Raw genomic sequence first — 70,475 nt, 5'->3', positions numbered from 1 at the left:
GTAAAAAATCTGCACCTCAGCACACAAACAGGTGAAAACACCAGGTGCAGAAAGGAAAGCCAGTTCAGTGCCTTCAATCCCAGTCTTTTTGCACCCAATGAAGGATGCAGAGACTGCCTAGAGAAGGGCAGGCATTGCTGTACCCACACAGTCTGCCTCTCATCCCCTATGCACTGGGTTGCTGTCTGCTTGTCTCTAGGGCTCTAGACTTTCAAAACCTCCTGGAAAGGCAGGATGAGATTAATTTCTTGCTATATAGTTTACCAGCTCATCTGTTGGTGATGTTTCCTATAAGGAACTCGGTGCTCTAGGGACTAGGAAATATATGGCATCAATCTAGGATTTCAGCGTAGCATATAAAGTGTCTTTAGTGTCTTATAAGGTTACATGTGTAGGACTAAGACCTTCCCTGTTCTAGTAGCCACATTTGCCTGGGTTGGCAATGCTGCTCTTGGCTTGCTATGGCCAGTGTGATGACATTCAGTGCAGGCTGGAAATGTTTCCTGTGCTCCTATAGCTTGTCCTCCAAGGGAGGAGCTGAGAGATGCCTCAGCTTTGAAGCTGATGATTTCTCTATTGGCTCTGTTCATTTCTTGTGTATTTTAGGCTAGAGCTTGTGGACTGCTGTATGAAAATAAATCCACCTGCAAGGAGATACCATGAAAAGTCCCAGTGTCTGATCAGAGGTTTTACCAGTAAGGATGGGATGGGTTGGAGCTCTGTGAATGGCTTATTCCTTACACTCCTCCTGTGCTGAGATGGGTCACACTGTGCTTTGAGCAGTGTCTGAGCCTTGGACTGAGGTTTCCACTTGGCATGTCCAAGTCTCTGACACCAAAAGCTTTGGGTGGAAACTTACTTATGTCTGGATAGTTTGCAGCAGGCAAAACTCTTAAAAGAACAGCTAACTGCATATTCATAATGGCACATACAGGAGTTGAGAGAAGCCCTTAATTTCTGCTCTGGTGGATCTGGAAATTCACCTTCAGCCATGCTCAGCAACATCTATTCCCAATCTCTGAAGAGCATGGCTCAAGAGGAGCTTTTTGGTCCTTTTCCTCTGAGAACAAACCACTCATTTCTTCAGATGGAGCATATTACTATTTTTTTTTAACAAAAGAGTGTGGTACAGCTCAATACACCACTTGGAAGCAACATGATTTGTGTCGTGAATACTAATATGCATTTGACAGTATCCTATAAATTCAACGTGTTTTGAAGGGCATTAACAAGAGTTCTAGGAGTCATACTGAATTTTTTTCCCTTCCTTTTTTTTTTTTTTTTTTTTTTTCAATTAGAAGAAAGGGAAGCTAGCAAGAGTCTGTATTTGTATCCAAAACAAACATAGCTTGGGTCACGGCAAGACTTCTGCACGCCGTGCTGGACCTGGGTCTACAGCATATTCATTGATTTTTGTCTCCATGAATCACCCTAAAGCTATAGGCAACAAAAGCTGAAGCTATGTAGATGTGATTTCTAGTTCATTTGTTGTTCATTAGAAAGATTTTCTCTCTCTTATTTGCAGCACCCCTGCTGCTGCGTGTTCATTAGGAGAATGGAATGTATTCCAAATATTTCCTAGCTCTGGCAGGGCAGATGGTGGAAAGTAATTTTCCAAATTCTTCTGGAAAAGGGGGGATAAAAACACACCCAAATAACCCCAAGTCCACCCCCTGCACACCAGAAGAATTTGGTATTTCTGAGTGCAGACGTGCCGTACACTTTCTGTCTCTCTGGTTGTACAGTGCTGTGTTGGAGTGGTGGGAAGTGTGTATGAATGGGAATGTATCACATTACATGTGGGATGTTAGCAAGGCTGGGATTTTTTTTTTTTTTTTTTTCACAGGAAACTGCGTTTGCAAAGAGCACACAGCAACATGCAGTACCCTAAAAGATGTGTGTAAAGGAGTGAGCAAGATTCATTTCCTTAAATCTTCTGGGCAACCCAATGCCTGAGGGAATCCCAGGGAGGGAGGACAGAGTCTGGGCCGTGCTCTGGTTTCTCCATCCAGCCCTGTGCAGAGGGATGAAGCACACTGGAAGCTCCTCAGACACCCCTTCCCCTGCCCTTCACCAGTGTGGGCAGAAGGATGTCCAAGTCCAAGTCTCAGGAACGTGGGAGGAAGCGGCTCAGGCTGCGTTTCCTTTCTGCTCCCTGGGGAGTCGGGGGAGCACACAAGCCAGGGCCAGATTTAGTTCTTGGATCCACATGAAACATCTCTGTGCCGACTGCTCCCTTCCTTCGTGCTCAGCCTCTTGTCACGGGAGTGGAAGTCTCACACCCAGGGAACAGGGAAGCTGAATCCATGTGCAGCAGACAGAGCCGGGAACACAATGCAAGGGAAACAAAGAGTGGGGCTGTGTTTGCTGCCTTCCTGGTGGCATTCACCCTCGTGCTTGGAGCTGGCTTCCTCTTTTCATCAGCCTCTTGACCTGCAGATCCCTCTCCTCGGCAGACAGACCCCAAAGCCCGGCGGCTGGATCCTTTATGCCTCTTCAGATCAAACCAGCGAAACACTTTGAACACAGAGCCTGAATTGTGTGTTTGCATCGAGGCTTTAAGCTCCTTGGCGCTGGCACCCAGGGTTCCTGTTTGTTTTCCAACTCTTGAGGACAGCAATGGTGCTCTCGGAGTCAACACAAACAAACCCAGAGAGGCTTGAGGCAGCATGGCAGAGCTCACTGAGCCCCACCAGCCCCGGGCTGTGCAGTGCTCTGGGCTGCAGAAGGTGCCTCTGGCACTGATTTGGGCTGTGAGGTCAGGCCAGCAGCCCCACAATCTCACACACAGAGACCTGGCAGAACAAGGAAGGGCATCAACAGTGCTGTCTGTGCCACTGAGACACCCAGTTTCAGAGGGAAGAGCTTTGACAGCTGCTGTGAAACCCCATCAGATTTTCAAAGCCTGTTACTAGGGATGGGGTTTGAAGCCCCCTCTTTCCCCAGGCACGCTGGCATTGCAGATGTGGGTGCAGGTGGGGCTACTCAGACCTCTCATTTGGTTCATTTCCACAGCTGGGCTTTTAGGTGCAAGCAGTTCAACAGCAGACACAAAAAAAGGCACCAAGAAAGGGTGCACCCAACCAGCACCAGGCAGGAGCCCCTCTGAGCCTGGCTTCAACTTTCAGGCAACTGTCCCCTGGCATCCAGGCTTTCTGTAGGCTCTGTTAAGAGATAGAACAGTAGTGCCATGCACACTGTGTGACAGCCTCATGGAAGTGGGGCTGTGAAACAGATGCCTTCTATAGTTGCTGTGACCCTAAAACCCATTGCTTGGTCAGTCTGCAGAAAAAAATCAGGAGAATTCCTTCCAAACAGCTGAGTGCTGGTGCCTTTTGTGAGCTGGCTTTTCCTCTTTAGCTTGCCAGAGCTTCCAGCAGCCAGGACTGTCTCACTGCATTGTGTCAGCTGAGATTTAGGAATTTCTCTAAGCTACTTCTAATACCTAAACCTGTAATTGTCACAATTTGACAAGAGTTGTTAAACTCTACATCACCTGTGGCCAGCAGCTTTCAGAGATGAGTAGTGGCTTCTGGTAATTTGCCTTTGCTCAATTATTGCAATATATTTGATTCCCAATTATTATGCTCTGGAGTCAAGCTTCTTTCAGGTAATTTAGAGTGTAGCCTATGTATGAGTAAAGAATTTATCACAATCATGTTTTTAATTAAAATGCATACAATAATATCAAAAGGAGAGGGGGAGGAAGAGAGGGAACCCAGATTAAGTTTTTAATTGTTTTAATAGTGAGATTTGGTTCAGTGAGAACAGGGCATATTGGTTTCCTTGGAAACATTGGCGATATATTAGCTGTATAAAATCTAGCATAAAAGATTTGTGAAAGTGAAGCCTTTAGGTTTTAACTGATATTGTAATTCTCTTCATTTGGAAAATCAGCTCCACATGTGGCTCCTAGAGTCCCAAAAAGGTGGGGTTTTTGTGTTTTCTCTTAAGCCTTAGAATGAATGATTTCATAGACTATCAGAATCATAGAAATCTACAACTGCAATAATAGCAACAACAAAAAAAAACTCTTCAGCAATTCAGTATCTCTGATTCACACGATTTAATTAGATATGCCTGTAAATTCTGTGCCAAGGAGTACCAGGCTCAGGCAAGACCCCACGTAATTGGAGAAAGAAGTACCAAAATTTGGCTTTTTAAATGTTCCAATAAAATGAGATTATTGGTAATGGAGCAGTAGGTGAAGTTTTCTATACATCCTATGTTCTCTTACTTTACAATACACAATACTGGTACCTGGATATATAATATACAATGCACTCCAGCCAGCTTCAAGTTCAGAGAATGGCTGTAGCTGCTGCTAATAATTTGGCCTCACACTAAGTCTTTGATTTCTCTTTCTTGGTGTATATTTCCTAACAGAAACACCCTGGAGAGCTTCATCCCCAGAGGCAGGATATTGGGTTTGGGGCTACAACACAAGACAGCACAGGAGGTCAAATATACATGATAAGGTTGTTCTTATCTGAAGTTAAACCGCCTTCTTTTAATTGCCTTTGAAAATCAGGCTCTCAAAATTACTAATTTTGCCTTTTTTGTGCTAGAAAATAAAGCCTTGTGAGGGAGGATTCAGCTCTCTGCAGTCAAGCGGGATTGAAACAACCAATTTTAATATCTGTGATTCACCTCTGAGCTCAAACTGTGATGATATAGTGTGTCTGGGGATCAAATACTGCAGAAACTCTCTTTTAGACAAAAGGGGGGGGAAAAAAAGACTGCAGATAAAGTTCCAGATGTAGGACTTCGGACTGTCAGAGAAGGGATGCTTGGTTTTAGCATGTCAGACTAATCACTCAGTTGAAACCATGTCAGCAGCTGAGTAAATAGACTTACGGAAAAGGCATTTATGGGACCATTTGTGTTCCAGGATCCTCCCTCTTTCCTGGTCCTCCTGTTTGTTTTTCTGTCTCTTTGGTGTCGAAGCTTCTCAGTTAACAGGTTTATTAGGTAGTGATGACGATGTCAAATGTGCAGCTAAGCGAGCCACACGGCAGCCGGACGGAGGGGCTGAGCAAAGGGAGTGCAAGTTCAGCACTCAGCCTGGACGGGAACAATTGGGCCCCTCTGCGGGGCCCTTCAGCTGCGCTTGGCTGCCTGCCACCCAAAGCCATGACCACTGCAGCACCAGCCCAGCCTGTCCTCCCTCCCCAACACACAAGACACGCACACACACACGCAACACACGCATCTCGTCGACTTTTCTCGGGTGTCATTCCCACCAGCAGCATCCAGCTCGCTCCCCTCTCCCAGCGAGCGGCTCGGGCGGGCCCGTCCCAGGTGCCGTTGCCAATCGGTGTTTGTCACAAGGGGTCACGGAAGGGGAATTTAAGGGTGTAAAATAACGAAAGCCTCAAGGAAAACCGTTCAAGGGCATGGGCCTGGCAGAGCAGCAGCCTCTGCAGTCTCCGCCAGCAGACTGCTGCCGGGGGGAAGGTGCCAGCTCACGGCTGAGGCAGGCAGAGCCCCGGCCGGGCCTCCCGTACCGGGGCACGGCGGCTCTGCCCCGCTCACGGCACATGGCTCCGGGCAGCCCGAGAGAAGCTGCCGTGTTCTGCGTGGTGCGGCCGTGCAAAACCGGCCTAGGGAGCCTGCGGAGGCTGGAAGCACCGCCGGGACAGTGACCGTCACCCCCCTGCCCCGTTCCGCCGCTCCACGGGGCGGTGACAGCTCCGCACCCGCCCGGGCCCCTTTAAGGCGGCGGCGCGGGAAGGCGCGAGCTGCGCCTTTGTCACGACCCCCGGGTCAGCGCGCGGTCACGGCCCCGCCCCACGTGGAGAGAGGGAGAGAGACACCGCATGGCCGCGCGCCCCGCCTCCCTCCTGCGATTGGCTGGCTGGAGACCGGTGGGCGGGACGCGCGATTCCGATTGGCTGAGACAATGCCTGATTTGCATGCGAGGCGCCCCCGCCTTCGCCGCGTCCCCGGGATTTAAAGAGACAGAGCCGAGACAGGGTGGGGGGTGCGTGATGGGTGGGGTGGCCTCGGGTTGTGAGGTTTGCGGTGCGAGTGTAGAGGGGGCATTGCAGGGAAGAGCCGGAGCGGGCTGGGAGGGAGCCTTGGGTTGCCCTGTGGAGACCCTGGCAGCAGCCGTGGACTCCGTGCGGCACCGCCGGTCCCAAGGGCTCGGCCTGTGCTGGGCTCTGCGTGGAGGTTGGAGGCAGGGGGTCCGCAGAGCATCCGTGTCGTTCTTCTCATGGCCCATCCCTGGCAATTGGAGCCCGTGGGGCCATCCCGGGGCGGTGCTGGAGCAGTTGTGTCTGTTGGGAGGTGAGGGACAGGGGTGTCCGGGGGTGCCTGTGATTTGCCTGGGAGGAGCTCCAACCTATCCAGAAAAATGGGAGAAAGAGCCCGGGATCCTTTGATCCTACCCTTCATGCTAGAACCAAGAGCTACTAAACACAGTTTTTTGGCAAATACGAGTATGTTCGTGTGTATCTCTCCACGTGTGGGTGTACGTGGGCATCATATAAGGACAAATCAATCCATGAACTGTTGGCAGCTGCTCCACTTCTAAACAGCTCGACAGAAAGAGCCCAGCAGCAAAACTGCTGCGAATGGCTCGGAGCTGGCATTCAGAATTACTCAAGTGCTTTCTTGGATGAGCTTGAAGTCTTCAGGATGTCAGCTCTCAACTGGGGAGTTCAGGGTCACCTTCCTTAGCACTCCAAAGCACCATTCCTCTCTCCCAAATGCCTGTTGTTCCATCAAGAAAAGTCAGGCCTTCTAGGTTTATGCATTTAAACTCCTTCCTTAGCACTGATTTATTTATATGGATGGCATCCTGGTTTTTCTAGCATGAGAAAATGAAATGTTTTCATCTGAGGAGCCGTGTATTCAGAAGGGGATTAATTTTTGTTAGTGAAGTGATAGATTTCTTCCCAGTGCCTCTAATAAAGTGTAAAGGTAGGGTGGAGTCTTTCCAGTGACGTCAGCTAGGCTTGTATTGGGTCCCAAATGAGAAAAAAATGGGTTGAAATAACATTCTGGTGGCTTCAGTAAAAAATTTCATTACAAAAAAATACTCAGTGACATTTTAGCCTTCCTGGTCGGCAGCAAAACCTCTTAAATGGGACCCAACCCAGTGGTGTGCAGAGATGGAAAAAAAGGACTTGGGAGGCAGCTGTGAACTGGCTGGGCTGGTGACAGCAGCTTCTGCTTCATGGTCCTCATCCTCTGTCAGCCTGGTGCCACAGCAAGAAGAAAGGGGGGTTTTGGGCTACCTGGGGGAGAAGGACATGAGTGGGTGGGCTGAGGAGCCTTTTAAGTAGATATTAAGGATTAGCAAATGGGACAAAGTCTCAGAAAAAAAACACTTTAGTTGTTCCAAACAAGGATGAGGGCTTGTCTACCAAAGATTTAACTGACAGTATCTCATAGACTTTAAATCATACCTGAGACGTGGTTGTAATGGCTTTCAAAGGCAAAGAATCACTTAGCTAAAACTGGCAAGCATCCGTGTCCCTGCCCAGCATTGTTCTCCTCTGTTGAGGCAGAGATCTTGTTCTAATTGCTGGGGAGAAAACTGAAGTTTCTACTATCAAACAGTTAAAAAGAAAAATAAACTTAAATTGAGAGGTTAGTCACCAGAAAGTGGAAACCATGTCTGGAATTGTTAGAAATAAGGCTGGCTTGAAAATAAATATAGAATTATTCACCATGGTAACTATTGCCCTATTGCGTTAGTGCATATTGATTTAACATTAATCCAAAGACTAATGCTGTGAAATATTTGGTCTCTTTAATGGACAACTGTTTCGTTAACAAAGCTTTGGGGAGTAGCAGATTTTTTTGTATTGTTTTTTTCTTAGGTTGCCTCAACCACTTTTGGAAGAAAAGTATTTTACTCTTAAGGTTCCTTATTTCTCCCGTGGATCTCGCTTTTCAATTACAAGTTATGAACTTACCCTTAGTGCTGCACTATAATGATTATGCAGGGTGGCTCAGACCTTTTACTAATGCTGAAGTGTTGTAGTGAGGAATAAAAGGAAAGATTTATACATGATTGCAAATGCCTAACTTATGGCCTGGCAATGAGTGAAATCATATTACAGTTCCAAACTAGCCAGAGCAGGCTGATGTGTTCATGTCAGTCAGTTTGTGCAAGGGCCTTGGATATTATTGTAGCTCCTGTGTGTCTCTTTCCATCACTGAAGAGCCTGGGGCCCAGCCAGACGCCCAGGCTCACCCTCAAATTTTGTGGCAAAACCAGGAAGCAAAGGGAGAGCTCCCAGTGCCAGACTCCTGCTGGAGCCATCAGAGGTGTCTCTAGGGAGAACATAAAAAGAAACTGAAAAAAATTTAATGAGTGACAGAATATAGGAGCCAAAATCAACAAGAGTGTGTTCTGGATGTATCCCACCATCCGAGCAGCGCTCACTGCTGGTGCGGAAGTTCTGAGAAAGACCGATGGGCTGGAGGGTGGCTAAGCCTTATTACACAGAACATGGTGAAGCATTTAAGTTAGCTGATGTACTTTTAATTTTTACGAGCCCATCTGGGATGACTTTAATTATTTGTTCTTAAATCATGGTGGAAAAATGCTGATTGTTCTTAAAGCCACGTAAGTCGTTCAGATGAAATCGGGGTGGTGGTAAACAGTGCATTTTTAAACCAGCAGCGACTTGCAAACAGTTATTTTTCTTTTCTTTTTTCATTTTTTTTTTAAAAGGAAGGTTAGGAAGATGTGTGAACTTGCAGCAGCCCGCATCAGAAGCTGGAGCCTTTGTCCACCAAAGCTTTGCAAACTTGTAAAAACTCCCCCTGGAACAAGCAGGCTGATTCACAGGGTGAGTGAGGGCAGACGTGTTCTCCCAGACCCAGCTCTTCCACAGCTCAGCCTGGGCACAGAGAGCATGGAGAAGGATTCTGTGACCTACCTGCTGCAGTGTAATAAATACTGTACTCCTTAAACCTTAAACCATGCTTCAGGATGAACCATGTCTGTGTTGTAAAATACAACAGTTTTGGCTCAAACACAAACTGTGGCCTCATGCATGAAGCCAATGACCTTGGAGGCAGCAGTGGTGGCAGGGCTGGTGCTGGCAGGGCTGGTGTTGCCAGCTGGTATCTCACACAACAGGAGGAAGCGTGTAGTGCTCACCTTATTTATGGTGGTGCTACATATTCTAAGTGTGAAGGACTGTTGGCTGCAAGCTGGTGGGCTCAGCTTGGCTTCCAGGTGCCTTTTCTGGCCAGTCAAGCAAGATCCATTGGAAAAACGTTTCTAATATTTGGCTGTCAAGTGTTTTACTAAGAAAAAAAATGTATTTCCAGACAAATAATAATAGAATTTGATAGATAAAGCTACCTAAAGTGACATTTGTCTTCAGAGTTTTAACCATGCCTGTGCCCTACTTTAACTTTCAAGTTGGCCTTTCTGGGGCTTGCATGCTCCCACCCCCTGAAGGTCCATGTCCCTGTAACTGGAGTAACGCTGCTTCCCATTTCCCCAAAGCATTTCTAGAGATTTTCCTGACATAAAAGAAACTGGAACTCCAGGATCAACCTGAAGGAAATAAGCCAAGAGGCCAGTAAGAATTACCACTTCTGTGTGACCAATGAGGAAACCGAATCTGGGAACAAAATATAAAAACAAGATTGGAAATGCTTTATTTCCTAGCTTAGATTTGTTCAGGTAATTGTCCTTCCTCTCCCAGGCCTGCACACTAACCCCTGCCTCTGGTCCTGCCCCTGATGCTGCTCCCCCCGTGTCTGGGGAGTGACTCTCAGACCATAATTCACGTCTGCTCAGCACTAGGAAGCACAAATGTCTCAAAGCTCATTTTTATCCGAGCCACAAGATCCTCTTCCGTGTTTCCTTTGGATTAGTAATTGTTGGGAGTTACCATCTGTCAAGTGGCAAAGAGTAAAAGATTAAACAACCTGGCAATTCCTTGTTCCTTCTCTGCAGGCATTTTCACACAGGACTGGATGGGGCCATAGGAGTAAAGCACAGGTGTGTATTTAATGTTAGTTTGTAAGCAGTCACGTAGAAATAAATTAATTTCTTTTTTTTTTTTTTTTGGGGGGGGGGTTGGAAATGAAGGCTAAACCTGGTGAGCACCACTGTGCCTGACCTGACTCTCAACACCGTCTGTCTGGTGTAATTTTAGAGTTTTGCACAAGACTTGGGTTGTCATGTGGCATTCATAGCCTGTCCCTTTGTTGGTGTGATCTTCCCAGCAGCATCTCTTGGGACCATGGGCCTGGCCAGGGTCTTTTGAGATACTTCCAAATTGTAGATCAGAGCCAGCAAGAGTGATGGGAAAATATGCTTTCTTGGAAGGTAGCTGTCTTTATCTCCCAGGAACAGGATTCACCAAGTATTATAGCAGCTACTTCACATCACTGTAGTTAACCTTGTTTGAGCAGTTTCATTGTAAACCCCTGCTTTCACAGGTTTTATTTCCCAGAAAGAAAAAAAAAGAAAAATCTGCCTTGACTAAAACTTGGCACACAGAGCACTCAGGAAGGAGGTGACATCTTTTTTCCTTTTCGCTATCTTCAAAGTTTATGGGGTCGCTCCATTTTCCAGCAGGTGGATTGAAACAAAAATGGGAATTTCTCTGTCTAAAATAGTTCCTGAGCTTTGTAGAAGAAAGCAGCATCATTGGAATCGGAGCCAACGGCAGAATTTGCACCTAGTGCAGCCATGGCCAGATTGGTACTTGGGAGTTTCCCCCCCCGCCGCTTCCCAAGTTTCTTATCTAACGTCCCCTTTTTCCCTTTTGTTTTGAAACGGTGCATTTTGGGCAGTATGTGGGGAAGCCGAAAGCTCTTGTGCTGCGGCCGAAGGGGTCTCAGCAGTCGGTGGGCGCCGTGGGGCTGAGCCGGGCTTGATGCGGCGTCCCCGCAGGGTGCCCAAAGCCCGGACGCTTTTAGGGCTGATTTACGAACTCCCCGCGAGATCCCAGCAGGGGCCGGCGGAGGACGGGAGCGGTGGGTGCAGGGAGCCGGGATCGGGGGTGGCGGCGGGGCGGGGGGGAGGGTGCCGGGCCCTTGATAAAACACCAGGTTCAATGGCGGTGGGGGTGGGCGAGACCCCACCCGCCCCCTGCTGCGGGACAGCCGCTCCCTGCCCCGCAGTCAGCGCCAGACCGGCGCTATCCCCAGGGACACCCGGTGCTGTCCCCAGGGACACCCGGGGCTGCGGGGACGGGGCAGCCGCCGGCGCGGGAGAAGGGGGGGGAAGGGGAAGGGGGGGGCAGTCCCCGTCTGGCGCTGACGTCACGGCGCCCGCCCGCGGCTGGCGGCGGCGCGCGGCCGCGTCCCCGTGGCCGTGAATGAGCTCGGGGGGCGGGAGCGGCGGGAGCGGGGAGCGAGGAGCGGGCGGGCCGCGCTCCTCCACCGCGCTCCTCCACCGCGCTCCCACCGCGTCGCGTCCCACAAAAGTGAGGGGCTGCGGACACCGGGCCCAGCCCAGCCGCTTCCCGGGCCGGAGGGGGCGCGGAGCAGCAGCTGAGCCGAGCCGTGCCGTGCCCTGCCGAGCTTAGCCAGAACCGAGCCGAGCCGCTGCGGGGGGCGCTGCGCCGCGCCGGGTTGGGTTTTTTATTTCCAATTTTTGATCGCAGCTGCATTTCCCTCCCCCCTCTCCCCCCCCCGCGCGCCGAGGAGGAGCCCCGGCTTTATGTGGTGCTGCCCGGAGAGCGCTCGGCGGTCGTGAAGTTCTTTGTGTCGCCGTCGCCTTTTTTTTTTTTTTTTCTTCCTTTTTTTTTTTTTTTTAAATGTATAACTTCATGGGTCTGAACAGCACGGCCGTAGCTATTCAGCCCAATGTGTCCTGCACATGCAACTGCAAAAGGTCTTTGTTCCAGAGCATGGAGATCAGTAAGTACTTGTCCTGCTGCTGCCGCGGGGCCGGCCCCGACTTCTCGGGTGCGGGAGGGTGCGGGTGTGTAAGAGGCTCCGGCGGCCGCGCAGTGCCCCCGCCTCGGGCAGGGAAGTTTCCGCGGGGTCTCCCGGCAGCGCCGGGACCCTTCGCTGCGGTGGGCTTTCTCTGAGTGTTTGGGTTTTGTTTTTTTCCCCCTATTTTACGTGCGAGCTCTTATCTCTCATCTGTTGCTCTTGGGGTGTCTGGGCGGGTGTGACACGGCGTGACAGTGAGCGACACCGGGGGCGGGCGGGTGGGTCCCGGCACAGTGGCCCCGGGCACAGCCTTCCCGGGCTGCTTGCGGAGCGTGGCCGCTCCCGGGCTCTCCTTTCCCCGCTCTCCCTCCCAGCATCGGTGTGTGAAATCCCAGCTCTTCCCCATCCCGGCTCCATCACTGCCCGCATCTCGCCCCTTCCCCCGCGGCGCAGCCCCCGCGATGCTCCTGCTGGTGCAGCCTCTCCTGCCCCGAGCGTTTCCCTCCTCCCGGGAGGTGATGCTGGAGGGCCCGACCCTCGAGCCTCCTCCCGGGGGTCTTCCCTAACCCCGGTGTAAATCGCTTTCCTCTCCTTATTGGGGTGGGGGGAGCACTGCGCTTCGGAGACCCGAGTAGGGTTTATATGTGGGAACCTGTTCCCCCCGCCTCCAGCCCCTGGGGGCTTTTTGTTATGTAGGACTATTTGCCTTTTCTTATTAATATTTTTCAGCCCTCGCAGACTAGCAGCAAGTTCAGTGCCTGACCTAAATATCCACTACTTTTCTGTTTGCTCTGCCCCTCTTGGAAATTGAGTGCGTGGAGGTGAGAGAGAAGGAGTGTTGCTGAGGAAAGAGAAATGAGTTGTTTTCTCTGGCAATTTAAGGTGAATCGTATTTTCTGTAAAGGGAAGCTTCAAGGCATCCCAGGCAGGGTGGGTTGTCAGGACTGTGCCCTGCTTAACCCGCTGCTCTGTGCTGTGAAATCTACACCCAACACAGACTAATGCAAAATGGCCCAAAATGAAAACTTGGGAAAGAGTCTTGATTTTGCATATATTCCTGGCATTGCTGTGGGGTAGGCTCGCGCTCGGTGTGTGTAGGGGAAAGTCAGCTGCGCTGTGCCTTTTTCTGCTAGCACAGGATTTGCCCCGTTACCTCCATCAGGGTTGCAGAGCAGTATTTTGGAGCCAGCATCTGTTCCTTGGTATTTTGGATGGCTTTTGTCCAGTGTCATCTGCCTTTGCCTTCTCCAGTTTCATTGTTGTTTAATTCAGGTGTCTGAGTCCTGGAGAAGGTCTGTAGGCATTTGTATACTGGGTACTGAAACGTGTTCATTCTGTATTTTAGCATAAACCATACCCTTTGTACTGTATGCACATTTAATCTTGATTTAATCTCATTCGTGTTCAGACAAAACTAAGCTGGATTTGCCTGATTTTATTAACACTACCGGTACTGAATAGACCATTATTCTTCCCTGACTTTAACAAGCCAGGCTAGATGTGCATACCAATAGCAGTGTATAAATAATGAAGATACAGTTCTTTTTTGTGTCAGCCCCACAGAACTGCAAGGATGAGAGACTTTATTTTGTGTCTGATCAAGGCTCATGGTTATGATAAAAGTTGTGAATTAAAATATCTAATGTCTTTTGAAGAAGAGCTTCTTTTCCAGTCTAACTCTTGGCATGAGGTTTTGTTGGAACAATTCAAGCTTTTAATTTAATTCCTTGACTTTTTTAGAAATAGCGTATTTTATAATTTTCCTATCTTTTTTCAGCGTGTGAAGGCCTGGTAACAGGCAGGTGCCAGTTAGGGATAGGGGTGTGTGGGAGGCTGGGGACAGCGGAGTACACAGGAGGACACGTTGCCTGAATTCAGATGGGTGTTTTGGGAGTCTGTTGCCTGAGGCTTCCGAGGTCTTTCCCTGGCTTGTCCCCTGCCAGCACTGCACCCATCCCCCTGTGTCAGCCACTGGGCTCTATGGTCCTCACGCTCAGGCACTGAGTTCCCATTTGCTCCCTGGAGCCTTGGCTCAAGCTCCCTTAATGCTGCCTTTCCTAATTTTGTTTTCAGATAGGTTTCTCTATCGCCGGTGTTATTTATTTATTTATTCCCTGCCAATGGCGGGCAGCATTAGCTCACCTCAGTGCTACAGGAGGGCTTTGGTTGCACTGCAGGGGCTGTTACCTGATCGCTTCCTCTACCTGGGTTCAGTGGAAAGGACAGAGTTGAGCCTTCCCGAGGTAAATCCATTACACATCTTTCTCCCCTCTCCGACTGCTTGATTTCGTTTATCTTTCTAACACGATTTTGAGGGAACCTCAGAGCAGCAGCCACCGGGTGGTATTTTATTTTCTATCCAAAAGTTACCACACTGGGAACGCTTCGGGAAGGCGGCACGACTGTAAACTCTTTTTAACTGAACCCTCTCATTACGTTAACCGTACAACTGAGCCCCCAAAAATATTTCTTTGCAGGCTTTATTCCGTATGGCAGGCTGCAGCGCTGCGGTGGAGGAAGCAGCTGGTTTCTGTGTGTGGCGCTCCCAGATTAGGATTATAAAAGGGCTTTTTGGGGGCGGGGGCGCACGGAGTCTCGCCCGCCACCACCGAGGCCCGAGTGCCAATATGCCGGGTGGTGTTAAGCAGCCAGACGTCTGCGGCAGTGGTCTCTTAATCGCCTCGGCTGGGTGAAAGAGGTCAGGGGTGATTGTGGTGGCGGAAGAGTCTGTAAATAACTAATTATTTGGCGCAGGGCAGCACGCCTGCCTCCCTGCTCCTTGCCCAGCTCAGCGCCTGCCCGCTGCCATGGGAGGGGGGTGATGCCCGTGCCAGCGCTGCTTCACACCCCTGAGGGTCTTCTCCAGGGGGTTTGGGTGCCAAGGATGAGGATGCTGCCACTGAGGGCACCCGGGAGTCCCTGTGGGAGGATGACTTCAGCCGCGGGGCATGAGAGCAGGGTGGCTTTTGGCAGGGGCTTTGGTCATGCAGGAGTGTTAGCTGGAGCATTTGGGAGTTTCAGAGGTGCTGTTGGGTCTCTCTTGGGAGGTGAGGCTGTTCCCCTCGGCTGGCAGCAGCTCTCTGATGCCGGTGTCTGAGTGGCATGGGGTGAGCAAGCTGTGAGAGAGAGGGTTTCTGTCCAGGCAGGACTTCTAGGTTTTCACATTCTTTGGTTTAATAACAAACCAAACACAGATGGCTCAACCAGGGATCACATCTCCTTTCCACTTCAGACTGCTTTTCTGGCAAATAACTTTTCTTTCCTGACACTGTGTCAATGGCAGTCATGGCGTCTTCCAGGGCAGAGTGGATAATAACCATGTACTTCTTTATTCCTCCATGCAAGTTTTCCACCAGGAGGTAGGGACACAGAAGGAAGCCAGAGCTGCTACCAGCGTTGTAGCAAAGCCAGGGAGTGTTTGCACAGAGTGTGCTTAGTTCGTGGTACCTCTGTTGGACTCCAGCCCAGCCAGGGAGGTCCCCATGTCTGGCTCCGGCCACGTCTCCATGACAAGCATTACTTTTTATTGAGATCAGCATCCCAAGGTACAACTCAGGAGGAGCACAGCATGGATGGCTTTTGCTGACAGTAGCCTTAGGACTGTCTTTGCCCTTGGCCATCATCCCTGGAGACCCTGCCAGACTGCAGTCCCAGCTCTGCAGGTCCCATCTCTCACAGCCAGGACAGCAGGAAAAATCCTAATTCCCTGAGCCCGGAGAGCACAGGGGTCTTAAAATTATAGTTTATTTTGTGCCCTCAGTGATTTTAATCTAATGTTTTATAATTGGTGTGCAGTGGGAGAATGAAAAGACACAGGAGAAAATGGGGGGGAATAGTCAAACTTTTTTTTCTCCTCTGGGTGGACACTTGGATTGTGTTGTGCTGTACAGCAGGGCTGGCACACATAGCACCAAAGGTGATCCTGTATAATTAGCGGTGATTAAACATCATGCAGACTGTAGACATTACATAGGTAATTCTTTCTTTTCAGTCAGTTTGAGGGCATATTCAGAGGATGATGTTTGACACATTAAGGCCTGTTACCCTCTGCCATGAAGGTATCCCTACCCCTTGAATAAGCCTTTGGATGCCTTCATTTTATTTAGTTAGTATGCTTTCAGGTTGTGGTTGTGAGATGACAGGCACTGAAGAGTGTGTGGGAACATGGAACCATATTATTTTCCTTAAAACAGGAATTCCCAAGGTATGGTCTGAGATCACTTCTAAATTTTGAGGATATTGAATTATCCATACTGCTGCTTGCTTTGCAGATGGAGAGAAGAGTAACTTCAGATCCCTGTTCTTACTTATTTTTATTTGCTGTTGCTCACCAAATAACTAACATTTTTAGATTTCCTGGCCTGAGAGCTGGTAGCTGGGTAAACACAGTTTTAGGATGAATTTGTAAAACTAAATTATAAATAGATGGATATGGGAAGGCCTTTCCAAGGGAAGTACCAAAATACATGGTGTCACTAGTAGCCAGTAATTACAATCCAGCTTTTTTCCTGAGTAGCTCATTGTATAGTCAAGTCTGTTGATCTTGTTTCGGGTAATAGCAACCATCAGAATTTGGTAAGCCTGATTTGCTAAAAATGGTCAATTATTTGCAGTGGTGTGTCTTGTAAAAGCTGACTACAGTTTGCTTCCTGGAAGGAGATCCCGTGCGTGGCGTGCAGTTTGTCTTATCAGATCCCTCAAGTTCTCTGGTACGTGGAACATGTTGTTGGCATGTTTCATCAAAGCAAGAAAGCCTGTGAGGAGAGAGGTACTTTGCTGCAAATAAGTGGAAACTTGGTTCACACCATGAGCACACTTCCAGACATTCATAAAGCAAAGGAATTATTAATGTTGAGAGGGATGTTTTATGTGGTATTCTTCCCGTCTCTGTGACTAAATTGCTTGGTGATTATTTTATAATTATTTCGGGTGGCAGAAGGTAGGTCACTTGGGCAGATCCCAGGTGAGGAAACACATCAGAGACCCGCTCCTGCTGCGAGCAGCGCGGCTGAGTCTGGCCCCAGAGAGGAACGGGGAGAATTTCAGGACAAGGCTCCCCAGGGAGAGCAGCATCTGACCACTCATTTCTGTCCTTCAGAGCTGATTATGTGGGCTGCTGCATTGCTGCACTCTTGCTGCACTGAGCATTACAGTGGTCTCGGAGCTCCTTGAGGAGTGATGGGTGAGTGCAGGTGCAGTGGAGCGGTGTATCAGCAATGCTGGCATTTAGCACAGTGCTGCCGTGGCAGGAATAAGCTCCCAGAGCTGTTGGCACTTCAGCACTTGCAGGATGAGGCCACATACAAGCTGACAAGTTCCCAATACTTGGAAAAGTATCAGGGCAGTGTCTGTGTACAGGCATAAATGCATTAGTGGAAGTTAATTGATTTAGTAATACAAGAACGCAGTTCAAAATGAACTGGTTAATGAAATAGTTGGTAACCAGAGAAAGGAGTTGTTGGGTTTGGGTTTTATGTTTGTTTTTTTTTAAAAGCAGATAGATTTCCACAGTAGAAGTTTATCATCCGAATCAGAGGATTTGGGGAGCTATTGAGAGTAAAGAGAGCTTTGATGATTTGGCAAGGAATACAGCTTCTAAGGCAGCACTTTGATCTGCATTTTAAATGCTTCTTTGTAATGACAGTTTCACTATTTCTTTTCTCATATTAAGTCAGTTTTGCAGAGGTATGTTTTGAGAGAAAATAGTAACTGCACACATTATTCTTGTTGGCTTCGGAGCCAGCTAGAACTTGTAGTTCATCCCAGATCTTTTGGCTACTATGGTAAATTTATGATTACACCAAAAAGGAAATCAGTAGAGATGTTACATACTATCAAAGCATTGCAAATCTTTTGAAATATCTCTAGTATGGAACCTAAGCTTGTGTTAGCATTTTTTCTGCAGTACATTCTACAGTATTTACCAAAGCATCCACCTAATATTGCAGGTTTCTGATTTAGCTTTTTTTTTTTTTTTTTTAAAGGACATGTTACTATTCAGCACATGTATCCTTTTAGTCTTCGGTTGTACTTTTATTCTAGAGTCTCAAGCTTTCTAAAGACAGCATGATGCTGCTGTAATGGTGCTACTGGGAACGTTTTTCTTCCCCTTCTATCTACAGCACATCCTCAGATAAACTCTTGTTGGAGGGCGAAGGTTGCCCACATATTCTTGAGCTTGTTGCATTAATTTATGTAGTATGGGTAGAGTAGGAGAGAGGGTAGGAACTGGGAATTTTTATTAAGGTTTTCATTTAAATCTTGCATCTTTCCTTCTTGTAATGGGGTAGGCTTTGTTTCTCTCGGAAGATAGCAGCCTTAAGGGTGAAGACAAATAAGCAGTTTTCCCAAGCTGATTTAGAGCTGTGGTAGCTCTTGTGGTGCTGTTTTTGGCCTCTCCTGAACTGTGACTCTAAACTGGCAGCTCTCTGGTGGACCAAGTTCAGCTGGTAGAAGAGAGTGTAGAAGAGAGCACAAGTTTTGTCTGCAAGCTGAGTTAGCCTGTGGGTCTTGAGTTACATGTAGCGGGTGGCATCACTGGAAGACCTTTGACAGACAGCACTGTGTATACATTAACTTACATCCTTTCCAAACTGTCAGTGACTTTGTTCAGTTGGATGTTATCCTTGTTACTCTGCATATTCTTCTGGTACAGGATGCTGATTTGGAGCATGTGAGGCTGCGTGGCCCTGAGGCTTGTGAATTCAGTGGACATGCTGAGAAGTGCTACAGGCAGTGCACTGGTGTGTATTGCAGGCTCAGGTTGGCACCAACTTCTACCATCACTTTCAGATTTTCCTAACTTCACACTGCCTTTTCACTGCATACAGCAAGGGGTAGCATTGATGAGGTCATAGTTGATACAGTATCCCCTTTTTTTCTCCAAGTACTTCCAGTTTTTCATTGATGCAAAGACTAGGCCTGTGCACCACCTAGAAGAGGGTGTTCTTTTCTCTGTGTGCAGTATGAGAGTGTGTCAGGCTGTGGTGTTACATAAAGGTACCTTGCACATCCTTTGAAACTTGCCTCACAAATTGTCAGTGTTGGTAGATGTCCCTTCCCAGCGCTTTCAAATGGTTCACACATTTGTATTCAGCGGATTCGGTCTCGCACATATCTTTAATAAAATGTCTCAGGCTGGCTCTTTTTTCACTTGCATCTTACATTCAAAAATGTACCTGGAGAAAGGCAAGTGTTGCACATGGCACTTGTGCAACCCTTTCACGAGACCCTGCTCGTGCCCGCAGTGCTGAGGAATTAATTGTGCCTGTGCTGGTTGGCTTGCTGGCGTGAGGTCTGTGCACCTCGGCAGGTGCAACAGGATTTCCCACATTTGCAAACTTGGCCCAAGCAACCCAGCAAAGCAGAATTTAGCCTTGGAGAATGAAAACAGATTAACCCTCAGGCTTGGAGCATACCAAGAATGAAAAGAGGTACTTGCACAAAAATCAATACTACTTTTCAAGAATATATGCAGGACGTGGTCTGGGGATTCTTCGCCATCTCTCCATTCTGTCCAATATGTTAAGTAGCTGGTTTGTTACTCTAACCCCCTACAAATGATTGTCAGTAATAATTCTGTAAAACTATGAATCAACTCTGCATGACTTTGTGCAAATAGACTGAGTAATTTCTTTGTTCTTTTCTTCTTACTTTGTAATTGGAGTCTGTAAAAGCCCAAAGGTTTGGTCTTGTGGAAAGCATGATTCATTTATTGGTGTCTGTGCTGACTGGTTATCTTTCAGTAGTTCCAGAGTGCTGCTACAAGCCAAGAGTGATTCATACATGGCTAAGTGCACAAACAAATGGGGTCATGGCCATCTGCAGAAACTTTTCTAATCTATTTATGGTATCGGGGAAAGAAGTGGGTGTATTAAGGGTGATGGAATAGGTGTCAATTGCATTAGTGAATACAACTGATTAAGTAACACTAACCATTACTCAAAACCACATCTGCTCATTGCTGAAGATCACAACAGTAGGTCTAATTTAAATGCTAACATACGTCTGATACGAGAGATGAATTGGGTGTCTAGCTTGCCTTCTGAGGAGCTCACCATCATGACTACCATCATAGACTCTTCTACCTTCCTAGATATTTAGCCATTGATTTGCACTATGGGTATTTGTAGTCACAAAGTCCTGCTCCTTGCTGTTGCAGACCTCAGTCATTATATGCTTTACATGCAGAATTTGGTCTAGTGCTTAATTAACTTGCTGGTGGTGATCAGTGGTAGGGTTTTGCATTTGCACACCAAGCAGAATGGCTGTGCAACATCTTAGTAGGGACAGTGGTGGTGAGATGTGTTGGTTTCCCTTCCAAATGCATCTTCGGTGCTATAAAATCTGAGGGAAGACAACCTGGATCTTACGATCCCATTTCTGTCCCATTTCACTAATTGTGAAAATTAATTTTCCCCATTGTAGCTCTGCTAACAAAGGGCCCTGGCTGCAGCCCTGTCAGAATTGCTTTTTTCAGATTTTAGTCTTGTGCTTTGGGGAAGGCAGCTTGCTCCTACACTGCTTGTAGTTGGAGGAGCTGGGTCCTGCGGCTGACACTTGAGCTGATTGTGAGAAGGGAGAGTTTGAGACTAGGAATAGAAAATATTAGGGTCAAGAAGCACTGCTGGGGTGTATGGCTGAGGGCAGCTGGTGGGCTCACTGCTGACTGCTTTCTGCCAGTGCCTGCCTGCTCTTCAGTCTCACACACTGCAGCCACAACACACAAGTCACAACCACACAGCTGGTTTTGCATCTGAGATACTTGTACCCATCAACATCTTGTGCTGGCAGAGCACATGGTGATCTCACAGTGCTTTAAAAACATCTCATGTCTGCAGGATGGATGAGTGTTATTCTGGAGGTGAGCTTGGGGCACAGCTGAACCAGCACCAGGAGGTTTGGAAGCAGCTGTGGCCCCATCTACCTGAGAGATTCGTTCAGTTGCTGCTCAGTTGTGTTTGATTTCAAAGGATTTGACTGAAGCACAGAGCTCATGTACTCAAATTTCTGTAAATTGAATTTAAGCATCTGCATTGGCCAAAAATATGGAAGAACTTGGCAACATGTCCTTGTTGTCCTTTTACTGACACTTTGAATACTGTGCCCAGTTCTGCTGCACCCTCGCAGCAGGTGCTCTCATGGAGGGAGACAGGGTCCTGGCTGACACCCCAAGCATGCTGTAGAGGGGGAAGTGACCCAGACTTTCACCCACAGGACTGATGAGCCTTTCCTGATGTCTGAACAGCTTTCTTCTTCTGCCCTTGCTTTATTTAAGTCAACAGATTGTGTAAGCCACATGCTCGATTTACCTGCAGGGCAAGTGGGAAGGAAGCAGTGCCATTTGGATGAATTCCCAAAAGACATCTAACTGCTGAGCGTTAAGACTAACATTTCCAAGCCTGAGTCCCTACAACCATCCTCCTGAATTTGCTTGCTGCCTCTTCCATCTGTGTGCCAGGCACCCATGGCTTCAGCTGCTGAGGACGAGTCCCAGGGAAGCTGCTGCAGCTGCTGACCAGCGGGTCTGCTGCAGGCTGGGCTCTGCAATGAGTGAGCTTGGAACTTCTTCCTCTTAATGGCTTGTGTTTAATGTTATGATTAATATTGTTATTTCTTACTTTAAAAAAGCTGTGCCCCAAGCCCCCCACACCCTGCTGGCTGTGTGTCCCATGCTGCTGGGGGTACCTCTGGCCATTAGAGCTGTGGGATGAAACTCACAGCTCAGCAGCATAAATGACCCAGGGCTGGGCTTGTTCTCGGTTCACACTCTAAGTTTGAAACCAGGCTGGGTTTGCCTGTGCTCTTCATAAGTATTGGTTTAAGGAGAGCGGATACCCTGGGAGTTGGAGAGCATCAGTGTACCCTGTACTGGCCTGGGCTGCAAGGGCTCGGTATCATATCTCAGATACTTTCCTGGAAGAGCAGGCCCTGATCTTTCTGTGGTTTCTGTGATTCTTTCCACCATTATTCCACCTCACCAAAGGTGGTCTCCTGGCTTCAATAACTTAGACCAGCATATACAGATTAGACTCTTTAAGCACTGAGCTCTGAAAGCACTTGGGCCTGTTAGGTGCTACCTTTAGTACGCTTAAGGAACAACATGATTTATGAACACTTGCTTCACACAATTCAGAGTAAAATGGTCTTAAATTGCAATAATTTCCTGTATAATAAACAGGAATTTCACTAGTATTGTTACAGTTATATTACTGTAATGGGAGTTTGCTTGAATTGGAAGATGCATTTTTTCATTCCGTGTCTCCCTTTCCAGCGTGCTCAGGCACACGCAAGGTGTGTAACACTTGATGATACTGATCACTGGTGTGTAATACAATCAATGTTTTATATTTCTCTAGTGTGACTTATTTGTGGTAGTATATACAAATTGCACCTTTTGCAGCTTTTGATGTGAATGGAGGTGCTGGTTGTCCTGTTGATACATCAGGGATGGGCTCTGAATAAGAGGGAGCAGAAGTCTCTGGCTGGGGTCCCACATGCTCTGAGGAAGGTGCAGAACAAACCATGGGGATAGAAAACGTGCTCTGTCTTGCTGATAGCTTTTAATCCTCATCATTCTCCTGGGTTTTCTTGATAAATATTTCTCAGCATCCATTGACGTGCCATCCAGGTCTGAATTGTAAGGAATAATAAGTGTAATGGGACAGCCTGGATTTAATAGCTTCACTACGAGCTGTTCATTAGTGCAGATTTTTAATTTTTTTAAAGATGACTGCGTGTATTTAATTTAGGTTCAGAAAGTAGCTGTTTCAAAGCATGCCTGAGTGGGCTCAGTTCAGCTCATTTGGTTCTGCATGGAGGGAAGGATCCATCCTGCCGTGCAGCCTGCAGAGTGCCAGCTGGGCTCGAGTGGGTTAACAGCCATGTGCAGATGTTCAGGAATTTCTCTTTTGACTTGACCTTGGGGTTTTGCTGCTCTTCAGATCACAAGTGCACTCCAGTCACAGCAGGTTCATGGGTTTGGAGATGCTTTTCATCCTCTCTTATTCTGTTTGCTCTGGAAGGGATCACGCTGTATCTTGCAGCCATGTGTCTTCCTTGGTTACGCTTCTAGAGATTTGCAGACCCACGTTAAGCATCTATTAAATTAAGCAAAATGGCCTTTAGAAAGCTACATTTCAAGTGGAAGAAATGCTTTATGTAACGTGGGGGTATATGAGGGGACCTAAATACAAGCTTAAATTGGCTGTTACGAAAATAGGCATAATTGGTTTTTTTGCACAGCGATTTTAGAGCTTCTGAGTTTAATGTCCTGATGAAATCCTGCATCCAGTCCACATGCAGCCAAGGAGATGGGGGTTGAGGAGCTCTAGTAATGAGACCAGTTCAAGGAACAGCATTGCCCTCATTTGTAAAATCAGACTTACCTGTGGTTTTCAGAGGCTCTGCATGGTTCAAAAGGTGTCTGGAGCAGCCCTTTGCCCTGCACTTGCCCTTCCCTTTCTCTGTGCAGCCCTTGACCAGTGGGTGCTAGGCAGGGGAAGGGGTGATTCTTACTACAGTTGTAACCACTCACAGGTGAAAAATGCAAAACTCATGCAGCTGTATCCCCGTAGCCTTGAACATGCAGCTTTTGCAGTGAACTGCAGCTTTATTTTCCAATGCAGTTAATTTAAATTAACTGGAAGCATTTCTGTGATCTTGGTGTGGGAGTGACTGCTTTGCTTCCCCCCTTGGGGAAGGATGGGGCGTGTTTCCCCCTGAAATTTAAGCTTCCCTGATCATGGCTGAGGCTGGGAGATGCTGTGGGGCTGTGACCCAGCTGTTCTGGGATCGGGAGCCTGAGGAAGTGGAGGATACTGTGTTTTGACCTTGCATCCTCATATGAATCCAGATAGTCTTTCCTGTTTCTATATTTAAAGACTTTCCGTTCTTCTTTCTGGGGAGATGGAGCGTTGGCTCTCTTGAGTAAGGATTGACCTGTCCTCATTTGGAAATCTGGTCCCCAAGTAGCTTTTCTCCAAAGAAAACAAGGCTCCTCTGAATCTTGCTGGCAGGAGTTGGAAGAGTAGTTTTTAAATTTGGTGCATCTTCACCCAGTTAGGACTTAGAGAGGGTTTTCATTCTAGCTTACCAAAGGTCTTGCAAGGATGAAAAATGATGCTTTCCTCAGAGTGTCTTAGCCAACACATGGGAGGAAAGCCTGGCACTGTGAGACAGGGTAGAAGAAGCTGAGATATGATTTGCTGCTTCTTTGAAACTATCAGTTTAATTGTCCAAACAGCATTTCAAAGAAAATCTCTGCTCTTCTCTATCTTCTTCCAGCATTATAATTCTATATAATCACTTTTCTTTCTCAAAAAGAATAGGGCGTGATATTTTTTTGCAGAAGAAGGGATAAATTCCAGATGTTGCTGGGATACACTTTTTGCCTCTATTTAATGTTTTGTGGCTTTCAGTAAATGGGCTGCAAGAGGTGGGGCTGATGTTTTTATTCCAGGACAAATCATGGACAATAAATCCCATCTGCCGATGGGGAAACATCTTTGAGTCTGATATGGTGCAGTTAGGAGCTGATCCTGGCTTTCCTGCAGAAAGGCAGCAAAGGTTGAGGCTGACCCAAGTGCTCCTTTGGGGTGGCTACCTGTGGTCTTTTGGGGTATTTGCCTTCCCTGTCCTGTATGCCATCCTGTGTGGGGTGCCCAGTTCTGCAGGACTGTCCTGGCCCTGCTGTTGGCAAACTGGGATTTTTTGGTGCTGGTTCTGTTGCCCAGCAAAGAGCTCTGCCCCACGGCACGAGGCCAGATCTAGGAGCTGTGTTCCAGAGAAAGGCAATCCTCTTCCTTCTTCCCAGTGCCAAGCCTTGTCTTTTCAGTGCATGCAGTGCTTTCACCTGCTTTTGGAGACTTCTTGCAGAGTAATCCAAATACCATTTCCCAGCATGTGTTGCACATAGGTATTGTGGAACAAACGCAGCAGCTCCATCCCCTGTTTCATGTTTTCACCTGTTTGGACTAAGTACATCTTTGTTTTCTTGGCAGCCTATTTGGTTGCACAAACAGTGTAAGACAAAACCACTAGCAGGTGTTGGTCCAGCCAGTGTAATTACTGGTTCCTTGCTGCTGGTAGGCAGACAGTGTGAGCCACCCTTCACATGGAGTCGTCTGGCAGGACTGTGGCTGCAGAAGGGCTCTGGGCACTGATCCACAGGGAATATGTGCTGACTGCTCAGCCACTCTATCTCTTCCCTGCTGATGATTGCATTAAGAAAAAAAAAGTTATGCATATATGGAAGAAGGGAGTAGAGCTGAGGTGGCTATGGTCAAGTTTAAAGCACTGACTTTAAGGGCAAATTCTCATTTCCATTTCAGAAGTTGGGAAAATGCGAGGCTAAACCAAAGGCCAACGTGAACACGTGAGAGCCAGGCAAGAAGCATCGTCCTAAAATCCCACCTAACTTCAGAGGGTTGAGACTTGCTTCTCTTCTGCATCCCAGGCCATTACCAAAATGTTTTGGATGAGACCACACATGGCAGGGCAGGGTGCTCCTGTGTGCCCAGGGTGTCACAGCTGGGGTGTGCACAGCACCAAGCACCAGCAGGGATATCACCTGTGTGGTGGAGCAGGGTGTGGGGAGAGATGTTGCTTTCCACACTTTCAGAAGTTTAATTAGGGAACAACTGATCTTGATCTAGCTAGCTGCAGACACTGAGGCTCTTTTCCTCAGCCTCCAACTTGCCTTTGAATTCCTCACCTTTTTGGGCCTCGTAAGATTATTTTTTTTTGCCTCCACTTTTTGTCAGCCTCTACTTTTCTCTTGGCCCCCCACCCTTTTCTCAGCCTCCCAGCCCTTTTTGGGCTTTGTGGAGTGAGCTGGCTACGGAGAAGCGAGGACAAGGAACAGGAGGTCACAGCTTGTCACGGCTTGTTGCTACACATTGGTTTTTGGCTCAGCAGAATTCCTCCCCTTCTCATAATGATTGATGTTGGTGCCCTCTCCATCACAGTGCTGTGCAGGAGCAGAGAGGCTCTCGGCTGCCTATGGGAGTGCAGCCAACACTGCACATCTGCATGGTCACCTTTTAATGCCTCCTGCTCACAAAGCATTGATTTGCAATACATCTGAACTTGTTCCTCTAAATCAGCCTGACTTAAAATCAGTGAGCTGCCTCCCAGCCTGCAGGTCTCAAGTTATTTAGCTGCTGCAGTAATTCGCAGTGACTCTCTCACCCTTAATCTTTTCCTGGGGTGAGAAAGTTGCTTATCTCTGTGCTCTCAGGTGCATGGCAAGTTAACTTTTTAAAACTTGATTTGGGAGGAACGATGAGTTAATATAACCCTCTGGAACCTCCCAGCCTACTCTTGGGCACTGGTATCTGCAGCATGGTGATTGGGAGAGGAGGTGGGCGATGTGTGCGCACCCTGAGGTGTCTGGTGCTGGGACCCTCCCTGACTGTCGGGTTAAAGGCCACTTTTATAAGGCAGTAGGCCTCCTTTGGCATCAGAATGTGGCAGGTACTAATTAGTACCAATTAACCATTATCAGTGATAGACAGTTTTTACAGGCCTCATAAAAAAAAAGTCCCCCCTGCAGGGCTTCTCTGGTGAAATCCCCTGCGGTGGCTCTTAGGTCATAAGGGTTGTGCCTGGGGATGCTGAGGGGGAGCCATGTCCCATCAGCTCCTCAGTTGTGCAGATAGCAAAGCATTGCTCACTGACAGGCCAGAGAGATGTCACTAATTTTCATTTGTTCCAAACTGTCTTGCTGCTTTGTTGAAAACACAATTCCTGGGCACTGCATCTGGGATTTTGTGTGAGTCATTGTTGTGATTCTTCCTCTTCAGCACCCCACACCTTCTGCTCCTCCCTGCACTGGGGATGGGGTGTCAGGACACCCTGAGCTTTCACCAGGGCTCAGCAACATGTGGGGCTCAGCTGTGTATGTTTGCAGAGGACATGCACATGACAAATAGCCCACCAGCACCTTGAAGTGCTCAGTGCTGTCCAGGGCCAGGACAGGCTGTCTGACACTGTTGGATGTGGCAAGGAGGTCTCTGGGGTGGGCTGAGTGATTCCAAAAACTTCACAAACCTTTGTAAGGCTTTGGCATCTCATCAGATGGGTTGGGCTGCAAGTGCTGAAGGAGAGTGGTTCTGGGGCATGGCATGGCTGGCATGACTGGCAAGGAACAGGACCTCGTGCTGCAGCTTCTGGTGTGGGCAAAGTATGTGGAGTCCTTACCAGGAGTGGTGAGACCCAGCAAGTGGTGCTTTTGGTACTTCTGGCTGCTGCAGAGGTGGTAGGCATGGGTGGAGATGTCAGCCCTGGTTGGCTACAGGGGAGCTCTTGAGGAATGAGTCCCCAGGAGGGGAGCTGGGGTGTGTGTTGCAGCCAGTTGGAGGTGGCTCCTATCACTGACAGATGCTTTCTGTTTTTCTTTCAAATGTCTCCAGGCACTGAATGTTTAGGTCGCACCTTTCCAGGTAAACTGGGTAAGTGAAGTATTTCAAGAGTTGCCAAATCTAATTATGAAGGCTGATTGCATGATTGTAGCTGCTGTACTATAAACACCCCGGTTACTTGCTTGACGAAATGGGTGGTATGTTGCCTTTCCCTAGGAGCAGCAGGTTCCTGCTTTGGGGGGTACAGGGGGGGGATGCAGCCATGATTGTGCAGACCTGGTAATTTTTGTCTGTCGATAGCTGGCTGCACTTTGGTAATCATGGATGGGATTTTTTTCTTCTGCTGTTCAATGTGGAAAAGTTTTCAAAAGCTGAATGTCTCTTTAAGCACGAGTTCTCTTCCATTTGCTGTTACTCTGGTGAACTAATGAGCAGCTTTACCTTGAGGGAGAAAAAGCTTCCACTGTATCTTGGGAAAGTAGTGTGACAACCTGAATCTCTATAAGTCATGGCATGTCAGACTTCTGTTGAGTGTGGCAGGAGCTGCCCTTGTTTGGGACAGACAAAACCGGGTGCTGGGAGCCCTGTTGAACCAGGCTGCTGGATTTGAGCTGAAATTGTTTGCAAAAGACCCTTTGCTGATTTAAAAAGACATTGTTCTAACATTTATGGGGTATCTCAGTTTAGAACTGAGTTTATGAGGCTGCCATAGAAGTAAGGCATCTTTGCTCAAACATGGTGTCCCAAGCCTGCTTGGGAAGGACTGACTAAATAGTTAGCAGTTGTTGAATAGGTGATTTTAGTAAATGGCTAATCAATTGTTATAGAGCCTGGGGAGTCAATAGTGCTTATGACCTTGGCTTGTAACATGCTCAGGTGTTTAGCATGCTTATAATACCTGCAAATCATTCATTTGGCTTTCATCAAGCATCTGTTAGTAAAAGTCATAACCTAAAATTACACCAAAAAATTATTTCAGTTGTTTTATGTCAAGCCTGATGGCACAATCTAGTTTTACATCAAAACAGTCCTTGCTTATGCAAAAAAAGCTGGAAGACAGCACTGGTCCCACCAGTGGTGTTACCATTATTGTGGTGCAGACATCAGGCAGGGGAGCAGCAGGAGCCTGAGAGCAGCCAGGCAGACACAGTGCTGGGACACTCACCCCACTCCATAGGGAAACTGCCTGCAGCAATCAGTGATTCCCTGATATTTAGATTAATGCTTTAAATGACAGATTTCAGCAGATCCTCCGGGCAGGAACCCCAGTAGCTCTGAATGTCTTCACTCGAGCAAAAGGTGTTGGTTGTTGCTTGACTGTTGTAAAACTTGCACACATTTTCTTGTCCTGTGATTTCAGAATGTGTGTGAGCAGGGATGTGTTCTGGCTGTGCTGCTCTGCCTGCTTTCCCTGGTTGTCCCTGTCCCATTTTGTGTGTGTTTGTGCCTCAGGGAGGGAGGCAAAGATGCAAGTGAAAACATGTGGCTTTCTCAGAATACGGATAACAGAAAATTAAATAATTTTTTTGTTGTTGTTGTAAAGCTGTTCCCTGCAGTCTCCAGTAGCTTGCTGCTTTGCTGCACTCCTGTACTCTTTGGGTTTTTTTAATCTTACTGGATGGATGCTTTCTCAATCCTGCTGCTGGCTTAATTGTGCTCCCAGCAAGGAGCTGTGTTTGCAGACACCGAGGCATGTCCAGAAACTCTCCCTGGGCTTCTGAAAGCTGCTGTCTGCCAGACATGGCTGCCTCTACTGGGTGGCTTTTTTGTGTCGCCTTTGTTGTCTGGGTCCTTGTCTGTAGCTACAGCCTGAGCCACTTTTTCCAGACATGGCCACCTCCAACACCTGCTTCCTCCCATCCTCCCCACAGGGAGCAAACAGGGGTGCTGCAATTCCTGTTGGGTTTTGTGTCAGCTCTTCAGCTTCTCACAGAAGGTGGCTGGGCATGGGTATGGGGGGTGAAGAGGAGATGCCCTCATCAAGGAGCTACTCATCTGATTTAGGGGAAGAGGTAGTCCTTGAGCTCTCCAAAAAAAAAAAAAAAAAGGGGTGGAGGGTTTACACAGAACAAAATTCACGAGGCAAAATACATAATGAGATAAAAAAATGCATGGTCTGCTGATTTCTCAGAGGTTTGTGTGAATTCTAAACCTCCTGTTTCCCAGAAGCAGGGTCACGTTCTGTATTTGCTGCAGTGTTCCCCTGTGAAAATGCCCACATACATTGTTCTTTATTTTATTGTTGTGGGTTTGGGCATTTTGTTATATTAGTCTAAATGGGTTTGTTTCCATAGCTGCATACTGCTGATAAAATCCCAGTGTAGGATCTCTCAGTCTCCTCGTGCATTTGTACCAAAAATAAATCACATGCAGTTGTCAGAAGATGAGCTGCTGCCATGGCAGGTGCTGGGCTGCAAGAAAGTTTGGGCTGGACCTCTCTGAGACTGCAGGTGTGTGACATCTCACCCTGCTGCCAACATGTCAGGTTCTGCTCCAGCTTCTGGCTCTGCAGGCAGCTGGGTGGCCTCAGGACCTGGAGCAGCTGGGGAAGGAGTTGCTGCAGGAGGGATGGTGTTTTGGAGATGGGGTAGGATGTGATGGAGGCAGAGGGAGCAGAAACTCCCTGTCCCTCATCTTTTTTCAGGTAGAGTGTGTTTGTGAAGGATTGGCACCAGGTGGCTATCATGATAATAAAACTCCTCTCTTTCTCTGAATTCAATGTATTCACCATCAGCTGCTATTATTTCACCTCTCATCAGAAGATGATGGGCCTTGAGAGGCTATATAAACTATCTCAGCTGCTGAGGCTGTTTTTGCTTGGCTCCAGGTATAGCTTCAAAGGTCCAATGTAGGGGTGACAGAAGGATAGAGGTTTCCCTGCAGCTGGCTGAGGTAGCTGCTGGTTGTGTCAGGGGTTGCAGGTCCCAAGTGGTGGAGTGCTCCTTGGCTGGTTGAGTCCTGATGATGGTTGGTGCAGTCCCACCACCCCTGTACTTGTGGGTTCCTCTGATTTCACCTGTTGGGTTAGAGCACGTCTTCTGGAAGAAAAACTGGTTTCTGAGAGGTACTTGTTTTTCCTTTGGGAAGAGTGATACTAATAAATTTTGTTTTGCCCAAAGTTCTGATGTGCAGGTTGGCAGGTTTTGGTGTGGGACCAGCCCCACTGTCTGCTGATACACTTGGGGCAGGTGCCACTGCCTGTGGTGGCACAGCTAAGTGCACGTCAAGGGTGTGGGAGCACCCTAAAAAACCCCTTGTCCTAAGGGGTCATGGGGATGGCTGTCCAGGAGCACTTTCCCCTGCTGCTCTGCCAGGGCTGTCCTTAACCCCTGGCTGCTCTCTCTTCTCTAATGCATCTTTTTAAGCACTGGGTAATAGTGTTTCTTCCTGGCAGAGATGAAAGAGGCCTTTTAATAGGTCATTGGTTTTCTCTTCATGCATTTCCCTGGCAGTAACCTGCCATTAGCTCTAGTGTTTATTTAGGGTGTTTGCATTTTTATACATGGGGACCTGCAATGCTGGGAAGCCAAGAGGCTTGTCCAGGGTCCCACGAGCTCTGTGTGGTAGAGCTGGGTCTCCACTTCAGCTTTTCTGAATGCTGATCTCTAGTCTTGGCAGAGAGGGAACATTTTGGTTTGTCCCCTTTTAACTGAGACAGATGGGGAAAGCAGAAAATCAAGGCTCTGTGGAAGGAAGCTTTTTCTTTTTTTTTTTTTTTTTTTCTCTTTCCTGTAGGTGATCTGCATGGAGCAGTTGCAGGATGGTTGTGTTTTGCAGTGTGAGGATGGTGCGAGGGAAGCACAGGGAAACCATGGGCTGGTCAGGCTGGAGATCCAATGAACCCCTTCATCTCCACTAGAATCCAGCTGTGCTGGGGACTGAGAGCTGCTCTGAAAGCTGCACCAGCAAGAAAGGGTGGGCTGTGCATGGCCTCTCTCCCTCCCTCCATCACCTGGTGTGTTTTGGGGGTGATGCCTGCTGCTGGCCACAGCTGGGGGCTGCCTGGCTGCTGGGGTCCTGCAGTGCCTCTGTGCCTGCCTTGTCTGAGGCAGCCCTTGTGCCAGCAGCACAATGCTCCCCTTCACTCCCCGTCAGACTGGAGGTCTAGACGCTCTCCCTGCCTTTTGTTACCAGGGTCACAGGTTAAGGAGCGTTCCCAGATCCTTTTCCCATCCGCTGGGCAGGAATCCTTCGCAGAATCACACTCGTTCCGCTCAGGATGGCAGCGGGGTCCCCTCCGGAGGGACTCACCCCGCTACCCAAACACACTTAGATTTTAAATTATTTGTGGCAGCTCCCAAAAAGAAATGTGCTTTTGAAATGCAGCCGGGATCACCCCCACTCCAGTTCTCCCAGGCACAGATGCTCAGCTGACACCAGCTAAATAGAAACCTTTTAGCCCTTGCCAGTAAGTCTGGAGCAAACTGCCAAAAAGCATCGAGGACCAAGATACAAAACGAAGTCAGGCCTGAGCAAAGTACTTACAAATGAGGGATGGAACTGATGAACTCTGTCTCTTGATTTTTAGCATGAGATGCTTCTGTCTCGGGGTTTTGTTAAAATACAATGGTGGAATTTTGAAGGTTTTCAGCAGATACAAAGCAAGTAAGTCCCCTAGCAACAAAGGAAGGGTTGTTGTTTTCTTTTCCCTTTAATGCAGAATTTTTTGCCATGAAGCATTTGTGAAATTCTTTCATCCTTTAACTCAAAGATCAAGTTTGTCAAAGGAGATATTTTTAATGGCATTTTTTACATATTCACGGATGGGACTTGAACCCTTGATGTGCATCTGCTTGTTCCCCCTGCCCCAGCCCACCCTGGCTGACTGAGTGGTCTGGTAGCTTCAGCCTTTCCCTGGCCTGGAGGGTGGAAGGTAAGGGGGAGGGAATGGTTTGATAAATAAATTGATAGCAAGAGTTTCTTTTTCTCTTTTTTCTTTTTTTCTCCTTCCTGGCAAGAAGACATTTTAAAAAAAGGCAGGATCATACTTTTTATTATTGAATTAAAATCTGTTAAATAGTAACAGTGAGCCAAAAAATGAAATTACTATTAGGCAGTACTCTTGGTGAAGGGGAATGCTCCTGGATCTGGCTCACTTCTACATTGTGTGTGTATGTGCATGTGCATTATGTGTGAAGAATGAGTGTATGAAGCTCAAGAAGAGGTTTTTAAATAGAAATAACACTGGCAGCTCTTTCTCCATGAATCCGAGGCTATTATGTGTCTGGCTCTTGCCAACATGAATTGCAGAGGAAGTTCATGTAAACTCCATGGTTGATTTGACAGCTGCACAGCCGTGGCGGGTTTGAAGCTTGGATGCTGCTGAGCAGAAATTATGACATTTTTCTATGTCTGGTGATTTACCTTCTTGAAGAGAGTGAGAGGGGACTGAGGGACCCTGTTTCCCACCCCAATCCTGGCACCTTCACAAGAAGTTGGGCAGTGATGGCATTGCCTTCTGTCCCACTGGCGTTTGGTGCTTCCACATCTTACTGAAGGTCTGTGATTCCAGAGTGGCTGAAAACCATGGCAACAGAGAAGTGGGGTGACTGCAGCTGAGCATTCATCAGACACCTTGTTTTATCCTTAGGGCAAAACCTGAGAGTTAATTTCTTCCACAAAGCTTTATCTGTGGTCTTGTTACTTCCACTCTCAGTTGAGGGCCATGAGGCTGATCAGAGGTCTGGAGCACCTCTCTATGAAGAAAGGCTGAGAGAGTTGGAGTTGTTCAGCCTGGGGAAGAGAAGGTTTTGGGGAGACTTTAGAGCACCTTCTAGTACTTGAAGGGTCTACAGGAAAGCTGAAAAGGGACTTTTTGCAAGGGCATGGAGTGATGGGGTGAGGGAGGACAGTTTCAAGCTGCAAGAGGATAGATTTAGCTTGGATGTTAGGAAGAAATTCTTTGCTGTGAGGATGATAAGACACTGGAACATGTCTTCCAGAGGCATTGTGGATGCCCCATCCATGGAAATGTTCAAGGCCAGGTTGGTTGGGGCTTGGAGCAACCTGATCTAGTGGAAGGTTGCCTATGCAGAGGGCATTGAAACTAGATGATCTTTCAGGTCCCTTCCAACCAAAACCAGTCTGTGAAAAAGTCGTGGATTTGTGCTGCCCAAGGAACTTGGGGGAAGGAGGACATGGTTTGTCCCACCAATGCTTGTTGGTGTCAGCTCCCTGCTCCTCTGCAGGGGCAGCTGGGCTGCTGTGGAGGAGCTGTGCTGCAGAACCTGTGGGTTGGGTGGCTTTGGGCTCCTCCTCTGCAGCCCCTGAAGGCAAACCTGCCCTTCTTACCCCTTCAGAAATCCTAAAGCTGTGTGGGGAGCAAACTGCACCTGTATGCACCATGGCAGTGGGAAAAATGCGGGGTTAATTCTTCTGCAAACCCACCAAATGATGCTGCTTGTGTGGAGCGCAGGGGAAAATAAGTTAAACTCTCCATAAGGGAAGAAAAGCATCCAGCCCCATTCTTTACTGCTCATTTTAGTAATTTCTTCCAGATAACCTACACATCTGCGTCAGTGCAATTAAGGCAGAAATTCTGTCTAATGAACAGTTGTAGCCCTGGGGCTATTGCGGAATGAACAGTGAAGTTGGAAACAGTCTTATTAAAATAATAATTAAGAAACAAGGGTGGGGAGACAGAGGGAGGTGCAAAGGAGGAGGTGGTGGGATGCTATAGGGTGAGGAGCAGAGGGGAATGGCAGTCAACATGGTTTTGAACTTTCAGGGGTGACTCCCCAGTGTCTGTGTCCCCCCCCCAGAAGCAGCCGTATGGTGTGGTTGGATCAGGGCTGGCACACCCCAGCCCCCTCCCTCCCTCCCCAGGGGCATCTGGTCACGCCATGTCACAACAAAATTAAGTCTTTAAATACCAGTCTTGCATTTTGTTAAAAGTGGCTGCCTGTAGGGTCGCTGGAGGCCTGCAGGGCACTTGCTCCACCGTGGGCAGCATTAGCTGTCCTGTTAAGCCAGATCAGCTATTTTGCTTACTTTTTTTTTTTTTTTTTTTTTTTTTCTTTTTTTTATTTTGAGACTTTGGTTCTCCAACAGCTGATAGAGCTCAGTAAGGGAGGAGAATGTTTATTGTGTTGGACAGGATTAAATCTGCTTTTGTTTTTTTCCAGAAAACTGACCTTTCTCAGTAAAAAACCATGCAGTGCAGACCCACATAGTTTGCTTTAACTTTTCTTTTTCTCTTGCTCTCCTGGGGACAGTGACTGCCCAGAGTGAACTGTATCAGTGATGGAGACTGGTCAGTTTTGCCACTGTGAGAAAGTTTATGACTTTTCTTCTAAGTAAATAAATAAAAAAAATGATTTTTATAGTGTTAACACTTGGAGCTATAATAGTGTCTCCACAAGTCATCGTTCTGTTTCAATAAATCAATTAATACTTGGAGATGGCTTTCTCAAACCTAGTACACTCCTGTTTAGAAATGCGTGAGCTGCAGATTAACAAAATAAAAATAAGCAAATGCCATCAAAAAAAAAAAAAAAGGCCAAACAAATCCCACTGGATGATGCATTAGAATGATTTCAGTGGGATTTATATCTATGAGCTGTGGGGTTTTTGTGGGTTTTTTTCCTTTTGAAATGGTTGTGAACCAGAGTGATTACTTATCATTTTCGTTTTAACTCCATCTGACAAATCGTTTTAGATGGAGAAAGCAATACTGCATCTTTAAATGGCTACTCTGTCAGTGCATCTTGCCGGGCTTTAAATGCCCTTTGTTATCGCAGTCTAGACAGGACGCAGGCGGAATATTTGATATGTTATAAGGCAAAGATTTGACAAGGTTGAATTAATTTACTGGCTTATTTAAAACTGAATTTCAAAACATTTTTCCTTACAAACTTGTCTTTCTATTCTTTTTTTTTTTTTTTTTTTTTTTTTTTTTCTTCAAAGTTAGTACAGTATGTTTCAACTGTTTAGACTGGGAGAGACATTAGCTTACTGCAGCCTGCAGTACTTTAATTGCCCTTTTTATGACTGTCTAGACATCATGCAGATGCATGTTTGTGGTGAGAAGACATTTCCCCCTCTGGTTATACGATAGTCTGAAACCTTTACATTGCCTATCTCCTTACCCCCTCTCTCTTGGAATGTGCTTTATTCCCTCCATCTCTGAAAATCACTTTTTCCACTGTGATTTATTTTTTTGAAGGACGCTTCAGTCCCTATTTTTTCTGTTGTTTTCCACATGCTTGTTCGCAAATGGCAATGCTTTCAGGGGGAATAAAGGTATGTGGAGCAAATGGCTCTGGGAGCCTCCCTGGCAGGACAGGCTGCAGAAGCCAGGGCTGAGGGATGGCTTTGAGCGCTCTTTCTGTGCCACGTCCTGGGGGTACCTGCGTCCCTCTGCGAGCAGAGCAATCCCTATGTATGGCTGTGTTTGTTTGGGTTCCCCTTGCCATAAGAGCGCAGCCTTGCCAGCCAGGTTTAAGAATGAAAATATCGGCAAGGTTTGAATGGGTTCGGAGTTTTTAGTTATGCAAATCGGGTGCATTAATTAACCCCGTTGCTATAGCTACTGCTTTATTGTTAAATGCAGTGAAAAGGGGACAAGCTGTGTCCGTGGATAATCCTCCCCTCTGTGCTCTTCCCCCTTTCCCCATCCTCCCGAAGTCTCCCCGGTGCGAGGGCAGCTGCCGCCCTCCTCCCGGGCCCCGGTGCCACCCGCCGCTCAGCGGCCTCGTCCCCGCGGGCAGGTGGCTGGTGGCCCAACGAGGTGGCTTCAAAAGCCGGGCTAGAAATCACCTCTGTGGAGGGGATGAGCGAGACGGGGGGCTCCTCACCCCCTTGGCCTCTTCCCTCCAACCAGCCCCAAAACCTATTGTCAGGGATGACCCCGTGGGTCAGCTCTCTGCCGCCGTCCCGTGTCATCAATCTGCTGTCTGGAGGCTTCGTGGGGATGGGACAGGGTGCTGGGGACAATGGGGTGGGCAGGGGGGGCACGCAGATGTGCCAGGGGATGGGGATTAGGGTGGAGAGGAAGGCTCAGCTTGTCCCACCACGACTGGGCGAGGGGAGGGCTTGGGAACCCAGCCCCATTCTCTGCTCCAAAAACCATCTCTGCTGAGCAAACGCTGCTGGGTTTTATATGGAAGAAGAGCTTCTCTTTTTTTTGTACATGCTTAAAAACTCAGAAATGCAAAACACTGCCACGAAACTTACACCTTCCAGCAGATCTGCTGTAGGAGTTAAAACCTTTCTCAGGCAGTTGCTATAGCTGAGGTAGAAGTAAATTTATTACCTTTAATTTTGTCAGATTTGGGGCGTTTTTACTCACCTCCCCCATTCACTCTGTTGTGTGTATATAAAAATATTTTTAAAATTCTCATTTCTGTATGCACATACATTCGCTCCCATCTGGTGATGTTCAGACCAGTTCAAGAACTGAACTTGAATATCTCAGTGACCAAACACTGTGTGCCTGTCTGGGCATTTGCATGCATTTTGCATATTTTTTTTTTCTGCAGTGCATAATTATGTCTAATTTAAGATTGTCCTTGTTCCATGGGAGTGATTTACCTTGTGAAAGGTCACTCTTTTTGTAAGCAAAAGCTGCAAAATGATGTAGACGATAACGGCGCTTCGGGAGAGGCAGAGAAGGGAGAGGTGTCCTGCTGAAGGGCCCTGGACAGGGTTGAGGAAATCCGGTGGCAGTCACAGCTCTGTCATGACCTGTGTGGCTTGGGCCAACTTGCTCAATCCGTGTTTCAACACCCGTCTGCAAACTGCCCATCAGGGCACGTGTCCTGCAGGCCCCAGGAGAGCTGTAGCCATTCGACCTCGGGATGGGGACACGGTGGGGTCCCTTGTGCTGCTCCTGGATGCTGATGGGATGCTTGGGGCTGTGCCGGGTGAGGTGGCGTGGGGGAGCTGTGCTGATTCATGCAGGAAAATCGCTGGAGGAGCTGATGTTCCCAGGTCACAGCTGGTGCAGGTTCCTGGCTTCTCTCTGCCTCTGCTGCATCCCTGAGCTGGGTGCTGGTGGGAGTTTTGCTTGTGGCGGGGAGGTGTGGGTACTGCTGCTGCTTGTCCCCACGTCCCTCTCAGGGTGCCTGTGCTCCAGCGTGGGTGCCACAGGACCAAAACCTGTTGGGAACGGGCTGATGAACAATTTTCCCAGGAATAAGTGGAAATGGGAATTTTCTAGATGACAGCCAGGGTGGAGGGGAGTGGAAAGGGAAGACACTGGGGAGGAAAACCTGGTAAAAGCTGGTATATGCAGCGTTCAGCTGGCAGAGGCTGTGGGCCATGCTGGTGCCAGCTGGCCACTTTGCAGGGGGGTGTCCCACATGGAGCGGGAAAGCCCGTGCCATCTCCCTGCTTTGCGGGCGAGCAGAACACTTTCTGCCTCCCTTTCTGTGTGCACCACTGCAGCAAACTGGATCCTCGTGACCTGCAGAATTCAAGTTGCCTGGTTTTGATGGGCCTGGGGAGTAATCATCCCCTATTCCTCAGTGTCTCTGCAGCAGCAGAAGGGAGCAGGGGGGGATGCGGTGCAGGCGGCCGTGGCTGCCGGTGAAGCTGCAGGTGCTGTGTTGGTGTGAGGCAGCTCCACTACAGCAGGAGACAGGGCTCAAGCAGTGTTGGAATGAGAAACCCAATTTCTGTAATTGCTGTTAGCTTTCTGGTGAGGTGGCAAAGCCTTCCTTGGATGGAGCACTCGCTCTCCATGGAGCATCCGCGACTGGCAATTTGTCTGTCGAAACAGATGTGGGCAGCAACAAACATCTATTTCTATAACTAGAAACAAATTTGGTAATTGCCTCTTTCAACAGGACTTGCTCAAGCAGGAAATGAAATTCCTAAATGGCAGTTAGCAAAAGTATTTATAGCTAAGTTCATAAATGAGATGTGCTTTCCTTTGTCATGAGTTTCTGCTGGGTGGAAGGAAAGAAATCTCTATGGTAGCAAGTCATATATTGATCAGGAGTCTTTCCAGGGTATATGAAAATACTTGCTTATTAATGTGTTTATTTTTACTAGCGGTAGAGAGAACCCTGACAAAACCTCTTTGGTCTTTCAGGGTCAGCTGGCAGGGTTTGATCCAGATGTTGTGTACTGTGCTTTTTCACTTGTTCCTCTGTAGATTATTTTTTTCCTGGTTCAAGCTATTTATGAGTGCAAACTGTAAAGTCTTTTCCCTGTGTTTCCCTCTGTATGCTGGTGTTTAATGGGATGGGTGACACTCTGCCCTTGCCCCTGCCCCAGACATAGACCAGGGCTGATGCTGTCAGGAGCAGGAGATGCTCTGGTTGTTCTCAGCTTGGTGGAGGCCATGAGCCTTGTTCAGTGTTTTCTAATGAGCAAGCAAATTTGCCTATCTTTTATGTGCAAAATCAAAATGACTTTATTCTTTTAATCCAGTTTAGTTGTCCTTACCCTTGGGAGTAACTTCAAAAGCAACATACTCCTTCCAGTCATCTCAGTAGGCTGGGATCAGGCTTACCACGCATAAAATTCGTTGAAAAGAAGGAGGTGAGAGAAATAGACACAAAAAGAGAGGGAAGAGGCTTGTGTATGCAAGCTTTTAGAGAGTCTGAGTGTCCCAAAGAGCCTCGTTATTTCCCATTGCTCTGAGGGAGCTGGTTAATGTCTTCATGAGTTTCTCTAAACAAGTCTTCGGTTGATGGCTCCCTGCTCAGAGCCAGGAGGTGTCCCAGCTGAAGGTTCTGCTGACACCAGCTCTCACATTTGCAGTATCCATGAGAATGCTGAGTGCTGCCATACTCACCTTGCCTTTCTGGCCCTTACTTCCAGCTCCTGCTCCCTGCAGCTGCCACTGTGGCCATGCTAGCTCAAGGAGGTCACGTTTACAGAGCAGACACACTGGTGTGATTGGGACAGTTATTGTGTTTTAAGCCCTAAAAAATTTTCTGAGGCCCAGGCAGTCTGATACTTCTGTGTCTCTAAGCATGAAAGGGGCCATTTCCTTTGCCAGTGACTTGGAGGACTTGATTACCCAGTGTGAGAAGTGAAAACTACCTATATTAAACACACAGTTATGGCCCAAAGATTGACACTATGATCATGAGTTCTTGGGACCCCATCATCTGTTCTTTAGCAAAGTTTTTTCTCAAACTTTCTGCTTTTCTGAGTCCCACTTGCTCTCTGCCCTCCTGCTCCATTCTCAGCCTTCCATTGCTAACTCACAGGACATTATTCTGCATCAGAACCAGCCCTGGTGAATCTGGAAAGGCAGTTTAGCTGTTAGCTGTACTGATGATGCATGAAGCAGGACCAAATCCAGGGGGCTCTTTCCAGCTGTCCTGCCTGTTGTCACGGGCCTGATCCTGCTCTCTTTGATGTCTTGGCATTGCTGTTGCAGCTCTGGCTTCAAGATGCTGCTGATCTGTGCCAGCAGTGGCAGTATCAAGATGGTATTCCATATCTATCTCCAGTACTTTCTGTGCTGCCATGTAAACAAATACAATTGCTGACAATCTGCTGGGCCCTTCAGATGTGGTTTTATGGAGACATTATTTAGAAGATAAACGTAGCAGATAAATGCTAATACACAAATACTGCAGTAATGACTTTGCCTGGTCTGATTGGTTTTAAGGTGACGCAACAGAGGAGCAGTGGAGGGTGAGTGATCTGCTGTCTGAAGTTCTTTGTTCTTTCATCTCCTCTTCCTCATCTGCAGTCTCCGAGAGGGAGAACATAGCTCTCTTTAACGACTGGAGTGGTGGATGGAATGGCTTCTGTAAACCAGGAGCAGTGTTTGGTGCTGCACCCTCTCTTGCAGCCTTTGGGTTCTAGCTGCTGCCTGGAGCTGTTTTGGTTCTTGCTTAAATTAGAGCTGTTCAAATGTAATGCTTGGCATAATGTGTATGTCCCTTTCCAGGTGGGGCTGGAAGGATGCAGCAGGTCAGAGCTGCTCTCACTGGGCTGTGTTGCTGCCCTGCCAGGGTGTTCTCCTCCATACAGGATGTGTGAACAGGGCAGGGTGAGGGGCCACGGTCAGAAATTATCCCAGCACTGGCCCTGATGCCGGTCCTGTGGGATACTCTGGAGTCTGAGCCCCTACAGCTGTTTATTGAGGAGCTGTGAGTTTATTCCTACTAAAATGATAGCTCTGAAGGGTGACTAGATTCACATGGCTCTTCTGGTCATTTTTTAACCTTAAGTAGAAAAAATGAGGTCCACACTTCAGCTGGACTTGATTCTGCAGAGTTTTAATCCTCAGGTCCTTCCAGGGAACCACATGCTGCTCCAAAATGTGTCCAAATTGTGGTGTAATGTCTGTCCCCTGCTCTCTAAACAACTTGCAGACTCTGACAACTCAACAAACTCTCTGACAACTTGCAGTTGTCAGGCACAAATACAGGCTCTTGGGTAAGCAAGACTTAAACCCGTCCTGGGGAGGTGTGCATGGGGACCAGGCAGATCTCAGGCCAACTCTGCTCCTTGAACCCCTCTTTGGTCCAAGTCTACTGCATCATAATTCAGTAATTTCAGCTCACAGCCTTGCAAAAGGCCACATGTCAGTATGGGTGAGGCAAGGCAGGACAGGGTGTCCTCAGCCTTCATTTTCCAGAAGTGATTAGGAATTGTTTTGTGGCCTAATTATTGGCACGCAAGGTAGCGTCGTGCTCTCAGCTGTTCATGGCAAGGACTGTCCTTGTGTGTCTCCTTGTTCTCAACAGTGCCTCTGGGCATGGCTGAAGCTGTGGTGCTGTGAAATGTCAGTGGAGACCAGGGAGGGGAGCAGGCTGGGCTGTCAAGTAGCTGACAGAATGGATAAGGGTGTCTTTCCTCCTCCTCCTCCTCTGCAGCCTGCTGGTACCCAAGCCCCTGCCTTTGGCTATAGATGTGGGTGCTGAGAATGGCTGAAAGTCAGACCCATCACTTCGAGTTTAGGGCAGTGTCTCTGCCTTCCCATTGGCAATAAGTTTCGTGTGAAGATGGCAGCTCAGGTCTGTTGGAGAAAATGCTGGGTCATATCCTCCTTCTGCCTGTCAAAGCCCATGGGTGTGCAGGGGAGCAGTCAGGAACCTCTGGATCAGCAGCCAAGAATGATGCTTGCTACAGGGTGTGACAGACACTAATTCTGTAAGAGGGGGGACTGTGGTCCACCACTATTCCAAGACCTGTTTTCTGTTTGCTTTTTGAGGAGCTGCACAAGCTTGTTGAGAAACCTTTCAGGTTAATGGCCTGAAAATTCTTGGCTGAAATCCTTAAACATTCCTGCTCAGCATCCCACAAAGCTTCTAAGTGCAGAATTTGGGGAATCATGAGCAGGGAGGAAGGAGTATGCCTGCTCTTTAGCTCCAAGCTTGAAATTATTGCCTGTACCAGTCTGGTTTGGACTTCCATTTCTCCCCGCTCACCACCTTCCTGATGACTCTTGAATAGCCTCATGTGCACATAATCAGTCAAAAAGTAGCTGTACCTTATTTCTGTCTTTGACATGCTTTTTAATGTAACTAGGGTGCTGCCATCAAGGGTTACAAAGAACCTGTTCAAACAGAAGATGCCCAAGGGTGGGGGTGGATGAAAAGATGAGAAAATTGGAAGGAGAGGGAACTGCAGTCGGGGCCGCACACATCTCTGCTGCATCTTGTTCTGAGTCACTCAGCCAGGGCAGCACTGTGGGTATTGGAGGTGTTAATGGAAAACCAGGGATGAAAGTGCTCAACTGCAGGTTTATGAACACTTCATTAATTCTTCTGGTTAATTTTGCCATGTCTGGATAGACTCTGTGTGTAGGGACCTTTCTTTCTGGGGTGCAAGGGGGAGGCGTGTGGAGGACAGAGCTCTGCAGTCAGTTGAATTTACCCTAAATCCCCAAGGATTAGGGAAGAAGCCAGGACATGTGGTGTGACATTACCATGCCACCATATTTAGCTGATGGGAGGCAACAATTAATTTATGGATTTCATAAGCTTCAAGGATGGACATGGCCCAATCATTCCCAGTTCCCAGGGTCTGTGATGGAAGCTGGTGCTGCTACCAGGCACTGCTGGTGGATGTCCCCACCTATGTGCCCCTCTCCATGTCACTCTTCGTTCTCAGCTGGAATCTGTTGAGTCATGGTGCTGAGTCACCCACGTGAGCCAGGCTCCCAAAATAACCCCAGGCACTCCACAAAGTAGCCATGCATGGTGAGGAGCAGAAAGTGCTGCCAAAGGCTCTGAGGACAGAAAGCAAGATGCTTTTCTCAGCTCTGATTTCTCTAAGCATCACTTAGCTCTGTGCATGGTGCTGAGGGGTATCCTGCTGCCATGCCACAGGAGGCACATGTTTGCCCAAGGGCTGGTTGCTGGCAGAGGGCTGGGGTGCCCTGTGCTGTGGGTTTCTTGTTCATGCCAATAGGCTTGTGCCCAGTTAATTGCTTCCTGTTGCTGGTGTGCTCTTTGGCTACCTGCCTGCTCCAAGGGTTGTGCTCCTCCTGGAATCCCAGGAGGGACACGGTTCCTTGGAAGGGCTGAGTCAGAGCTCGCTCTCATTCCTGTGCTGGGTGACCTGGAGAGAGACTTTGCCCCTCTGTGATGGAGGGGTGGGCTGGGAGCCTGGGATCACTACTTGGCCACTGATCTAGGTGATCACCTGGGGTCACTGCTGGGGTGGGGTTGAGGGTGCTACCAAGGGCAGGATGAGGCCTGAGAGCACAAGCTGCCTGCTATGAGAAAGGAGTCTGCTGGAGAGTAGAGAGGTACTGCCCATCTTTGTACAAGAGCTGATTATATCTCGTTGTATTTCAACAGGAAAGTTAGAAAAGTCAAAATTTTTCTGCCTGCATTATCAGGGCTTGTTAGGCAACAGGAGGAACCTTTACAAACCTATCCCATTCAGTCTTGGTGTAAAAGTTGTAATGGTGAAAACGAAGACCAGAAGTGAAGTCACAGACCATGTTGTGGTTCCTTGGCTCTTGCATTAGGCACTCACAGGTTGTTTCTCTGGTATAGGGGATATTTTAATTAAAAATAGTCCCTGTGTACAGTGGAAAATGGCCATTTTTGAAGTATTCCTGCAGCTGGGATGCAGAGTAACTTCCCAGCATAGGCAGGGACTCGTATCTTGGTTTGGGGATATTTGTGGAGGGGCTTCATTAGAGCAGTCCTTGTACTTTGGTGGGCTCAAACCCTCCTGCCCAGTGAGGAGCTGCTGCTGCTGGGAGTGAGTGCCCGTGTGGGCAGGGATGGCACAGCTGTGATTTGGGGGGAAATGCTGTTTCCCCAGTTCTTTGAAACTTCTGAAATAGCAAAACCTGTGTTGTTCTCTGCCCCAACACACAGGTCACAGAGAAGGCAAATAAAGTGGGTTTAAAATGAAATATTAACTCTAGGGATTTTCCCTAATGTAGAAACTGTGATTTTGAGTAGCAGAAAATCCCAAAGGAAGTAAGAGTCAGGGAGACTGAAAAAGGGCTATGTTGGAATTTTCCCACAGCAGTGGGGCTGTGCCCAGCACTCCCAAAGCCTGGTGAAGGCTTTGCCTTCCACTGTTACCACCTCTCCTCCTTGTCAGACACATGGAGCAATCTCCAAACAGTTTTAGGTGTATTTTCCCAAAGAATGTCAATAAAATAGCAATTATTGGGCTCTGATGCTGAGGGACGGTCATGGGAGAATCCAGCAGCTGAGGTGCATATCCCATGTATCCTGGGTAAAAATTAACTGATGGCTCATTAACTTCTAGCAGGGAGGTTTGCTGGGGTGGTATCTCATCCTGTCTGCTGTGAAGCAGGGTGTTGGATTGCCTCACACTGGGCTGGTGTCCACCAGAAGATGAAATCAGCAGCAGGAGTTTTTGCTCCACACCCTTAAGAGAATATTTTTGATGGTCTGTGTGAGCTTGTGATCGGACTCATCATGCTTTAACTGTCCCAGCAATCTGTTTCAAGTCAGAACTAAGGGGGTTTTAATGATAAAAATACCCAGAGGAAGTGAAAGTGAACTTAGGAGAAGCAAAGTATTCTGCAGGGGATTCTCTGCTTGCTTTAGTTTTATTTCAGCAAAACAGACCTGGGTTTTAACGCAGTGCACCACTGCATTTATGATGACTGGCATATTACTTTTCTTTTTCTAACCTTTTACTTAGGAGCTGTGGCTAGTGCAGCTACATTTGTTCAGCTTAGCCAATGTCTCCTGAGTAATTTCACTTCTCCTTCTCATCACTTCTCACACAATATGCAATTCCAATGTATATAGAAATTGTAATTGAAGCTTACAGATAGCTGTCTTGACCTGCAGATGTATATTATACCCAGCTGAAAGCAAAGGTCATCTTGTCTGAGACCCTGTCTGAAAGCTGTTCTGTCCCCTTGGAAATGATAGCTTGAGTCCCTGTAATTATTTCAACAAAATGCAGGTGTATTTTTTTTTTCCTCCTCGTTATACTTGCCAGTGCTTTGGAGCATTTGTCCTCAGCAGTGATACTCTTCATAGAAGGAAGAACATTAATAAAGTTTATCGTAAGCATTTTATGAACTGTATTATAGCTGTAAAAAATAAGGAAATGCATTTAAATTATATCACAGCCTCAACTCCCCTGTGGCTGTTGTGAGCCGTATGTGTGTGTGCAGAGCCTCAGAGCTCTGTTAAAACTCAAGTAGCTCTTGCAAAATATTTATAGATTTTAAACCTGTGGGTGCTGAGCATTTTGTTCATAGGCACCTGAAGAAGCTCTGAGATGCACCTTTCTGCAGCTGCTTCTGTCAAGCCCTGAGCATGGTCTTCAGCAACTGTGCTGATGAGATGCCATCAGCTGCTTTTTTCATAGATTTCAGACACTTTGGAGCTTTATTATTTTAGTACCAGGCAGCTGCCCAGTGCGGGCACCAGGGGCACACACTGCCCTCCTCCAAACCAAGAACACTGAGCAGGAAAGTGGAGTTCTGAAGGCTTTGAGAAGCATTGGAGTCTCCTATCATTTATTAATATAATGCCATAATCTGCTGTGAAACCCTTACTCAAGGCCACACATGGTTTGAAGTGGCAAGTGAGTAATGAACTTGAAGAATTGGATGTGACAAGTGATTTTACTTGATCACGAATATCCAGCTTCAGGATTGTGAGAATCTGTGGGGGAAAATGCTTAGTTGCAAAAGAGTTGCACGCATGCTGACCAGCCAAAGCTGCAGCGTCTAGACAGAAAATACAGAAAAGCAGGTTGTGTCACTTAAATGGGATGTCTGAACCTGTTAGTTTGAAACGTTTTCTGGAGTAAAAATTATGCAAAATTAAATTATTGTGACCTTACTTCGCATTGGAGGCTGAATATGCCCATTTTGTATAGCCTAGTGCATTTATAGCATCTCCCTTGGGGAAAATTAGAGACAGAAATGGAATGAGGCCTTTTCTAATTGAAAAGTGACAATGATTAGGAAGCCAAACACAAAATGTGTTGCAGTTTTTTTTTCTTGGTTTTGTTGTGTGTGTTTTTAAGAATACCAGTAGAATTATAAATAATGTGCTTTGCAGTTTGGCTTGTTTTTCATTCCCCAAAGGCTTTTTATTAGCATAGCAGCTGAATTGCAACTGGAATAATAATGTATTAACTCAGAGTTTGGGTTTTTAATGATCTTTCTTCATTAATTTGACGGAGCTGCTTGGATAAAATCTTACCAAGTACATGCAGCTTTCCAGTGTGTTGGGTTTTTTTCCCCCATTTCTGCAAATGAAGCCCATGAAGACAAGTTAAAACAGAGGGAGAGTTGGCAGAAACTTTGGCGCCTCGAGTGGGGATGAGTCTCTTGAAACTTGAAAAGCACAAATTGAGTGTGTGGGACTTTTTTGTTGTTGTTGTTGCTTTGCTTTGCTTTTTATTTCATTTTTTTCCAAAAGCCACATTGGGCAACATGAATGTTGTTGGGATGAAAGCTCATCTCAGTGTTCCTGATGTGCTTGCTCTTGGCACGGAGAGGCTGTGTTGGAGGTAGAGCCATACCCAGGGCACTCACTGCCCCTTCTCACCCAAAATGAGATGTTAAAATTGCTCCTTTACTGATAACACCAGTGTGACTGCTATAAAGTTCCACACTGAATAACTCAATTTAGAGCTTGAAGAGCAAGGCATGATGCCTGCACCTCCCTGTGGCCCCTTAGGGGTCCAGCCTGTCCAGATGGCAATCTCCAGGCCAACATGGGAGGGAGAGGTAGAGCAGGAGGAGGATCTGCTGGAAAGCAGTGTCCCCTTCATTCTGGTGATCATACTCCTGGCAATTGTTTTGTAATACCCCAATTACAGGATTTCCAGAGCCAGAATAAAGAGCTTTTAGGGCAGGAATGGAATGGAGGAGATACTGGTGTGTTGTCCCATATCATGGTGGAATTCCTACCCTTTCTTCTGCTTCAGGCTCTGCTCATTATATGTCTGTATGTGTATGCAGGAAACTTGGCTTAGGTCACTTGTAAATGGCTCATGTCTGGAGTGTTTCTTCCCAGGCAGGAATTAGGGCAGCACTTCCTGATGGCCGAAACTTCACCTGTGTCACCAGAGAACTGTGACCTTCAGCAAGGTTTGGTTCATTTAAGGGACCTCTCATCCTAGGAAAGGAACTTTGGTTTTGGGTTTTGGCTTGCTTGGTTGTTGTTTTTTTCCAGAAATATAACCTCTTTTAACAGAAAAGGGAGTTTTCCATCACTTGTCTCATTTATATTTTTTTCTTGTGTTTTATCACCGTGGCCAAAGCACATGCTGTGTTTCGAGACTAAATTGACTCATCTTCCTAAAAACCCTGGGGTTTTTTGTGTTTGTTCGTTTGTTTGTTTCGGGTATTTCTCTTTTCTGTAATGAATTCTTCAGAAAGCAGGCTCTGCACTCCAGCTGGGTGGCTGCTTTCCAGCCCTTGGGCTTCACAGCCCATGCGTAGGTGAGGCAGAGAGATTCTGGGTCACTGCTCCCCAGGGTCTGGCTCTTAGTGGGTGACCTGGAGCCCACCCAGAAGGGTCTGTGGGGCATTCCATGCCCAGGCTTCTCCCTGCCAGTCAGGTGCTGGAGGTGATCTGGGATGCTCTCAGTGAAGAGATGTTGTTTTCTTTTTTAATGATTTTGCATCATCCTCTTTTCCCAACCCTTTAAGTTTTGGTGTGTTTGTGCATCTGGTTAATCTGATTTGTCTTTAGAAGAAACAAGCTCCTGTTTCAGCCTGTTCCTCCAGCACAGGGCACCCGAGGCAGCTCTCAGGTCTGGTCACTGTTTTTTCCCATGGGTGAGCTTTGCTGCTGCTTTGGAACTAGGTATAAATTGTTGGAAACATGGTTTTTTTTCCAGGCTCTTCCTCTCACGTTGGCATTTGGGCACCTTTTCACGAGATGCCTCTAGCTAAAAGGAATTTTGCAAGGCAAAATTCCTTTGCAATGTTTGGCTTCTAATCCCTCTCTTCCTACCCCATGTGTAATATTCCAGTATAGAGGCATCTGTGTTTTAGGGGTGCTGAAAGTGTACAGGCTCCATCTCACATCTAACTTTAATGTACAAGGCTTCTGCTTTCAAGGTGTAATTCTGCTTTTGAAGGTGGTGGGCAGAGCTGGTTCAGCATTTTGGGCAATGGCAGAAATAGCTGCTGTTCAGCAGAATGAGCTCTGAGGTAACTGGCAACACTCACCACCTGGACTGTTTTCTTGACATTTATTTGATTTTACTGGCACTTAAATGCCACCTGCCAGGAGAAAACTTTCCATAAAAAAAAAAAAAAAATATTTTCCTGACTCAGCAGAAGCCACTCCAGCTGGTACAAGCAGCATGATGCTGCCCTTTGAGGCATGATGGATCTTTCTGTGTTTGCACAGATATTTATGTGTGTGTGTCTGCATAGATAAAAAAGACCCCATGATCCCTTAGGGCACAGCTTTCTTAAAATGGATTTTATAGGTGTCCCTACTGAGAAGCAAACAACGTTTAAATCCCCAGAACTATTGGGTTTTGCTGGTCTGGCTCCTCCTTTACAGCAAGCACTGGAGCGAGCTCCGGGCACTGCAGGCGTGGGGGGGAAACTGAATGGTTCAGGGGTGGCATCTGCTCTCTGGGTGCCAAGTACATGGAAATAATGACCCCAGGGCTACATTCTCCTCTGGTACTCAATTTTCCTTTAGCCTCAGAGAGGTGCAAGGAATTATTTCCTTAGGAAATTTTAGGAGCGGCTTCTTAGTGCCCCCTGCCAAGTGTCTCTGGAGTTAACTGGATAGTCTGTTGCTTGCTTCCTCTTGTTTGTTTGGAGGATTTTTGGCAGTTTTCCTTTTATGCCAGTTCAAGCCACTCAAGCTGCCACTGTCAGCTGGCTGAGCCCTGAGCCGAGGGATGTCTGGAGCTCCGGGATGCGGCTCCGGCGGGCAGCTGTATCCTGCCCATCTGGCGTCTCACCAAAAAGCAGGAGCTGTCCCTGACTGTGCCCTGTGGTGGAGAGGATGGCAAGAGGGGGGCTGCCAGTGATGTGGTATGCTCTGCCATGTCACAGGCTCCTTTTGTCTGACCCCTGTGACAGAGGGGACCTGTGCCCTTTTTTCCTGAACGATCCTTCCTAGAGATTCTTCTGTAACAATTAAAATGTGAAGTAAAGTGTTTTTCATTAAAGAAGCTGGGCTCAAGGCATGCAGGACCCATGTATGCTCTGTGGGGGAAGGACACGGGGGTGTCATTGGTGTCTTGGCCACTTTAGTTCTTCTTGCACTCAATTACATGATGCTTTTCCTTCTGGCTGAAAGTCTGTCTCTCTCTTGCAGCGGAGTTGGAGTTTGTACAGATAATCATAATCGTGGTGGTGATGATGGTGATGGTGGTGGTGATCACATGTCTGCTGAACCACTACAAACTCTCTGCGCGATCCTTCATCAGCCGGCATAGCCAGGGGAGGCGGAGAGACGAGAACCTCTCATCGGTAAGTCACGCTCTGCTCTTCCAACCCATGTCATCCTGCACCATTTGCCAAACAATGTGATCTTTGGGAAGCATCAGAGCTCAAGGTGTTCAGCTGGGTTGTGTTTGCTCGTGTGCCACTCAGCACTGCATGAAGGGGCACCCTCCAGGTTGGGTGTTGGCATCATATTCTGTCTCTCATTTATGGGGGCTGCTTTTAGGGATGCCTCTGGCTCTTCAGGTTGCTCTGTGTCGTGATGTACAGACAGAAATAGCTTCTGTTTTTGCCCTGAGCTTTGCAATTTGTACTTTACATCAGTAAAGTTACTGCATGAGGCTGTTCTTGGTGCCTGGAACCACCACGTACCCTCAGCTGGTTGGGTGCTTATGCTTTGCCTTTAACAGCCCCAAACTAGCAAGTCCTTTGGTGGCTCCACTTGGAGAGTTTCAAATGACTGTCTAAACAGTTCCTGCCTGCCTCAATGAGAACAGGAAATCCTGAAAGACTCTGTCCAGTTTTCAGTTCTACCTCTGACAAGGACTTGGGGGAAGCCTCTCCAGCCTCGAGGCAGATGTTGGCTTGTTCAGAGCTGGAGGGTTTCCTCAAATGCTGCAGCTCAGACAGACTTAGAAGGAAGTGTGAAGACATCACATTTTCCTGGAGGGTACACATGTAGTATTCACTGCAGCCTACATGACTCTGTCTTCAGTGCAGGGATATCTTGTACTGATACACATTTTTTAAGCATTCACCCTGAAGGATCTTAAAGCTCTCTGTAAGTGATAGGGCTTCCTCAAGGTGGCTGCTTCACATGTTCTCCTTTACAGGCTTCTAGGGCAAGTTGAACCCTTGTGATGGTCTGTGTGGTGCCGCAGGAAAAAAATCAAATACTGCTATTGCTTTTTGCTTTTTTTTCTTCTGTTTTTTTTTCTTTTCATTTTTTAAAAATATATTTTTAATTTTTGAAGAGAGAGATCTAACATCTTCTATTAATTAAGTCTCCAGCACAATGTCCAGCCAGCATATGCCCAGGCTGTCCCTCTGCTCCATAGCAGCTCTCATTTTGTCACACATTACACACACAGCAGACAAAGGTCCCTTGTCTGGCTCTGTGCCATAGTGAGGAGGACACCCCTTGGGAAGGAGAGCTGGGCAAACCCCAAGCTCAATTAAACCACTTTTCATTTTGTAGGCTATACAGGATGTCTCTGGAGGTCGTGGCACTGAGCTCAGCTCGTGTTGGGTTGTCAGTGCTGTGCAACACAACCAAAGCTCCAGGATTGCCTGGAGCCTCTGAGGTCAGAGCTGAGCATCCTGCTCCTGTCCCAGCTCCTCCCACAGTTACAGAAACCTTCTCTCCCTTATCATCCTGTGCCCCTGCTTCCATCAGTAGCAAAATGCAGGCACCTGAGTATGAGTTTTTTAAAACAGCAGAAAGATTATGTTGCCACTTTCTGATTTTTCACTATTTTATTGTGTCTCAGGAAGCTTTACTTGAACAAGGCCAAAATGCTTCATTTTACATGTTCAAAGCAAATACCAGATCAAGCCTTTTTTATTTCAATATACTAATGTCTATTTTTTTTAAGTGGCCTGATACTTGTTTTCTTTAAAAGGCAGAAAGAAGGCTAATGTGGAAAGAGAAAATCACGTGGAGGTTGAGCAAGAATGTCAGGTTAAAAGAAAAATTGTTGACCTTTTAAAAAATAATGCCTTTTTCCCCTTTCCTCTTTTTTTTTTCTTTTTTTAAAATTGTTTTTCTTTTAAAAATTTCACCAGTCCAAAATTCACAGCTATGTTTTTTGGCCCCATTCCCACACCAAAACAGCTCTGTTATTTATTCAGCCTTCAGAGACACATCAGTGACAAAATGGCTTTTCATCAAAGCACATCTGCCAGACCTCAGTCAGGCTGCTGAGTCCCTTTCTGAGTGCTGAAAAACACAAATTTGGGAGGATTTTCCCCTCTTTATAACTCTTCTCCCAGCCCCTTTCTCTGCTGTGACATCCCAGCTTCCCCATGGCCTGAGCCCCCTCCTCATGGGACAGAGAAGCCCCCTGGGTGCTGAGCTGGAAGGTGGTCACTGGGATCAATCATAATAAAGATTTTAAAGGTAGCTGCTCAGCACAGCATGTTTTTTTTTTTAAAAAAACAGTTCCAGACTGAACGAGCACAGCAGACAGTCTGTGCCAAACTGGACACCAGTTTATGTAACCCATTAAACTTGTACTGAAGTGGTGTTGGGCTTTTTAGGTCCCAAGCTTCATTTTGCTGTCATGACTGCAGACGAGCAGCAGAGCTGTGTGCACTCTCTTCAGCTTCTGAAATATTAAAGTAGTTCATCCTGTGGCAGGATGCTGCTAGATCTGTTTCTGCCAGAGTTGTCCTTTGTTGTTGTTGTAGCTCAAAAATTACAACTGAAGGAGAAATTAATTTCCCTAAAGGTTGGTTGTGTTTTTTTTTTTAATGCAGTTCTTGCTTGCAAGAATTTCTTGTATTACATCATGTGTTCCTTCATCACCATTCTCCCTGTACTTAAACTCTTTTTAGAACACGTAACTTTATTTTTCTAGCACTAAGAATATTTAAGAAATGCTACTAAAAATTCTTTTGTACTAGGAGTGGCACTGTCCCTGTGCACCTTTGGAACCGTGATGTCCCACTCTACCATGAAAAAGTGGTTTTAAAGCCATCTCCCAGCATACTTTGCCCCCCAGAATGGAAAATATAAATCTTTCTGATGGCTCAGAGGCTTAATCTGCACCATGCAGCTTTACAGAGAAAATTCTCTGTCATCAGTAAAACAAGTGGTTGTATAAAAGTCAAAGATTGCTCTCTAAAAAGAAATTAAGAAGTAATTTTAGTTTTTGCAGTGAGTCCTGGAATACTTGCAGAGGCTTTTAAACCTGTATTGCTCATCAGAGTCAACAGAAAATGAGAGCTTTCTAGATTCAGCCACTATTGAGTCCTAAATATTCTGCATATCAGAGGGGGAATGAGAGGAGGCCCAGGGGCAGGGATTTACAGGAGTGACTCCTGCTTGGCTTGATGGGGTTACAAAGCTGTCCTGTGGCCACGGAACAGGAAAGCTAAAAATACCTTCTCTGTCTTTGAGGCTTTGCCCTCTTCTGATTACTGCTTTCTGGCAATTTCAACCCAACTATTGGGTTTTTAGGAGAGAGGAGCAGTTACTCAGATGGACTTGGTGCAGTAGTGTGTGGCAGGGGGCTGAATGTGCTCGTAGTTGGTCAGCAACAGGTTGAGCCCTGGAGAAGTGATTAATAACAGCTGCAAATCCAGCTCCCACATAAAATGGATCTCCTGGCTGCTCCTTATTCTCTCTTTAGATCACATTTTAATGGGGTTTCTACTGGTTTGCTGTTCTTGCACCCATGTGTCACCTGGGGCATCTCAACAGACAGATGAGCTGATCTGTGAGCTAGAGCTTTGCTTCTGGACCCCTGGGTGGGATACTGGGTGCAGGCCTTGGAGGAGTGGGTACATATTGGGGATTTTAAGGGTGGAGAGCTCAGGCAGGGGTGTGTTGATGCTCTCCCCATCCCTGTGGCAATCCCAGTGATGCTCTGTATGCCGGGAGGTGCTGGGCTACGGGAGCCACTGACATCACTCCCGGGCAGGGGGAAGCAGATGGGACATTGCTGTGGCACTGCCCACCACCAAGTTAAATATAAAACATCTAGCAGAAGGCAGCAGGGTACTCACTGCTCAGGAAGTCTGCCACGGGGACATGGCAAAGTAAACAGAATTTTTGGGAGTGCTTCCCGCTCCCACCTGCTGCTTCGGCATCCTGCAAGGTGCAGTGAAGGGCTGGCAGACCCTCCCTGAGCCTTTGGTGCCAGTGCTGTGCCTGGGCAGGGGGTTAGGGGCAAGGGTCTGGGCTGTGGCAGATGAATTTCCTCTGGGGTCTTTTGGCTGCTGGAGGACTTTGGCTGTAGGCTATCCCTGGAGGCAAGAAATAGGTGTAAAATGGACCAAACAGCCAATGTCTGTGTGAACAGTTGGGTATTGAAGTCTCAAGGTCTGTATAAAACCCAGTGTTGCATTTTTCAGGAAGAGCTGTGTGGCACATTCCTCAGCTGGGGAGGATGTTGGTGTTGCAGTACTTCACCTCTGCTCCATGGAAATGCTCCCTAAAAAATGCTGAGAAGTGGGAAGAATCCGGGCTGCCTCATTTCCATATAAATCACTTGTTTTCCCTGCATTGGCAGTCGGGCTGCCTTGAGGTTAATGTGCAGAGCTTCAAAACCAGGAACCTGGTGGGATTCTCTCCATATTTGATAGCATGTGTGATGCCACGAGAGAAAATATATTCCAAAGTTGGGGAAAATAAACAAGAAAAAGGCAAGGGGAGAGAGGAGGATGGGGATAAGATATAATTAGCATCCTCTTTGGAGATTTTTGACACAGTGCTGGTGCTGCGTTTTGGGCAGCCCTTTGTTGTGGGGTGCCTGGGTGCTGGGGCTCCTACTGGGGATGTGGGGGGGTGTTTTCTGGGCTCGCTTTGCTCCTGGGGGCACCTCTGGTCTGTCTGCTGTCCTGGGGGGAGCAGAGATGCTGCTCAGCCACCAACTGGTGGTGCTTGCATGCTGCAGCCCAGAATTGGGCCAGATGTGCTTCACAGCTGGGCAAGGTCCAGGGAGCATCTGAGAAGCATAATCCCTTCTGACTTTACTGGTGCTGCAGGACTGGTGCAGCCCTTCACAGGCTTGCACTGGGCTACCCAGAATGTCACCAAGGCTACTAAAGAAAATGGTAGTTTTATAGTGGGAAAACCTGTGGTTTGCTCATGCAGAGAGCCCTGCTGCTTGGGCTGGGTCTGAGCATGGCCTCTAGATGGGACACCTTAAAGAAGAAAAAGAAATACCCTTGGCATTTCCTTTCCACTGGTGGTAAATACTGCTGCCTGTGCCTGACTTGCTAGTGCCAGAACTGGAGATTCACCTGTGAGGAACAGAGAAGTGCCAGCTCTTGCAGGTTATAATTATGAGCCTTCTGGCTTGTGTTCCTCCAGCCCTGCCTGCCTGCCCCAGGCATTCACATTCATATGTGAATATTAGCAATATTTAAATATTTTAGTTCTTAAGGCAAAGGTGTCTAGAGTGAACTGTGTATGCTCAGAGTATCACCAGCAAATGGGAAGAGCCTTTGTTTGTTTATTTTCATCATGAATTGTAAACTAATCTCCTGGTTTGGGAGAAATTGGCTTGTGGCTTTATCATGCCTGGGGTTGTTGGCGCTTGGGTTCAGATTGAAGGATCAGGTGATAGCTGCAGTGTGAGGAAGCCTCTAGATCACAGTTCCTCAGTCTAAGCCAAGGACTACTTACCCTTTTTGGGGAAAAAACCCCAACATTCTTCTGCTACAGATTCCCTTATTTATTTTGTTTTTAGTTAAATCAAAATTAGGTTTAACATTTGTTTTTTCACTTATTATCTTTATTTTTCTATGATATCCTTGATTGCGTGCATCAGAATGTGGGTGTGAGGTGTTTTTTTTGTTGGTTTTTTTTTGGTTTTTTTTTTTTTTTTTTTTTTTTTGTTTTTTTAAATCTTGTCATTATTTCATGGAGCATTTTCTGATGTCTTGTGAATCACCCACCGCTCATGGACCACAAATTGAAAAATACTCCTCTGGTATGTTTGAGCCAGGGAGAGAAACATGCTGTGGCAATGTGGGTGGTAGGGGGGAAGTCTGCGAGTGGGAGAGTGTTTTTTTCTGGTGCCCTTCTCATCATTCATTCTGCAAGTGATATATTAAATATATACAGAGGTGAAAATGGAGGGAAATTTTCATCAGATGTTGTGGTTTTGGGGGTAATATCTGCACCTTTAGCAACACCTTTAGCATGTAGCCATATCATAGAATCATTTGGGTTGGAAAAGACTTTTAAGATCATCAAGCCCAACTGTTAACCCAGCACTGCCAAGTCCACCCTACGAACCATGTGAACCATGTCATCATACCCTGTATGATACCCAGCAGGTATGATAGCAGCTGATAATGCCCTGACTGGGGCTGTGTGTGTAGCAGAGGGGTGTGCTGCAGCCGGGGCAGGACCACGTGAATGGCAGCATCACGGGCTGCATGGTGAAACCTGGCGCTGGCCATTTGCAGAAGGAGCTTAACCGATGCTGGCAGTCAGACTCACTCTGCCCTCTCTTCTCCTTTCCACTGCAGGAGGGAAGCCTGTGGCCTTCAGAAAGCACCATGTCGGGGAATGGAATAGCAGAGGTGAGGACCAGGGGCACGGGCGCCGCTGCCTTTCCCGCTGTGCCGGGCTGCAGCCCCTCACCCACCTCTCCCCCTTTCTCTTCCTCTCCTCTTCAGCAGCAAATCTACACCCCGAGACCCAGTGACCGTCTGGCAGTGCCATCCTTCCTGCAGAGGGACCGTTTCAACAGATTCCAGCCAACCTACCCCTACATGCAGCACGAGATCGACCTCCCCCCAACCATCTCCCTGTCGGACGGCGAGGAGCCCCCCCCCTACCAGGGACCCTGCACACTGCAGCTGCGAGACCCCGAGCAGCAAATGGAGCTCAACAGAGAGTCGGTCCGGGCCCCCCCCAACAGAACCATCTTTGACAGTGACTTGATAGATAACTCCGTGTACGGGGGGCCGTGCCCCCCCAGCAGTAACTCTGGCATCAGCGCCACCTGCTACGGGAGCAATGGTCGGATGGAGGGACCCCCACCCACCTACAGCGAGGTGATAGGGCACTACCCCGGGTCGACGTTCTACCAGCACCAGCAGAACAACAACAACGGGATGCCTTCCATCTTGGAGGGCAGCAGACTCCATCATTCACAAATCAATGGCCTTGAGAGCACAACCGCCTGGAACAAAGAGAAAGAGAAACAAAAAGGGCACCCCTTTTAAAAAAAAAAAAAAAAAAAGAGAAGAAAAAAAAGGCAAAAAAAAAAAAAGGCAAAAAGCAAGAAAGTAAATGAAACACTCTGCACTTCTCGTTAAAAGAAAAAGGAGAGAGAGAGTTGAGGAAGACAAGCAAATAAAAAAAAAAGCGCCCTTCCCCATCTCTCCATGTATAAATATTTACTTGTTATGTCTGGTCTGAATGCACAAGCCTACCAAGCTTGCAAAAACATTTCTTTATTGAGCTCTGTCTAGACGTTTAAAAAGGAAAAAAAAAAATCAACTGTAGTCCATTTTTTTTTGTTTCTAGTTGAGCTGTGTGTGAGTGCTTTTTCTGTTTGTTTGATTATTTCACTTATCTTTAAAGACAAAATATTTGCACAAAAACATTTTGTTTAAAGATCTGCAATATAAATATATAAATATATATTAAAAATAAGAGAAAGTGTATGTGTAAGGAGCAGGAGTATTTTTGTATTAGAAGAGGCCTATTCAAAAAAAAAAAAAAAAAGTTGTTTTCTGAACTAGAAGAAAAATGGCAATTTTTTTGAGTGCCAACTCAAAAAGCGTGTATTACATTGTAAAAAAAACAAAAAACAAAAAAAAATTCAAAAGCAGGGGTTTAGAGTTATTTATATAAATGTTGAAATTTTGCACTATTTTTTAATATAAATATGTCAGTGCTTGTGTTGGTCAAAGCCTCTATCATGTCTACCATGAACCTGTTAAGGGATATATGTTGAAGTGAAGAACCAAGTAGTTGGAAGGGGGTGGACAGACGCTGAAGTGGAGATGCCAGCCCTGGGAGGAGCGGTGAGCGAGACTGCAGCTTATGCAAATCATTAATTTCCAGAGTCCCTGCACATGGCCACCAACAGTCATGGCTTTATACATTCCCTACAAAGCAAGAGGAGTTGGTGTGTGTCTGTATGTCGTCCGGTAGGATTATTGGAGTAAAAAGGTAAAATTAAAACTCCCTGCTTCTGTGAGTCGGTAACAAACAACAGAAGCAGACAAAAATTACTTTTTTTTTTTTTTTTTTTTTTTTTTTTTTGACAACCTCTAACTTTTTGGAGGGGGGGTGGTAGGGATGAGAATAAACTTCTGTGTCTGAAGGAACAAAGTGTTTTTTGGTTTATTTCTTTCAGTGTTCAACTCGAAGGGCCCTATTTGGAGCTAGGGCGGTGTTTATGGAAGTTAGTGGGAATAAATGGTAATGCACCCATCAGCTGCCTTTCAGCTGGTTTTAAATACAACATTGAAAGTATGAGCTGAGAAGAGTGGTGAAAGTCAGTTTCACTTTGTATTAACCTCCTAAACCTCTGTTTGGGATGAAGGGGCACAGCTGGCCCCCACGCTGCCACTGGTCATCGCTGTCTTTGACTTTGTTATCCTAGCTAAAGAGGCATCAGATACAGGCACTGGAAATTAATCTCCTCCTGTGATGTATTAATTAAAGGCTAAAGAAATACACTTAATGCTTTAGAAGCAAAGCCCCTTTACCTCTTCTGAAGATTTCCTCATCCACAGCAGCACGGTCCCACCTGCCCTCCTGCCCACCAGGTGTTGTGCATCTTTAATTTATCTTGGTCTGGAGAGCATTTTGTCTTACTATGCTATTGTTTACATTTTTATATTGTGTAGGTGTCTGGTGGGTGTTTTACCCTCGTGGTGATTTTGTATGTGATGGATTGAGCGAGTGAGAAACCTGAGAACTGGGTGTTAGGGAGAGCAAAAGGGAACAAACCCGTTCCTGGCCCCGGCTCCCAGCCCAGGGAGCATCTCTGAGAGTGAAAGGAGAGGTCACTGGGGAACCACAGAGAGTGAAGATTTTACAAGGAGGTGTGATTTCATTTTCTGCAGGATGCTATCTAGTAGAGTGACATAAATGAAAGATATAAAGGCAATAAATATTGTTTTTAAGCAACTTTTCTATTACTTGAAAAAAACAAAAACAAAACAACCATGAGAACGGTTTTGAAGTTCTGACCATTTGAACAATATTTATATAGATATTTTAAAAAAGATGATGACTAGCTGAACTTGAAGTTTGATCATTATTTTTTGCTTTATTTTTTTGCCTAGAAATAGTCCTGTACCTTCTCAATATTTCAAACTGCTTTTCCACAGCTCTTGAAATCTTCATAGCTTTACAGTTGTGTAACCTAAATTTTGATGACCTAAAAAAAAAAAAAAACCACAAAAAAAAGAAAAAAGTCATGCAAAGGAATAAAAATCTAGTTTGTCATGAAAGGTACAAAAGTGATGAATTTATACGAGTTTTTAAAATGTATCTTTCCTTTATGTAACAAGTCTATTTAGTGCCTTATTAAAGAAGCAGTTACCCTCTCTTTTTAAAGAGGGGAAAACAAAATCATTGTTAGCATCACAAGTAACCAGCGTCTGGTCTCTTGCTCCTTTGGACCTTGCATTCAGTTTTCCAGTCCCTTCTGTCCTGGCAGTGCTGCTGGCTCCTGGAGCAGCTCCCTGTGCTCCCTCAGCTGCTGCTCTGCTCCGACTGGATGTAAGGGAACTTGAACACGTTTATGCACATTATCCTACCTGGAGAGGTAGGAAACTGTGGTGGATATTGTAAATGAGATACCAACCAAAAGAGAAACCGAAATATAATATCTACTGCCCTCTTGAGCCAAAATGCGTGAATAGTGTTGTTGGGGTTGTTTCATGGTTGGTTGGTTGGTGTATTTTGGGTTGTTTGTGGGGTTTTGTTTTGGGGTTTGTTTGTTGGTTGGGGTTGGTTTTTTTTTTTTGGGTGGGGGTGAGTGTTCTGGGATCTGAACTTTAGTTTGTCTGCTACAAAACAAAACAAAACTGGTTACCTCATCAGGTTTTGGGTGGAATATGCAACATATGTCTAAAATTGGGTGTAAGGAGGTGTCGTGGGCACTGGAGGTTGTTAAATAATGGGATTGTGTTGTCGTGTGGTGTCACCAAAGCCTGTGGAGAGGTCAGGGAGGTGGGTAGGGTCTGGAAAGGTGAGGAAGGTAGTGGGAGAGGGTCTAAAAATGCAGTGCAATTAAACCCAACTTTCATGCTTTGAAGTCCTCAAAATTTCAACTGATTCTCTAGTTTTTTCTCCCTGTTTTGTTTCTTTCTCCTCCATCCACTCCCAGTGTGAGTTTTCATTTCTCAAGCATCACCCTAAGCACCTGCAGTTGAGCGATCGGTTTGCTGAGTTCCTGGATCTTAGTTTCCTTTACCTCTTTCTCAAGTTTGTTGAATTCAGTGAGTGTGAAACGTTGGCTTTTCAACCCCTCTGTTGCAAACGATGCCTTTCAGTCCATGCTGTGCACAGACAAACCAAGCTGCCCCTGCTGCTGCTGTGGGTCCCTGGGGTGCAGCTGCAGCCGAGCTGCAGGTCCCAGGCAATGGGTGCAACTCGAGTCCACCTTGAGCGAGCCAAGTGGTCACCTTTTGTCTTTCTTCTGTCCATTCCTCTACTTTGTGGTCCCCAGAACTGAGTATTTCAAGTGCAGATACCAGATCTGGGGTCCAGATCAACTCCAAGTTCTGAGTGGGTGTTTAGAAATTATGGTCTTTTCCTTTTTATTATTATTATTATTATAATTATTATTGTCATCGTTGTTATTGTAATTATTATTATTGCTATTTAATGTTACTTTTTGCCTCGGGGTCCATTTTTTCCCAATCCCCACATCCTGTTTTGCCACCAAGGCAGAGAAGTTGCTTTGCACACCCTTGCTGATGTCTCTCCTCCTTTCCTTTCCTGCAGCTCAGGAGAGAGCTGTGCTAGAAGCTGGGCTGCAGTCCTGCTCCCTAGGAGTCTCTTGTGTCTTGCAGCTGCCAACTGAGAGATTCAGGCCCCTTAAGAATGATTTATTTTTAAGTAAATAGAGAAGAAACAAGGCATTGCTAATGCTTAGCAACCTCTTGTCCTAGCCTGCCTTTTTGCTCAAAGTTTTAAGAGTCACGTTAGCTTTAAAAGGGGTTGTTAATCTTAGAGAGTTTCTTACCTTACAGTACGGCAAACAGCATCCTTAAAGTGCCCCCAAGTCTTAATGGCCTTGGTGTGGGAATGTGGTTTTGTTGATCAGGGTGGTGAGGAAGGATGGGTTTCATTTGGGGCTGATTCTGGTAAAACTTGTTCCCTTCAGAACCCTCGATTTCACCAGTTTGAAGATTCAGCTTTACTAATCCAGTGTGTTGTTTCCATCAGTGTCACAAAATTTGTTCCGTCTTAAGTGGGGGTATAAGGAAATCCAATTGCTTTCTGGAAAATCACCCTTTTGTATTTGTATTTGAACTATAAAATTGCACTAACTGCTATCTTAAAAAATACAATCCCAACATTTTTACTAAGGATCAGGAAAAGTCTGAATCCAGATGTGTAGCATTAACAGTGCTAGGCAAGAACAGAATGAATTTCTAATCTCTTCAGTCTCTGTATTGCTCAGAGATTTTCTATGTACAACACGAAGCTACAAAAAACAAAAACAAAAAGAAGTTTTCCAGAAACTGTGCTTCACATTTTCGCTGTACTATAGAAGCTCATGAAGGACAACATTACAGTCCTAATTTGCCTGCCTTATAGACACATTTCATTGTATTAATATTTTCTTAAACTTCCAGTTGCATTGCTTTGGCTTTGGAGTTTGTTATAGGCAGTCCTGTATCCTGAGTTCTGTTCAAGTTAAAACTTATGTAAACTATTGACAGCACATGCAATGCAGTACTTATCTATATTTTGCTGTTTTAGTATGAATATGTACTCTGATGCCAATTTACAAAAGTCTGTTGTAAACGCTTATTGTGTAACAGTAATCGATAGTGGCAATTATATGTCATTCTAAAAGCTGCAATACTTATATAATAAATTTTACAATACTTTGGAAAATTTGCCTTCACCTTTTGCTTTGTTACCCAAAAACCAGAGTTTGCCAACACAATGCAATTTCAAAAGTATTTTCTTTTCTAATATTGGAAAAGTCATATTCTCAGTTTTTGCTATTTGTGTGGTTTTTTTCCCCTTCAGTAGCCCTCTGAGTAACAGGCCAACCTCTGTATTGCCATGATGTGTTTTTTCCCGTGAAGCTGTAGCTGGTTCCTGGTGTATTTGCATGCTCGGTCCGTGTATGCGTGTACAATTCTGTTTTCTTTTGACTAGATCAGGTGTCACAGTTTTAATCCCAGAAGAAGCATTCCTGGTTTGCACCAATATGTCCAACACTTGCGATCCTGCCTTTCAGCCAAGGATATCACTGATGGTCAGAAAGTCTAAACTTGAATAACTGTCAATCAACAAGAACTGTGTAGGTTGACTCAAATCCTAAGCACAGATGATTTGTGTGACTTTTTCCTTTCTGAGACTGTGGTCAAATTGCAGTGATCACATTAAAATGATTGAAAACTTTACTCTTTGCAGGGAGTTTTCTTTTTGTGTGTCTTAAGGATGTCCTGTAGATTCACCCAGACCTTGGGTTCCCTCTTGGGACTCTGTTTCTGAGACCTCAGGCTCACAAGTAACCAAGTGGGAAACGTACCCTGTGCTCCAGGCAGGGGAAAGGGCAGGAGGGGTTTGAATCACTGGTTCAAAACAACACTTTTCGTTTTCAGAGTCACAGCTGAAACCAGCAGCTTCCCACAGAAAATGGAAACTCAGCTGAAACCACATTTTCCAAAGGGGAATTTTTTTTAATGAAAAAAAAAAAAAAAAATTGAGTTCAACCAGCACAGTGCGTGGGAACGGGCAGAGCAATCCTGTTACTAAGTTACCTTTCTCAGCTAATGAGGCGATGTGGGGACACCACAGCTGATTGGCAGAAGATTATTTTTAAATTTTTTTTTTTTTTTTTTTGAACCTCAGTGGAAGAAACAATTTTGTGACTGTTGGAAACCACAAGTTGCAAAGCTTTTGATTTTTGCCTGGTTTCTGTGCTGCCAATTGAATAGGACTTAAGAAATGAGACTCAGCTTTCCCCTGTGCTCCCAGCATCAAAACCCTTTCTGCAGCACTCCCTGGAAGGTATAAATTCCACCCTCAAAGTATCTGAACTTCACAGCTGTTTGTTTTTTTTTTTTTGTCTCCTTATTTTATCTACTTGTCCCAGCCCAAACTCTTCCCCTTCACCTGCCAGCACCTCCTGTGCCATCACCTCCTTGGAAGCCACATGAGTCCCTGCTCCTGCTTTCCCTGGCAAATGATTTGGCAGCAGCTCATACCACTGCCTGCACTCACATTTAATCCAGTTTATGCCAGGAGAGCACAAAGCAAACCCCCTTCCAGGGCTTGTTCTTCTCCAGCCCTGAGCAGCAGGACTGGTCCCCCAGTGAAGATGAGGAGGTAGCTGGGGGTGCTTGGAGGTGGGGAGGGTGTGAAAACTGGAGTCAGCCTCTTGCTTTTCCACCTGCTTGGGCTGCTTTTCTCTCAGCTTTATTGGAGGTTTTCTTCTCTGCTGCTGGCCCTGAAGCCCCTGTGCAGGCTGAGACCACCAAGGGAGGGGAAGCTTTGGCCAGGGACAGTAACCCCCAGGTAGGGTGGCTGGAAGCACAACTGGTCACTCATGGTGTGAGTCACAGTGATGGTTACTCTGAGATTTATTAAGAAAGCAACGTGCTCTCACAGGAAGCCTTGCTGTTGATTATCCTGAGTGTTACTCCATACACTTGCTATCCTTTTTTTCTCTTTTTAAAAAAAAAAAAAGAAGTCCAGAAATTCCCCCTGCAACAGTGTTAGTAGCAAAAGCCTGGTCAGGAGACTAGAGTGCTTCTAGACATGACCAGGCTGGAAAAGCACTGCTCAAGATTCACTTAATTTAAGGTCTGATGGGATGAAAATTGCTTCTCTTCCCCTTCCTTCCCCCTCCACAGGAGCCCTACAGACAGCTCACCCCTGTCTTTTCAACCCAGTGCAGCAAGAGTTGTGGCTGCTGTTGGTGAGTGGTCAGGCAGGGAAAGCTGTGGCCCAGCTGGAAACAATCCTGCCATGTCCCAGGAGGTAAATTTAAGCATCTGCAGGGAGGGAGGTGGCTGGTTGTGGGGATTTCTCTTCTACAGAGTAGGAGCTAAAGGAGGTTTGGAAGAGGGCTTTTCCTCACCACCTTTTGCAGCTGCCTGAGATGGGATCAGCGATGCCCCAGGCTTCCCGAGCTGCCTGGGTGATGTGAGGGAAAGGCAAATCTGAAACACCATCTGCTTCAGTGCTTACTCTTTTTGAGGCAAAGTTGAGAATTCTGGCACTTCTTTATTATTATTTTTAGGGCACCCAAAACTGGGTTTCAGTGTGTCTTGGAGCCACATGCCACGGGAGCATTTTCTTCCTCTGTGTCTGACAGTGTACTAATTGCTGCAGCTCTGAGACTTCATCCCTGGCTGCTCTCGCCCCAGCAGGGGGGACCAGGACCTGCTGCTCCCTGTGTCAGGGGGGCTGACCCCTTCTGGGGAGCACCCCTGGGCTGCTCATCAGGATGGGCTGGTGGCTGCACCTCTCCCCAGCTGCCCCCCTGGCTCTGCATAAGGGAAGTTGGTTGTCAGGTAAGATCAAAAGGTGCATAAATGGAAATTCAGAGTGGCCAGACTGGTGGCTCTGGACTAGGCAAGGAGAGGTGATGTGAAGCACTGTATGCAGTGTACTTGGAGTGGGTTTTGCAATGCAGAAATGTGGGAGCCTTGTCTGCTGGTCAGGATTCATTACTTGTCAGCTCTTGGTGGGTGTTCGTGCCCTCCCCTCGTGCAGTCCTGACTCTCAGTTCAAATGCACACAGTTGCCTTGAGATTGATCGGGAGCAGCAGCAATAAATCACAACCCCAGCAGCCCATGGTGAGGTTTGGATGCCAGTCAACAGGCAGCTCCTCAGAGTATTTATCTCTTGCAAAGGCAGGGAACATGGACATTGAACAATTAGATCACGGTGGCTCTGGGAAGTTGCATTTGATTAAGAGAGTAACTCTAAAGTACAAAGCTATTGCTTTGCTGTTGATTTGCATTGATAATCAGCAGCCTGGCTTTAAAAAAGGAGACAGGAGGCTTAAGTATAAAACCCCTCCACCTCATCACTTGCCAAGCACGAGGATTTGCTCCTGCCTGCTGTGGCCTTGCTCTTGTTGAGGCAGAAATGGAGAGAACGGGGTGGCTTTTGCTGCACTGGATGCCTGGCACAGGTGGCATATCAATGGCTTCTTCAGGGAATGTGATGAGTTGTGAGTGTGTATTCACAGACAACTCACTAATGTACTTGTCCATCACAGTGCATACAGACAGGGTATTTTTTTCTTTGCCTCTGCAACATCCAGATGTGCACATCCAGGAGAAAAATTAAATTATACACAATCCTGATGGGCCCCACTGCTTTCTTTTTCTCATCTCTATTTTTCTCTTGTGAGAGCTGCTGCTTCCTTCTGTTTTGAGGAGGAAACCTTGAGGTTGCCCAAGAGCCTGGCCCTGGTGCCCTGACTTTCTGCTCCCAGGGCAGCCTTCCCATGGGCATGGAGGAGCCGATCTAAATATAATCTGGGGAGGGAAAAAAAAGAGAGTGGAGGAGAGCGAGTGAGAGGATCTGTTTATTTTCCCTCTGATCTCTGAGCCCTGCTATGTTTTATTGCTTTGCAAACAGGAGGTCTGGAAAGCTTCCTTTCCTCCTGTGCCAGTGCAAGGTCAGCTGGGTGCATAATTCCTGCCCTTGAAGGAAAGAAATATGAACTATGACTAGATTCACAGTAATGTTGTAATAGTGACATAAAATTGGAACTCCATTTACACTCTCCAGGCCAGATTTTACTGTAAGTGCCCAAATAAACCATTTTTATGCCCAATACCTGCAAATTTGCACTGTGTCTGGCTGCACTTGCAACCCACTGCTGAGAATGTAGATCCAATGAGCAACCTCTGGCAGAAGAACAACTTTTATTGCTGAAAACCTCTGCAGAAGGTGATGCAGGCAGGTGCTTCACATGCAGGGGATCTCGAAGAAGGTGAGGCCCCTTGGCACACTTGTTTCTCATGTGCATACACGGATGTGGTTGCTGTTGCCTGTGGCCTGGCTGTGCTCCAAAGGAAACTCCCCCATTTTGGGTGCATGGTGTTTGAATAGCTGTGTCAGAGAACAAAGGAACAGTATTAAAGAACATAGCTGGGGCTCCTTGTGGTGTAGAAAAACACAGAATGAAGCAAAGCCTTAAGGAAGCAGACTGACTTTAAAGGAATCTCTTCAAGTTTACTCAGTTCTTCCGATTCATCAGAAGATGCTCAGCTCCTCAGTGAGCTTTCTGCCCTGAATTGAGATTTCAGACTGAGTCATGAGCAAAGGTAATGGGTTGTGAGTAATTGCTGGAACCAAAAGTGAGTTTGGAAAATGAGCTTTGTCTTTTCTCTTAAAATTTTGGGTTATGGGAAATGCGTTGCTTCTGCTTTTGCTTTCCTGCTCTGTCTTTCGGCACCACGTGTGGGTTGGGGTTTCTGTGTCTGCTGCCCATGGTTGGGGGTTTCTGAAACCTCCAGACTATGCCCAGCCCTCACTTTCTGTCTTGGTCTTCAGCTTCTGCACCAACTTTAGAACTTGAGCAAATAGTGCAAAGTGCTTTTAAAGATCTGCCTTGCCAGTTCTACACAAAATTAACCCCAAACTCTCAGGGACTGCATCATGTTGTCCTCCGTGCCCAAGTGTTACCTGTGTGTGCTGTCCTCTTCTCTGCTTATGGGAGAATCCATAATCCTCTTAATCCAAGACTCGTTCTTAGCTTGAGGAACAAGGTTCAGCACCAGAAAAAGCCCAGTCCTCCAGCCCTGTCTTTCAGTGCAACTCAGTGACCTCATGACAAACTGATGGGCAGCGTTTCCTGTCACTGCCACCCCTGATCTCATTTCCTGGAGATTTTTGTTTCTTCCCCAGCTCTGGCTGAGGTACAGGGTAGCAATGCAGGACTTGTGTGGAATCAAAATTGCATTTTAATTGTAAACATCTGTCCAAAAATTAACGTTTCTGAACTAATGTTTCACTCCAACCAATGTGTTTGAAAATAAATGACTCTTACTAATTGATCTTTCCCATGTAATGGGAGATGTACATGTAGAAAATCAATGACACAGAATTGAAGATCTCCCTGTTTCAGCAGGTATCTGTAATCACTCAGCTGATGTGTTTGCTAGTGCTCTGGCAGTTATCACCCATGAGGCCCATGGCTGTCTGTAGAGGGTTAATTTTTCCTCTTACAGCACCAGCTTACCATACCCATGATGTTACAACTCATTACTCAACTTTGCTTCATGCAGCTTTCTGTAACCTGTAACAGCCCACCATGGGCCCTAGCAGGGCTTTAGGAATTTATAGTGGTTTCCCCATCTTGCTTTGACCCCTTTTACTATCAGCCTGCACAGACAAAAATAATCAAGGCTGGTTCAAAAGTGATTTTTGCATTAGAGCTTCCCCTGGGGAGCAGATAGTCTGCGTTGGTTGGGTTTGGTTTGTTTTTTGGTTTTTTTTGGTTTTGCGTTTTTTGGTAGGTTTTTTGTTGTTTGGGGTTTTTTGTTTTTGTTTTGTTTGGGGGGTTTTTTTGTGGTTTGTTGTGAGTTGTTTTAATAAAGTTGCATAACAAAGGATTTCATCATGGCAGGGAAAACAAATGTAATGTGCTTGTAATCATTAATGCCACTACTAGTGGCAGATTGGAATTTTGCCTTATTTATATCATTAAGATACATTTCATGCATTTAATTGCTTTTTATAAAATGACAGCTAAGTTCTCCTGCCCCACATTTCCCATTTTCTTATTCAATTACTACACACACAAGGGCAACCTCCTAGGAATGGTTTCTCACAGCTCTTGCTTTCCAGGAGAAATCAAGTGGGTTTTGGTTAGATATGCCAATACATTTCAGGTTAGCAAAGCTTTTCTGGGCTGTTTCTCAGTCTTAGTGGTAAAGGGATGCACTGAACTCCAGCCTCCTTGCTGGCCTGGATTTCATGGAAAACAGGAGGGGGGAGGAGGGAAAGTGTCAAAACAAATCTGGGAAGAACCAAAAGGTTAAATATCAATCTGTAGGGCTTACTCCATGTCCTGCTGCAGTAGTGGGAGGGTAAGCATGGATAGAGCCCAAGTTCCTTAGTAGTGACCTGTGACAGCAAGTCACTGGTGGAAACTGGACCTGCAACTCTGGACCTTCTTGTGGGGCAGCACCAGCCAGGAGGCTCAAGGGTTTCCTGCTTGCCTTTTGAAATTGTCAGCTCGTGTCTTTGCAAGGCCAGAGCCACAGCAAGCCCAGCCTTCTGGCAAGGCATCTAGGAAGCACAGGGATCAGTGTGGTCCAAAATAGGACCCAGAGCCCTTGGCAATGGTGACGTATGTGGATTTGTTTTGGATGAGTAAATGCAGTTTTCACTGGACAGGAATTTGTAGTTATGTTTGCAATTCCCAGCTGCTCAGAGGGATGGGAGTGGTGTGTACTCTCAGCTTTGTACCTCAGGATGAGGGTGGTTAGGAAATGGGGGACTCTGGCTGCAGTAATCACCACAGAAAAATTGCCAAGTTGCCTTGAGTGGTAGATAGTTTGTTGCTTGCCTTTAGCATCACTGCTGGATTTTGGACCATCTGAAAATGGTCAGAATTTCCCCAAAGGCCATTCAGAGTGCAACTGTGGTTTGCATTGCAAAGAGAGAAGCCCAGGGTGTTGTACCTGCTACATAACAGAAAGCAGGCACAGCAAGTGGAGAAATACAAATGGATTTGTGCAGATGACAGAGTGGGAACTTCCATGCCAGGTGTCAGACACAGCAACTGGTGAATGCTTTGAAAACCTTTCCAAGTTGTTACTGCAAACTGACCATGTTGCTGACTTGACGAGTCCTTCACCTCAAAGAGTTGCATTTGTCATTTGGAGTCCAGTGGAGATGAAGTCAACTGCCTCTTTCTTTCTCTTCTTTCTTCCCATCCTTTCTTGCTTGGTCTTTGACAGAGCTGAAACTTGACTAAGGCACAAATCCCATGCAGCACTTGATGGGTTTTGCCCTAACAGTGCCCTGGGGATCATCCACAGTAGAGGCAGAGGCAGAGCCTTTGGGCTCTGCAGAGCCACAGCCAACAAGCAGAAGTCCTACATCAGAAATGTCCTGCTAGATAGGCTGCAAAGCTGCTTCACTACTGGCCTGCTAGAAGTCCTGAAGCTTCCAGGGTATCTTTCTCATACATTTTGAAAGTAATGGAAGACATTCACACACTATGTCCTTGTCACATGAAGCTCATTAGGGATAACTGTACCTATAACTCAGTGTAGTTACCATCTGTAAAAATTGTTGTCAATCCTGAACTGTTTCAAGTCCCTGGAACACTAGTACAGCCTGGCCCAGATCTGCTGGAACAGAGTCTATGCTGTGTTGTCAAATTCTGGAAGTTAACAACCTTCATGTTGTTTCTCAGGTAAAATAATTGCCTGTGTTTCTACATCAAAACAGACATCAGAGAGCTTCAGGGGCTGCTTATTGGAAAGGGTGCAGAAGGATGTCAATCCATGTTATACAAGCTGCAGAGAAAAAGTCTTGGATTCTGATCAAGTCAGCTCAGTCAGTGACTGTGCAGCAGGTATTGTTCTGAGATTTATTAATTTTTTGTTATATGAAGTATTGGGTAACACTTAAAGGAGCTTTGTCTTTTTGATTATTGATACTTTCAATTAACCAACACAAAATTCCCTCCCAGTTCTCTTTGGGTTAGAGCCCACTGACCACTCTGCAATTTTCTGGTGCTTGTTTTGAGTTACTGATGCTAATGATTATTGCTGGGTCTATCTTTAATCTTTATGGTCCGGAGTGGAGAGGTTGGGTCTGAGCTGCCTGTGAAGGAGGGCAGAAAGGAGGTGGAGAGACCTCTGAGCTCCTATTCCTTGCTACCCTTTGAAAAACAGGGTGAAGTCTGAGACACCATGTGTTTTGGGTGTAATACAGGAATGAGACATTATGAAAATAGATTTGTGTCAGAAGAAAGAATCCAAAATTAACTAGAACTTCCTTCTGTCATCATGCAAGATGCACTTGCTTTCAGCTCCTTCCTATTGACACTTGGGCAAATGGCAATCTGAGATGTTAGAGAAACACCAGATTCCAAAAAGACCTTAACAAGAGGTGTGAGGAGCACTGATTTTCACCATATAAAATAGTCCAATATTATCTCACATCCTTCTTCTAGGCAGCTGAACTTCCTGTTCAGTTTTGCTTACAGATTTTGTGCCTAGAATGTTTTGTCAATAAATACTTTCCCTGATCACCCCCTCCTTGTTCTGATGGTTAGTAACAAGTTTATGTTATGTTCTATTTCAGGTTGTCCAACAAATTTTAGAACCCAACTGAGCACCATTAATTGCTGTTCTTGCAACAAACAAACACCATGATTTATCAGTGTGGCAATAACAGTGATGTTTGTATTCCCCTGTCTTGAAGCACTTGGATTGGAAGTGACAACATTATAATTGAAAATAATGGTAATTCTGTTCCTGCAAAGGTGTTCTGTTGCTGTGCTCAATATCTTCTTTGAAACCAGCCATGAGCAGAAGCCACCATAACCAACAATAAACAAAAAATTCATTTTCCTAGAGATTGTTGCACTGCATCTGTTGTGTGGGAAATAACAACTCTGATTTTTGTTTTGTTTGGGATTTCAAAATACTTTGTGGATGGGAAATTTCAAACCCATACCATCAGGAAAAAATCAACTGCTTCTATTTAGCTCAATTTGAAATGTTATATGATAATGTGAGAGCTTTTCATGCAGTGTGTGTATGTATGTGTATGTATGTACACCTTGAGATCAATATTAATATGGAAACAAGATACATACTGTATCAAAATGAGGAGGAAACATCAACATAGTTCTTCACACTTTCCTACTTAAAAATGCCAAATCTTGTATGTTGTCAAACTGTGGGCAACACACTGAATGGGGGATGATGGAGCTGAGCAGTGCCTGAGCCCCAGGGAACAGGGTTTCATCCTGAAACCAGGATCCTTAGCATCACTCCCACCTCCCTTGTGCTCAAGGACCATGGAAGGGGTTTTGTGGAGTCTCCTGCTTGGCCCCAGTAAATTTTGGTTTAATCTTCAGCTGCTAAACTGCATTCACAGTGCTTCTCTGAAAAACAACGTACCATTGCAGGGGAAGTTTTAGATTTATTTATTTTTTTCTTCTCATTTCAAGAACATCACCGTTGGAAGCAAGAAGAAAATGAGCATTTTGGACATTTGCAATTTGCATTTGGGGCTTGAGAGGGCAGGCAAGATCTTTGAAGGTGAGGTGGCACCCTACAGCTGAGCTCAGGGTGGGACCCCTGGTCTCATGCTGGGGTCCAGCACCAGCTCTATGCAGACTTTAATATTTTTCCTTAGTTCCTTATTTCAGCTTAAGATACTGAAATAAGTCCCTCATGAACTACTTCCTGATATGCTTATTAACCAAGGATTAATTAATTATTAATTTAGCAGCCCAGGCTACTTATTAATTCAACTTGTTAATTAAGTATAGGAAGCTAATGAGCAAGCATGTTAATTGAGTTGTTGGAGGGAGGTGAGGATGGGAAGGAG

The 70,475-nt window shown here is 46.5% G+C and overlaps 1 protein-coding gene across 4 annotated transcripts; it reads left to right on the top strand.

The window, feature by feature from the left end:
• Window positions 1-11,341: 11,341 nt before the first annotated feature.
• Window positions 11,342-58,762, top strand: PMEPA1 (prostate transmembrane protein, androgen induced 1). 4 transcript variants are annotated; one of them, XM_030463130.1, is made up of 5 exons: window positions 11,342-11,850; window positions 27,282-27,320; window positions 48,908-49,062; window positions 55,240-55,293; window positions 55,393-58,762. In XM_030463130.1, exons 1-5 carry the CDS (start codon window positions 11,748-11,750, stop codon window positions 55,939-55,941), a joined length of 900 nt encoding a protein of 299 aa, XP_030318990.1. In that variant the 5' UTR covers window positions 11,342-11,747; the 3' UTR covers window positions 55,942-58,762. The 4 variants fall into 4 exon arrangements, with proteins under 4 accessions (XP_030318990.1, XP_030318991.1, XP_030318988.1 ...); XM_030463128.1 differs by having other exon boundaries at window positions 11,748-11,850; window positions 55,390-58,762; XM_030463131.1 differs by lacking the exon at window positions 27,282-27,320 and having other exon boundaries at window positions 55,390-55,941.
• Window positions 58,763-70,475: the final 11,713 nt, after the last annotated feature.

This window comes from Calypte anna, chromosome 20, assembly GCF_003957555.1.
Source record: "Calypte anna isolate BGI_N300 chromosome 20, bCalAnn1_v1.p, whole genome shotgun sequence".
NCBI lineage: Eukaryota > Metazoa > Chordata > Aves > Apodiformes > Trochilidae > Calypte > Calypte anna.
Note: the sequence above shows the minus strand (reverse complement) of the source record. Positions and strands in the feature narration are given on the sequence as shown.

What these genes read in the sequence shown, in the direction of transcription:
- PMEPA1 (XM_030463128.1), top strand. Translation starts at nt 11,748, where the DNA reads ATGTATAACTTCATGGGTCTGAACAGCACGGCCGTAGCTATTCAGCCC. An exon ending in GTTCCAGAGCATGGAGATCA is followed by an intron (nt 11,851 to 27,281) that starts GTAAGTACTTGT and finishes AAATGTCTCCAG; the next exon opens with GCACTGAATGTTTAGGTCGC. An exon ending in CGGGGAATGGAATAGCAGAG is followed by an intron (nt 55,294 to 55,389) that starts GTGAGGACCAGG and finishes TCTCCTCTTCAG; the next exon opens with CAGCAAATCTACACCCCGAG.